The sequence below is a fragment of the Calliphora vicina genome, chromosome 3, assembly GCF_958450345.1.
Source record: "Calliphora vicina chromosome 3, idCalVici1.1, whole genome shotgun sequence".
Lineage (NCBI taxonomy): Eukaryota > Metazoa > Arthropoda > Insecta > Diptera > Calliphoridae > Calliphora > Calliphora vicina.
Genome location: NC_088782.1, coordinates 32268208 through 32336973, shown reverse-complemented (window position 1 = coordinate 32336973; position 68766 = coordinate 32268208). Strand labels below are relative to the sequence as shown.

General features: G+C 29.3%; 1 pseudogene; it reads left to right on the top strand.

Annotated features, from left to right (window-relative positions):
• Window positions 1–14104: 14104 nt before the first annotated feature.
• On the top strand, window positions 14105–49542 carry LOC135955379 (band 7 protein AGAP004871-like; annotated as a pseudogene).
• The last annotated feature ends 19224 nt before the right edge of the window (window positions 49543–68766 follow it).

Here is a 68766-nt window from a genome sequence, read left to right as displayed (position 1 = left end):
GTATTTCAAATAGCACCCTGTTCTTTTTCGTTTGAATGCAGACCAATGTTTCAAATAAAATGTGTTTTCCCGTTTTTACACATTTTTTTTACTTTTTTGTTCCCATTGAAATTATACACATGAACTAGAAGTTTTTGGTTTAAGATAAGGATATTTAAGGAGCCGCAGAACAAAAGATACTTTTTTGAAAATTTAAAAATTTTGGGAAATTGATTTTTTCTCGAAGATTTCAACACAAAATAAAAATACCGAAAAATCAATTTGTAAAAAACATTCGTAAAAGTACCTTTTGTTTTGCGGCTCCTCATTTAGGAAAATATATTGAAACTAGGATGGATACCAATTACTATGAGAAATATAGAGAAGTTTTATTTCATTCTTATATAAAATTTTATCGTTGAGCCTTTATAAAAGACGAAGCGAAATTTTGGAGCAATCATCATTTTTTAATCATCATAAATAAGCTATGTGGGAAGTTTTAACAAATTTGAGACGGGTAACGGGTTCAGATTCCTTGTCGAAAATATTTGTTACCTCCCCATATAGACAAAATATTTTATAATATAAATATTGTTTAGCAAACGCTAAAAAATAACAATGTGTTGCAAATATTCTACAAAAAACTTGTGCCAACACCTGTCACTTTTCCCAAATTGAGAAATTTTACATCATTGTTATATAAAATTTGAACTTGGAGCCTCGATAAAAGTCAAACTAAATTTAATTTGAGTAGCTTAAATTTTTGTATGATCATAAATAAGCTGTGTGTCAAGTTTTAACAAATTTAAGATGGTTAACGTCAGATGCCTTGTCGAAAATGTGTGTTACCTCCCCATATAGACAAAGTATTTTATAATATAAATATTGTTTAGCAACTTCAACACAATCCAAGACAACAATGTGTTGCATATATAAAATAAACTTAAGCCAACATCTGTCACTTTTCCCAATTTCTGTATAAATAGAAATATAAAAACAAGTAAGAAAGTATGGTCGGTCAAGCCCGACCATATAATACCCTACACTAAGTAAAAGAGCAAAAACATTTTTCTTTTAAAATTTCAATAATTTATATTTTTGAGTGATTTTCGGAAGTGGGCCTTATATGGGGGCTATGACCAATTATGGACCGATCACCATGAAATTAGGTCGTGTGATTTATGTTTATATGAAAGTTTACTATGTTGAATTTTGTGAGTATACCAACATTTTTAAACGATTTATACACGTTAAAGTGATTTTCATTAAAGTGATATGGAAGCTATGACTAATTATGGACCCATTGTAACAAAATTTGGTGACATGAATTTTGTATATATAAAACTTATTTGGAGCGCAACTTGTGGAGATACATTTATAAATTAAACATTTATGACCGATAAAGTCCAATTTCGGAAGGACATTTGTATGGGGGTTAGGTGAAATAATGGACCGATTTCAGCCATTTGCAAAAGGCTTGGTCATTGGTCCCAAAAAATAACATGTACCAAATTTGATCGAAATATATTCAAAATTGCGACCTGTACTATGCGCACAAGGTTTACATGGACAGCCAGCCAGCCAATCAGACAGACGGACGGACGGACATCGTTTAATCGACTCAGAAAATGATTCTAAGTCGATAGGTATACTTTAAGGTGGGTGTTAGACTAATATTTTTGGGCGTTACAAACATCTGCACAAACGCATTATACCCTCCCCACTATGGTGGTGTAGGGTATAATTAAGCGAGCACTGAAAAACATAAAGGTGTTGTTAAACTAATTGCTAGTTAAGTGTAAAAATGTTAGTATCTGTGAAATTATTAAAGTCAAAACAAATGTGTTTTATTTAAATACCTACTTATACTAAAGGCATTTAGTTGTTTCAACTTTAAAATTTTTACAAATACCCGCATTTTTGCTTTAAAGTGACAATTAATTTATATGACAAATCGCAATGACTTTTAGTTGCGAAAGGAACCGCATTATATGAAACAAGAAAACAAAAAAGATGAAACAGCAAATAAAATGAAAAATATTTGAAATGCCAGGTGCAGGCAACTTTTGAGCAAAGAAATGAATCTTCTGCAATTTATTTGTAAAGTGTCATTGAAAGTGGTTGTACAAACAAAAAGAGACAAGCAGAATAAAAAATAGAAAATATGTCAAGTTTGGTAAAACTTATTTGTAACAAATAGTTATTGTTTTGTTTTTTTTTTTCTATAAAAACTGATTACATTTCTGCAGGACATTTTACCGTTGGAGGCTGTTTGGAAAGATGGCAGCAGGATAAGGGACGATGATTATAGGGAACGTATTATGCAAAGTAAGATATTTGAAAGTTTAGTTTAGTTTAGTTTTATTTTGTTATTTTGTTTAATTAAATTGTTGCTATTTTTTCTGCTTTACTTCAACTAAATGTTCTACTATGTAGTGCGACCCACAGGTGAGTGATTCTAATAGTTATATTTTAGATTAAAATAGATTATTTGTGATATTTACAAAATTATTGAATTGCATTTTTAGCGAGTTATGAAACAAGTAAGATAGCACTCTAATTTGTTCTTTGGCTGTGACGAATGTTTATACCCTCCGCAAAGTGATTCGTTTCATAGTCAAAAAATTTTGTATTTTTCTCATTATTTTTTTTAAAAATTTAGAACTTCTTAAATTTCTTTAAATTTAGAACTTCTCTCTAATATTTCAGTTTATGTCCTACACTTACGCATTCTATTTTTGTCCAGTCATTATTTGAGAACTAATCACTGTGACTCTATTTAGTTTAAAATCAATTCTAATCAATTCAATACAATAAAACTTTTGATATAATAAATTATAATAGTAAACCACCGCAATGTAAACTTGCTAAAGCCATAACAATCACAAATCTCTACAATTATTTATCCGTATACCTGCCCAATAACAACTACCGTGCTAATATCCCAAAAGTTTTATTTCACCAGTTAAGGTATGATTTTACAACTCAACTTAACTTTAATTGTTGTTAAAAAAGTGCTTTTTTGAGAAATTTCAACAATTGTGATCATTTTACCAAAAAATTTCAATGAAAATTTCACTTACAGTTGCAAAACTTTTCTTAGTTTTTTTTTACATTTTGAACTTAAAAACTTTAACCTTTTATTTTCATTTAGTGTTCACGAATGCAAATACAAGAACTTAAAGTAGTATAACTAATGTTAAATCAACAATAACAGCAACATAAAAACATGTTGTATATAAGGAAAATTTTATATAAAAGTGCTTAAGAAAATTCATTGTACAGAGTAATAATAAAAAATTGTACAATAGTTTAAAACCACTAAAAGAAACCCAAAAATAACAACCAAATACACACTTACTTAAAAAGAAACCAACCAACAATTTAGTACACACTCTCAAACATACAAAACCAACCACAGATACAAAAACACAAATAGATGTACAATAAAGATATAGAACACTTCATACCGACAAAAGTAACAATAAAAACAATATAAATGGGAGATACTGTGAGAAAGATGAAAGTTACAAAAAACCACTTGACAATCAAATAGAGAACAATGGACCAGGAATACCCAGCAGTTCTAGGAGATTGTATCGACCTAACCATTTAGGGCGACAAATTTTAACACGAGCATATCCAAAGCAGGAGGTCAATTGATATTTTTGAATTACAATGAAACTTATAGCTGGTTCAGTTACCTTACTAGCTACCTAACTGTGCAAATAAACGATTAAAGAGACTACACTCTAGATTACTTAGAGACACTTAAGTGACAAATGTCATCACGCTAGATTACATGGGGTCTAAAAAGTAACCAATAGACTTCTCTGTGCACTACTAAGAGCACATACGTGTCAAATGACCCAAAATATATGAATTGGAGTCAGCCAATTGAACTGAAATTAGTGACAATTTCTCTATATAAGGGCTACATTAACTACTTGCTTAACTGCTGGGTACATTCAAAGATACAGATAAATAGTCGTATTTCTGTTTATGTTTAAGACACATACCACTCTAATTTATAAACTTTTACATACAAATGTGTATATAAAATAGATAGGCCCAAATAATGTTTTCACACATTTTGCTAAATAACAATATCATTATAAGCGTAGACCAAAAAGAGAATTCATCCCAAAAGGGAATTTTCGGAATCATTTTCAATATCGATGAAATTTTCGGACCATAAATATGGAGTCCTGAGTATTAAAAAAACATGAATGTGAAATTTCATATTCGCACTTAAAATTCAGTTGATGAAAAAAATTCAAGTCTTAAATTGGTGGCCACAACTATATCTATTGATAAGTAAGAAACTTGTTACCATTTCCAGGTTCATGCAGCCGCAGAACAAAAGTACCTTTTGTTCTGCGGCTCCTCATATAATGATTCATCATAAAAATGGTTATCACAAATATATACTTGTTTACTGTAGCCACATATATGGTTAATACAATCATGTGCAAATAGTAAAATTCAGTATGAATCTATTATATAGGATATGAGCTGGTCTAATATACTACATAAATACATACGCACGTATAGTATTTAACTTCATACTCTTGATCTCAAATAAAGTGAATGTAGCTAAATAAAGTGTGTTTCTAAAAAAAATCCAAATAAAATTTAACACAAATAAGTTTCATATATTCAGAAGACTGCCACCTATTTAATGGCTATCGGTCCATAGTTAGTCATAGCTCCCATATTAGTTTTAAATAGTTTATAATCATATACTCGGTGTAGGGTATCATATGGCCGACTACACTTTCGTACTTGATTTTATCTAGGTTTATGAATTGCAAAAAAATGGTAAATTAAAGCAAATCAATCAATATTTTTACATATGTTTATTTATATATACATATGTGTGTTATTTAAACTATAACCTCAAAATATTTAAATGCAATATTTCACTCACGCATGTTGTAGGTCATTACCACAGTCGGTTTCAGATTGACCACATTTTCCACTGCTCTGCTATGTAAATATATATGTATGTTTATTTTACATTTTAGACATTCACCGACAAATGACTATAATTATGTTTTCCATTCCGCATCATTATCAACAACATTAACAAAAACATCTTCATTATCATCATCAGCAACATCAACATCATTACCTTCATCTTTATCATCATTATTTATTTTCATTATCTCTATGCAAGTTCTTTGTTGGTGGGTTTGATGAGCGAAATGTAAAAGGGGCGGCAAAAAAGAAAAATCAACAATTCTATTCTTTTTTTTTGTTTTGTTTAACCATAAACAAACAAATACAAACAAATCTAGTATATAAAAATATAAAAAAATGATGGTAGAAAAGAAATCTGTATAAAACACTTGCCTTCCGGGCTGTTACATTAAATTAGTAACATAGTTTATGTGTATGAGAAAATACGAGTAGAGAGTATATTTTTAGTTAATGTAACCAACTATTTATTTATACTACTAATGGCTCAAAGACAAATGTTTCAATTGTATTGAGTTTTATTGAACAATAAAAATAATACTTTTTAGATTTAGTTTTGCCTTCAAGGATTTCAATTAAGATAAAACAATTGCCACTTATTTATGATCCTTATCTTGGCTTAATGTATCTATGGGAGATTAACAGCATGTAGTAACAACTGCTTTTAATATTGTATCAGTTACAAACTATTAAAGATTAATCCTTAATGTTATTTTCGTGCGTTTTTATTTGTTTAATAAATGTTTTGTTTTTATTTTTGTTAGATAAACTACACTATTTCCAATTGTATTTCAGAAGTTTTTAATTGAATTTCAGAAATTTCTAATTATATTTCTAAAAATTCTTAATTTTCCATTTGTATGTCAGAATTTTTCAATTGTTTTTCCGAATTTTCCAATTATATTTCTGAAATTTAATCATTTTTGAAATACAATTGGGAATGGTAATGGAATGATATTTCATTTGCTCTATACATGTAAATATTTAAATTGACTTAAAGAGATTTAAGAAAAAACATCAAAAGGATTTAGATACTTTAGAATTCTTGCTCAGTGTTATTTTATTATATTTTATAGAAATGGGGGATTTCACGTCAAGTGAACCAACTTTTAAAATCGATGTCTTCCGATCAGGATGAAATTTGCACCAATGTTAGTTCTATTGGATAGTAACTTAGACACAATTTTTTCAACAAGATCGGTCGAGAACTCTGGGAGTTAGGGGGGGTCAAAATTTGACATTTTGGCCATACATGTGATTTTTCTCGTCCATGTAAATTATTACATATTGTTCTTAGCAAAATGTGTACCAAATAGTTTAGATAGCTATTTCTTCATTCTTTCGAAAAAAAAAAAAATATTGAAAAAAAAAATAAAATATTTTTTTCCGAAATCAAAAACTATTTTTACTTTTTTTTCAAAATGGGCCCTTTTTTCTTAAAATAAAGCTTAGATATTTTTCTTGTGGACCTATTTAGTCGCTTAGTGGGATGCGAGTTCGATATCTATCAAAAAAATGTTTTGTAACTCAAAACATGCAATTTTTAACTTTTTATGCAAAATCAAAAACTTTGTTGATTTTTTTTTTAAATGGCCATTCTTTTTAATTTTTTTTTGCTCAACAGAAAGCTCAGATATTTTCCTTGAAGACCTATTTAGTCGCTTAGTGGGATGCGAGGGTTCACTTGACGTGAAATCCCCAGAATACATATGTTTTTATATTTCTTAAAAATATTCACCCTAACTATAAAAGAAATTTTAAAGTTAATTTTTGTTAAAGTCGATTTTATTTTAAAATAGAACTTTTGTTTTTATTTTAAAAAAGCTTCAAAACTTTTTCCAACATATACATTCAAATAATTGAAAATATTTTTCAATGAATGTAAATAAAAAAAGAAATTTCAAAAAATTAAAAAAAACAAAATGTACATAAAAGTTCAAAACAAAAAGCTTTTTTTTTAAATAACACAGTACAACATTTTTCAGTTCATTGCTTTGGGACTCAATTCTGACAATTGCACGTGAAAGTAGCTCCAAAAATAAGAACTTCTGCATCATTAGTTTTGTCAAGTTGGCTGCCGTAATAATTTAATGACCATACGAATTTTTTTTCCTCAAGGTGGATTTTTATCACTTTTTCTATATTTTAGCACGGTTATATCTCGTATACCGTACGAAATATCTCTTTTGTGGCTGAAGGAAAGTTGTAGATATTGAATAGTAGAAAAAAAGTACGGAACATACCTACCCGAAAAAGATGCATCCAGTGCCTTAAAATCGCAAAAATGCCCATTTTTTTTTTAAAAATTACCAATTTTTCACCTTTTTTGCTCAATAACTGGATTACAAATCCAATTATGGACCGATCACCATGAAATTAGGTCGCGTGATTTATGTCTATATCAAAGTTATTTATCATGAATTTTGTATGTATACCATCATTTTTAACAGATTTATGCACTTTAAAGTGATTTCCGTAAGCGGGACTTATATGGGAGCTATGAATAATTATGGACCGATCATAATAAAATTTTTTGACATGAATTTTGTATATACAAAACTTATTTGGAGCGAAATTTGTGTAGATACATATATAAATTAAACATTTATGACCGATAAAGTCCAATTTCGGGAGGACATTTGTATGGAGGCTAGGTGAAATAATGAACCGATTTCAGCCAATTTCAACAGGCTTCTTCCTTGGGCCGAACAAATTATATGTACCATATTTTTTTATGATCGGTCCATAATTAGTCATAGCTCTCATATAAGACACGCTTCCGAAAATCACTTTAAAGTGCATAAATCTGTTAAAAATTATGGTATACATACAAAATTCATGAGAAATAACTTTCATATAGAAACAAATCACACGACCTAATTTCATGGTGATCGGTCCATAATTGGATTTGTAATCCAGTTATTGATCAAAAAAGGTGAAAAATTGGTAAAAAAAAATTAAAAAATGAGCATTTTTGCGATTTTTAAGGCACTGGATGCACTTTTTCGGGTAGGTATGTTCCGTACTTTTTTTCTACTATTCAATATCTACAACTTTCCTTCAGCCACAAAAGAGATACTCCGTACGGTATACGAGATATAACCGTGCTAAAATATAGAAAAAGTGATAAAAATCCACCTTGACGAAAAAAATTCGTATGGCCATTAAATTTTTACGGCAGCCAACTTGACAAAACTAATGATGCAGAAGTTCTTATTTTTGGGGCTACTTTCACGTGCAATTGTCAGAATTGAGTCCCAAAATCATGTGTTGTACTGTGTAATAAAACAATATTTGAAATTTGTTTTATGGTATGAAATTTAAAATAATAGTCAACTTAATGGACTTAAAGTCGACTTTAAGGCTTTTGTAGTTAGGCTGATTATATTTTAGGATGTTTAACAAGATTTTTCATCCTGACGATTCATCGATCAAAATCTTTTGATTGTACTCTAGCATTTAATTAATGATTTTCTGAATTGAAATTGAAATTTTTAAATCCCATATTAAAGCTTTAAAAAATTAGGCTTAAATTCTATGAGCTAATTGGAAGCTTTGTTCTTAGTCCACTTGTAAATAGAATGGAGGTTCATATGTACATACTTAGATCGTCTTAGAATTTCATAAGGACTTTGTGTGGGTATGGGATGAATATTTCGATATGTTATAAACGGAATTACAAAATTAATCTTTTTTTGATTTTGGGTATAAACATTTTTTATATACATATGTATGTATTAGAGTTTCGTGTTCGGTTTTAACCGAAACCGCGGTTTTTCAAGGCCTAAAACCGAAACCGACAATTATTCTTCAGTTTTAACTTTTAATCTATTTTCAGTAGAAAAATTCAAAATTTAGAAATGAAAAACAAATTTGTTAATTCAATGATTCATCAAATATCTCTAAAAACAAATCGATGTAAAAATATTCATTCTTTTTAATAAAAAAATTGATTTCTCTTTGTGAATTAATACTAATTGAGGATAACAAGTCTCTTGATTCATGTTTATTGGTTCATTGTAATATGGATTCTAGCTTTTTCGAAACAAATAGTTTTTGTTACCTCATTAAGCCATCTATCCTTGATTCCTTCTTTACTCAGAAGCATATCAGCCAACTATTGTGTGTATAAAATAAGTAAAAAACTTGAACCCACGCCAAGTTTTAAATCAAAGTAATTTCTTGATTCTATGTTCAATATTACAGAAAAATCAAAAAGAACCATTTTGAAGAACGAAAAAATACTCCTTAGTTTGGTTTAGTTCTCCTTTTTTGTTATCATCAGGGAAACAAAAATATGCAAATGCATGTTTTTTCTGGTGAGTCTAATGAGCACATGGATAAGATATTTACACGTTTCAGAACTATTTAACAATTTTGGCATCGATTTGTTAGTGCATATTTTTGCATATTTATGTCATATTTTTGCGTTTTTAGAGAATATTTTACTGTTTAACAGCATATTTTGACATTATCAAAAACAAATTTTTATTTTTCGCTGTTGTGTTACAGGTTTTTACTTCCTTTGTTAAAAATTCAAAATGGCTTTTTATACCCTACACCACCATAATGGGGAGGGTATAATGCGTTTGTGCAGATGTTTGTAACGCCCAAAAATATTAGTCTAACACCCACCTTAAAGTATACCGATCGACTTAGAATCACTTTCTGAGTCGATTAAACGATGTCCGTCCGTCCGTCCGTCTGGTTGGCTGGCTGGCTGGCTGGCTGTCCATGTAAACCTTGTGCGGAGAGTACAAGTCGCAATTTCGAAGATATTGCGATCAAATTTGGTACATATTATTTTTTCGGCGTAAGGACCAAGCCTATTGAAACTGGCTGAAATCGGTCCATTATTTCACCTAGCCCCCATACAAATGTCCTTCCGAAATTGGACTTTATCGGTCATAAATGTTTAATTTATATATGTATCTACACAAATTCCGCTCTAAATAAGTTTTGTATACACAAAATTCATGTCGCCAAATTTTGTTACGATCGGTCCATAATTAGTCATAGCTCCCATATAGACCCGCTTCCGAAAATCACTTTAACGTGCATAAATCTCTCAAAAATGTTAGTATACACACAAAATTCAATATATTTAACTTGAATTTAGACATAAATTACACATACTAATTTCATGGTGATCGGTCCATAATTGGTCATAGCTCCCATATAAGGCCCACTTCCGAAAATCACTTTAACGTGCATAAATCGCTTAAAAATGTTGGTATAAACACAAAATTCAACATAGCCAACTTTAATATAGACATAAATCGCACGACATAATTACATGGTGATCGGTCAATAATTGGTCATAGCTCCCATGTTAGGCCCACCTTCGAAAATCACTCAAAAATATAAATTATTGAAATTTTAAAAGAAAGAAGTTTTTGCTCTTTTACTTAGTGTAGGGTATTATATGGTCGGGCTTGACCGACCATACTTTCTTACTTGTTTTTAATATAAAATAAGCACTATTTTAATACTAGCGCCATCTAAATATCAAATTTTAGTTCTAATTCAAACTTAACCGTTCTAAGTGTTAAAGAAATATTGTATTTTATATTTGCTCCTCTTACATCACATACATTTTCTATGTATAAAAATGTTTTCAGATCCAATAGACAACGATTTTTATTTGAAAATTTAAGTCAATATTTTGTAATTTATTGCAATAATAACCTTAATTGAAGAAGTGACTTTATATTTATATAAAATATCATCAAAAAATAACTCTCGAGGCCTTTACATAGCTTAAGTTCCTATTGTTTTTATGTTGTATTTATTTTTTGTTATACTTGTTTTAGTTCATGTTATTTTTGTTTTGTTTTTTTTTAAATAAAAGTATATTTTTTGGTTCAAAATGATGTAAAAGTTTGTTTTTTTAAGAGCATATTTTTTAAATTTTAAGAGCATATTTTAAAGTTTTTACTGCATATTTAAAGCACTTAAAATGCTTTTTTTAGAGCATATTTCCGGTTTCCCTGATTATCACAATATCATTGAGTCCCATATTCTTGATTATTTATTTACTGAGAAGCATATTTGATCATTATAATTTTATTATTATAAAATATTCGGACCAAATTTCGTATTTTTAGTTCCATTAGTTTCGGTCATATCATGTTATTAACAGCGGATGTTCGCTGAGGTGGGTCAACGTATTTCCACATATCTTTGTCCATATATGTTTTACTGATTTTTCCAAACATTTTTCAGAAACTAGAGACATTAATAATAAATTGCATAGCCCAAGAGGTCCTTTTATTTTGGCTCTATCGCACTTAAAATTCAGTTGATGAAAAAAATTCAAGTATTTGTCTTAAATTGGTGGCCACCACTGTATATACGCTAACTAATTTAATATATTAAAAAATTACAATTAAAAGAAAAAGTACCAATTCTCATTTATCCTCTTGAACACCCGTCAAGTTTGAATTTTAAATTTGTATAGCATTTCCTATATTATAAACTGATTCTGTTACAGAACACTTAATATTTAATAAATTATCACAAAACCGAACCGTAACCGATCGGTTTCAAATTTTTTAAAACCGAAACCGCGGTTTTGAAATTCTTCGGTTTTTTGGAAACTCTAATATGTATAATCATTTAGAGAGTAAAAATTCGTTTTAAACATTTTGACTTTTTTGTAAAAAAAGTCGTTTGGTTTTTATGTTGATTTCCATGCCGGATATACCTTGCGACTTGATCGAAATTGCGACACGATCTAAACTGGAGTTTATCCGTATGGAGTATGGAATAACTAAAAGTTGATCTCACTGCATGATGATGGGGATCCTGCTTTCAAACTGTTAGTCATTTATTAAGCTGGAACTATAAAAGTCTGCACATACTTCGCTGTCTTAGTTACCACTGCCAACGATAGATCACCTACGGAATGTAGTGACTAAGCTGATGAAGGACTGCATTATATAAATACATGCCAGGAGTATTTCATAAACCAAACTGAACTCAGACATGTGGTGCACCTACATAAAAACAATCACAAGATCACTGTAAATGGATCACAAAGAGCTTCTTTAATTTAATCCAAGCTCCTATTTAAATTTCGAGCTATACTACAGTTTAAATAAAATTCTTGTATTTTTGTCAACAAAGCCTACAATATTTAATTTTTAATTATTGTAAAGACTCTGCTCAGTTGTTTTTTAATTTCCTCACATAATAATTTTTTACGACTATTATTCTTTAAAATAATTGACAAAAATTCTTAAAATAACATACACAGTTTAGCAGCATTCAAGGTAATATTCTCGTGTCAGAAAGCGACTGTTTGATAGAGGCAAAAACATGTAAAATAATGTTAACAATTTGTTTTGTTTTATGCGTCATATAAATAAAGTATGTCAACATCTGTTAATGTGACATAAATCATGAAACTCATTTGTTAATTTATGTACCGAAAAGATCTAAACATTCCAAACTTCCATCCATCCAGCCAGCCACCAGCAGCAGACAGAATACCAGCAATACGACCAGTATAAACCATACAAATTTTCTAAAATATACAAAGTCTAGAAGAAAATTCATTTACGAGATACACAAATTTGATTTAAAATAAAATAGAATCCAAAATAAAGACCACACATTTAAAGAGATGAACTCAGTAAGAGGAGGAACAGAGAGGAAATAAAAGAGAAAAAGAGTTTTAAAGTTATGAAGAAGAAAACAAAAATGGCCAAGAAATTATGGACTCTTAACATAACGGTATTAAGGAAAGAGAGTAAAAGAAGAGATTTATGAAAAGAGTAATAAATTTACATGAGGTATGTGTAAGTAAAAGAAGTTTGCAGTAGTTGGTTGTTGCTTAAAATGCGAATGTACACACAATTGATGGCTAATGTTATAAAGAGTGCGCAAGGTCAGTTTGAGTCAAAATACTCGGGCAATAATAAATTCATTTAAGGGAGAAGAGTAATGCAGCAGCAACAACAACAACAACAATATTTGATAACAACTAAATGCGTACAGAAACAAAAAGGGAAAACAACAGAAACGCGGTTAATATATTTATGATGCTCGTACACACACACACACACACACAGCTACATGTATCTGCTTCCTCTTTGGCTTTATCCTTTAACTAAAAGTATCTGTGTTTGCGAGTGTAGTTTTTGTGGATGATGTGTATTAAAAATTATGTTTTCATATGTAGAATGTATGTAATTGAGTGTAAATATGACGCAGAATGTGAATTCAGTTGTTAAGTTGGTGCAGTATCAGTTGGACTTGTAAACTGAATAAGAACGGTTTGATTAAGTTAACAAAAACCAAAAAAAAAAACACAAACAACAATATAGAAGAAATCCCCGTATTTTTTCACTTATTTTCTGTTATTGTTGTTGTTCTACTTCATGTGGTGTATAGAAATTGTAAAAAGCCAAAATAAGAAAAAGCAATTTTCTCAACAAAACTAAGTCCGTAATAACGCAGAAGAAAACTCAAGAAATATAGCGAATTTTTAAGCAAAAGAAGTTTTGTATTCCAATATTGCGTGCAAAAATGTTTGTGTATTTAAATATTGTGTGATTAAAACAAAAACAAAAAAAAAATAACATAATAATAAAATCAAAAAGCTGTTTTAATATTTGTTTTTGTAGCCATATTAAATTAATCCAATAAATAAATGTAAACTTAAATTAATCTAGTTAAATTTGTTTTATACCAAATAAAAAAAAAACGAAATAAAAAACAACATACCAGTAGTTAGAAAGTTAAAACCTTAAAACTAACCAAAAACAAATCAATTAACCAACTAACCAACCAACCAAAAAAGCAAAATAATCCATCCATTTTTATAATTAAACCTAATTGCTATTTTTCCTGAGTAATTTGCCTCGACTTTTACTAGAGCTGCTAATTGTATCCTTTATTTTGCACTCTTGATTTATTGTTTTGTGTATTTAATTGCCACATAAATTGTATGCAAAATAATTAAAAAAGAAACACCTAAATCAAAAAGAGAGATTTTGTTTTTTGTTATACCAAAACGAAAGTGTTGTATGGTTGCTAATTAGTTGTATATCCACTTTACACAATACTGCCACCATTTCATACATACATAAACATATACACACACATAGAAACATATATACATATAAAGAGAACTAACTCATCGACGTCATCGTAATCGTCATAGCCATCGCACATCATCATCAACATCGACTTGAACATCATCATTGTACGGATACGCCAGAGGCAATAGACCATAAAGCAATATGCCTGACACCATCTCTGTTATAGATCATAAAAGAAGTAAGTCTTAGAATGCCATTGTCCTGCTTTACTTTTTTTATCATTGCTTTAACGAAATGGGTTACACTTTTGCTTATTATCACAGGATTTGAAGATAACATGAACACAGACAACACAACACAGAGATCAAATAACAAATATAACTAAACTAATTATTAATTTTATTTTGTAAAATTAATTAGCTTGGATTTTAATTAAAGGCTAATTATATCTTATGTTTTAATGATGATCTTTCATAGATCTCAATAAGCATTTTTGTTGAAATTCAAGTGTAAATCAAGTGGAATTCCAGTCATGCGTTTAAATTTCAAGTGTTGAAATACACTTGTTTCATATTTTAAGAGGAAACTTGAATTCAAGTCGAGCATTGCGATATTAATTCAATTAATTCAAGGCTTGACTTATAATGTACATATTTTACAATGAAAAACTAATGTAATTTTAGCCATGAATTTCCAAAAGTAGCTGCTAAATTAGAGTCCTACTTGAAGCTAATAATATTGAACACAATTTTTCATAAATGCATTCCGTCACTCCAAAAGCCATCTAAACTGAATATCGCACTCGTTCGACAATACTGTATTAACTCAAAGTTTTGTTATTTTATCGTTTTGGAAAAAACAAAACATAACACTATCTGCACACAATGAACAAATAAAATGGATATGCAGCGGAATACAAGAATTGATAGATTTTCTTAATATTGCGGAATTTTTGTTAAAGAAAACATTCTTCAGCATAAAGAAAACTGTTTTTTGTCTCTCCTGAGCACTTAAAAGTTTTTGAGTTAATACAGTATTGTTGAACGAGTGCAATATATTTAATTAATATTATTATTCTATGCTCTTCTGTTATATTTTTTTTTATTAATTTTGGATTTTTAATGATTCTATTCTAAACACATTTCCTATCTATTTGACAAGAAAAGTTTGAACAAATTTTTATAAATATTTGACAAAAAAATCTGAAATATTTATTGGGATCTAATAACACCGTCCGACAAATAGAGAAAAACTTAGTTAGACAGGAACCGAAAAACTGTGTTTTCAGTTTTTCATTTCGTGATTCTGTGTCCATTTTTAAGGACTTCAAAATTTCAAGAAGTACATTTTTCAAAAAATATTTAAAAATACTCCTGCTATTCCATCAATGACAAATTGTATGTCAAAAGAACAAGAAGAGTTGTAGAATATTTTGTATTATCTTTATTTTATCCTGTAATGATCAAAAGATGTCAAAAAGTCCTTTAAAATGTTTATCCTTTAATATTCTTTAATATAAATAAATTCCTGTTTATAAACTGCACCAAAATAGTGGGGGAGGTGTAATGGGTTAGGGCTGTTGTTTGCAACATACAAAAATATTGTCCCAACACTCACCTTAAAGTATACCAATCTGCTCAGGATCACTTTCTGAGTCGACTAAGCGATGTCCGTCTGTCCGTCCATCCATGTAAACCTTGTAATCAAACTACAGTTCGCAGGTTTAAAGATAATTCGACAAAATTTGGCACAAACCTTTATATTGCCCCAAGGACAAAGGCTATTGAATTTGGTTAGAATCAGCTCATTATTTATCCTAGCCCCCATACAATTGGCCTATTTGAAAATAGCTCTCATAAACATCTTAATTATAAACATATTCAAACCAAATTCAGCACAATTAAGTTTTATGTAAGCCGAACTCTCACGACCAAATTTCCTCACGATCGGTCAACAATATTCCATAGCTCCCATATAAGCAACCTTCTCGAAAATGTCATTAATATACATAAATCTCTGAAATATGTCAGTATCCAAACAAAATTCAACACAAATATGTTTCATATATTCGCAATTCATCCCACCAAATTTTGTGACGATTGGTCCATAATTAGTCATAGCTCCCATATAAGGCCCACTACCGAAAATGTGTGTATTCAAATAAGATTCAACACAAATAAGTTTCATATCAAAAGAAAACTCTTTATAATCATATACCCGGTGTAGGGTATCATAAGGTCGGGCTTGCCCGACTATACCATTTTACTTGTTAATTAAAAAGTCTGCTTCGTTGTTTTTTACAACGGATTTTGTTATATTTTTTTCGAATGAAATATTAAAATAAAATATATAAAAAATCAAATAATTCAAATTTAAAATATTTATTAACACTTAAGTAGTTAAGATAGAAGAATGAAATTTTGGCATGTGGTATTCAATATTTGGATCTTTAGTTCACTATTTTTTTAAAAAAAATTATTGGATATCTTAAAGGATATTCAAGGATAAAAATTTTAAAGGACATTTTTAACATCTTTTGATCCTTACAGGATAAAATAAAAGTAATACGAAATATTTTACAACTCTTCTTGATCATTTGACGCCAAATTTGACATAGTAGGATGATCAGAAGTACTTTAAAACATTTTTTTAAAAATGTACTCCTCTGAAAATTTGAAGTCCTTTTAAAAGGAAACAGGATCACGAAGTGAAAAACTGAAAACGCAGTTTTTCTCCATTTAATTTATTGTTTCAGACGTATATCATCCGGTTTGTGTCTAATATTGAGTGTCGTACGGTGTAATCATATATAATTACCAGGGAAACCAAAATATGCAAATGCATGTTTTTTCTGGTGAGTCTAATGAGCACATGGATAAGATATTTACACGTTTCAGAACTATTTAAGAATTTTGGCATCGATTTGTTAGTGCATATTTTTGCATATTTTACCCTTAAATACACATTTTTGCATATATTTGTTATAAGAGCATATTTATGTCATATTTTGCGTTTTTAGAGCATATTTTACTGTTTAATAGCATATTTTGAGTTTATCAAAAACAAATTTTGTCTTACTTATTTTTCGCTGTTGTGTTACAGGTTTTTACTTCCTTTGTTTAAAATTCAAAATTGAAAAATAGATGGCTTTTCACCAAAAAAAAAAAAAAATTAAAAAAACAGAATTTTTTTTTTAAAATTTAAAATAACAATTCGAAAAATTTTTTTATCCAAAAAATTGAAAAAATATTCACCTAAAAAAAAAAAATTTTTTTTCAAAAAATTAAAAAACTGAAAAAAAATTTTTGTTTACCTAAAAATATTTAAATTTTTTATTTTGAAGTATAATTAGGTGAAGGGTATATAAGATTCGGCACAGCCGAATATAGCACTCTTACTTGTTTTAATATAAAATAAGCACTATTTTAATAATAGCTCCATCTAAATATCAAATTTTAGTTCTAATTCAAACTTAACCGTTCTAAGTGTTAAAGAAATATTGTCTTTTAAATTTGCTCCTGTAACATCAGTTGATGTCGAAAGAACATTTTCTATGTATAAAAATGTTTTCAGATCCAATAGACAACGATTTTTATTTGAAAATTTAAGTAAATTTTTTTGATTAAAAATTATGTAAAAGTTTGTTTTTTTAAGAGCATATTTTTTAAATTTTAAGAGCATATTTTAAAGTTTTTACTGCATATTTAAAGCGCCTAAAACGCTTTTTTTAGAGCATATTTCCGGTTTCCCTGATAATTACATATTAGGTCTTTATAAGAGAGAACTACGGTGCGTATGACTATCATTTAATATAATTATATATTAATCATACGGCTCGTAGTTTATGTATTTTTTACATGCTACATTACCATGTTAGGGAAATCATTGATAACACAGTACAACGGCATTTTTAACACATGAACCGCATCATATAGATAAGTAATAGGGCTATAACTTTTTAATATTTTTGGCAAATATCAATATGGCCCTTGCATAATCGAATAGACCATTAAATGTTATTTTAACAAAATCGTATTACGTTTTCGCGGTTGTCAAAAAAGTTCACCCACAAAACGCGTTAGAGTTTGGAGATAACTTTTTTATTTTTTTATATCATATTTTCATATCCTGATCATTTTTATATTCTAAAGCTCTTTAAAATTTCGAATATAACATTTGTTTATATTTTTTTTATAACACATTTATTTTATGACGTTATGGTTATCAAATTAAAGATGAGCGTTTTGCAACTTTTATCTTTCAAAAGCAAATGGTGAAAAAAAGATTTTTCCGTAAACGGCTGTGATGAATATGTAGCTTTGGCCTTCTATGTGTCTGTATAGAATATGATGGTGTAATTAAATGACTTATGTGAATTTCATTATACATAAATTATTTATTGACAATCAAATAGTTTTCTGATATAGTGGTTATATGGGGTCAATTATGGACCGATCCTCACAAAAGTTGGTAAAAAGATTGAGGTTCATATGTTTATTTCCAATTTTATTACAAAGTTATATAGAATGTTACGGAGAATATTTTTGTAGAATCTAAATCCTCAAGGCATGAGTTTTTTTTTGTTCTTTTTTTAAAAAGTGCAAAACCCACCATTAAAACAGGGATTTAATGGATTAAAATGTTCCGCAAAAATATTATACGTGAAATTTTACTATAAGTCCCTGAATACCTCAAAACGGAAAAATCAACCAGAAAGTCAGAAATAAGACACAACAAAAGAGAGCTTAGGGTTAATTTCGCATTTTCATCAATGTGCAATTTTGGGGAGTTGAATCAGTTATGGTCCGAACTGTCAATTATGGACCGATCCTCACAAAAGTTGCTAGAAAGGTTCATATAAAATTTGTTTATCTCCAATTTCTTGTCTTTGGTACAATTGTAGCTGTAACAGCAGTAAAAGCCGAATAGGGTATTGTTAGCTTCGAGAAATTCCACACAAGAAGGATTTTACATTTTCAAGTTGACATGTGTGTATCTAACCAGAATTGGTCCACTTGAAATTACAAATCTGAAACTACCAATTTTGTGTCCGTTTTCTGTCCGTTTATGTATTCTTCCAATTGATAGAAATCATAGCAATAAATGTTTGAATAAGAATATAGATTAGAATATATGATTGACATTATCTAATAAACATATCGAAAGTTTATATTCAAAACCCTCTATCTTTGATTTTCACGAAAATGACTTTTTGATCGTAAAATTTCATCTAGGGTGTGAATTTCATAACAAACTTATTATAACCTACACCACCATAGTGGGACATCCATTAAACGATGTCCGTCTGGCTGGCTGTCCATGTAAACTTTGTGCGCAGAGTACAGGTCACAATTTTGAAGATGTTTCGATCAAATTTGGTACATATAATTTTTTCTGCCCAAGGACCAAGCCTATTGAATCTGGCTGAAATCGATCCATTATTTCACCTAGCCCCCATACAAATATCCTTCCGAAATTGTACTTTATCGGTCATAAATGTTTAATTTATATATGTATCTCCACAAATTCAGCTCCAAAAAAGTTTTATATATACAAAATTCATGTCACCAAATTTTGTTACGATCGGTCCATAATTAGTCATAGCTCCCATATAGACCCGCTTCCGTAAATCACTTTAAAGTGCATACATCGGTATACACACAGAATTCAACATAGTCAACTTTCATATGGACACAAATCATACGACCTAATTTCATGGTGATCGGTCCATAATTGGTCATAGCTACCATATAAGGCCCACTTCCGAAAATCACACAAAAATATAAATTATTGAAATTTTAAAAGAAAAATGTGTTTGCTCTTTTACTTAGTGTAGGGTATTATATGGTCGGGCTTGAGTGATCATACTTTCTTACTTGTTTTTTTGTTGTCTTAAGTTGTATTATAAGCCGTTATCTTAAATAAATCACATTAAAAACTGACAATTTGCATAAATGCAAAAATCCTCTATCATATCATTTTCATCCTCTATCTATCATAAAGTCCACAATAATGCTAAAATTTTGCAACCAATTATATGTGAGATTCAGTAGTTGCTTTAAAAAAATATTGTAAAATACCGAATTTTAATAACTCAAATATTACCCAAAAAATACAGTTTTTTGGCTCTCCTGAAAAGTTATGTTTTTTAAGATAAAGGGTTTTGTATAGGCCCTTGATAAATCAAAAAAAATTAATATTGTAAAAATTTTGTTCTGATTTTTCCGTATTGAATAATACATTACTAATACGTATCAAATAAATAAATTCATCCCAAGGAAGATGCGCTAAATGACATAGAAATATTTTGAAGCAGTTTTTCACTGACAGCTATTTTATTTGGTCATGATGCAAATAGAGGATTATTTTGAAAATATTACCAATTTCTTTTTAATTTCATTAGCAAAACTCATGGAAAATTTTTTTTATTTTCTCTTCAGAAAATTATGTTGCATAAAAAAGTAATCACTTAGTTGTGTATATGAAAAAAATATTCAAGATTATTTCATTCAAGAGATCAATAGAGAAATTCTTAACAAAATTAGATATTATTTGCTCCAATTGTTTCATTGTGGATAAAACTATTGTTGTTTGACGGACAGCAATGGAAAAAGGAAAGACAATCTAATCTTAGCAAAATGTTTAATGAAATAATAAGAAATATATATACATACAATAGAGTGTCCCATAATATAAAATTTTTTAAGAATAGCATACAAATTTTCAAAGAAAATATCGTATTTTTTTATTTTCAAATTTGTTTTTCAATTTTTTTTAGTTTAATTTTACTAAATAAAAAATTTATATTTGTTTCCCAGAGGTCTGAATTGATTCCTAAATTTTAAAAATATTTGATTTTCATATTTAGAAAATTATTATGGGACACTCTAATAAACGTACATGTAATATATATAGTTCACTGTACATTTTCTTAGTTGTGTTTGTTAGCTTGACACATGTTACAGACTTTACTATCTTTATGTACATGAGATATTTCATTGGGAGATAAAATGGTTGGGTTTTATCAATATTTGCGCTATAAAAGAAAATAAATAGTAGTATTTATTGTCCTTAAATAATATATAATCATAATTGGCTACTTTAGATTGTATGTTATAAGCTAGTAAAGATTATTAGTTTATTATAACTTATAATGCTTCAAATTACCTCAGCATATTAAAATACTCAGATCATTATTTGAATTCACAAACATGAATTAAATGATAAAGATTTGCTTCAAATATACAATGAATATCTACTGCACAAAATTTATTTAGTTTATTCAGGTAACTGTTCAATCTGATTAAGTGACATGAATTACCACAAACACATGATAAATATGCAACGTATGATTATTATTTAATTAAACATAAATATCACTCATACGCACTATACAATATACATATGATTAATTTTGCATTAGTGACCAAAATGTTAAAAATTTAATATATTGTATACAGAACTAGTGATGCCAAACGGAATTTATTTTACAAAGAATACCTGGTTTCGGAGTTTTGAAACAAATGCTGTAATATTCATAATTAATATAAAAATTTCACTTTTCATTTTTACTAATTACGAAGTAGAATAATTACATTTTTAATAGAATTTGAAATTTTACTAAAATATCGAAATTAAAAAATTACAAAAAATTATTTGTAATTTAAATACACTCAGATTTCGTTTTATGCGGATTCAAATTTATGTGATTTTTAAATTAAAGATTTTTTTTAGAATTTTTACAGATTTTGAAATTTTAGATTTTTTTAAGCTTTTTTACTGTTTTCAAATTAAACCGAGTTCGGATCACTGATATAATCGCTATAGTTTGTTTTATTTTACAAAATAAAATTCTTAATATGGATCCAGATACGGAAAGAGCATTGAAGACTCAACGCGGACTGACTGATCTATTTTCCGGATATCAAGAGTTGCTTAAGTAACTTAAAAATTAAAAATCGCAAAGTTTGATGACAAATTATTTTGCAAGAAAAGAAACAATTGAATGCCCTAAAAATTCGTTGATCTCCTACCCTATTCACGAGATAAATTCTAGTGATGAAAATGATATTTTACCATGTGATGACAATATGATTATATCATCTAGTGATGAAATTGACGTTGATCCAATTCCACAACGTTGAAGAAAATTATTCAGTGATTCAGATTAATCATCATTAATCAGAATTTTCTTAAAAAAATGTTTAGCTTATTTTTTGGATTATGTATTTTATGTTTTTCTGTAATTAATGAACTAATATAATATTTTTGTTTATTTTTTTTAAACGTGTTTTGTTTTTATTGTTTTAATAAATGAAATAAATATATTTTTGTTGATTTTTTTATGCGATTTTGTATTGATTTTTGAATTAAAATCTGAACTTATGCGGTTTTTCAGAATTTGGAAGGAATCATTACTCTAGCTTCATCATATGAAGCTAGAGTATCGTTTTATCCGAATTCAATTTATGCGATTTTTTTTTGGAACGCATCTATCGCATAAAACGAGACCTGAGTGTATGTGAATAATTGATATTATTCTTGATGTTGTTGTCATGTATCCCAAAGTCGAATTTGGAAAAAGTTATGGGTCGAATTTTCCCATATTTCGGCCAACATATGGATAGCGTGTCAAAGGAACTGCACATCTTTTGAGGCCAAAAACTAATCAAGCCAATATCGGATACTCTGTTCCAAAGTGAAGTGTATTCCAAAGAGAACGTTCTTCATTGATAGAAAACATAGTAGTCTCAACTATAAAGCAAGTGACGCAAAATCACTTCATTCTAAATACTTATTAACATGTATTGCAACATGTGGCCGAGTTTTGTCATGACGGAATATTATAATTTCATGCCTGGCCACATATTCTTGTCGTTTTTGAGTTGTGTTCGGTACAGGTTCCCTATGTTGGTCTGGTCAGATTTCAGCAGCTCACAATAGATAGGAACATTTTGCTCCCATCAAATACAGAGAATGGATATTTGGCTTTGGTGTCGAATCGGCTGGTTGGTTCGGACATGCAAAATCTACCATAAGCTTTGGTGAGCTTTCGAAACATACGCTAATATGTTAAATGGTTTCCGGTTGATAATATCAATCAATTCTATAGATATCATACATTTTGTATTGGCAACAATTTTTATACCCTTCACCTTCGTGTGAAGGGTATATATATGTTTGTCATTCCGTTTGTAATTTCTACATTTTTCATTTCCGACCTTATAAAGTATTTATATTCTGGATCCTTATAGATAGCGGAGTCGATTAAGCCATGCCTGTCTGTCCATCTGTCTGTTGAAATCAATTTTATGAAGACCCCAGATATCTTCGGGATCCAAATCTTCAATAATTTTGTTAGAAATGTTTTCGAGAAGTTTGCTATTTAAAATCAGCAAAATCGGTCCACAAATGGCTGAGATATGAGGGAAAATTCAGAACAACCTCGATTTTTGACCTATTTTTGACCTACATATACATGAACTTATATCTGGAAGTCATTAATATAGACAATAATGAAATTTGAGTTGATTTGTATTTCTATGGGCTCGTAATTGGAACATTATAAATTTCTTGAGAAGGCAAGGTGTGTGAGCTTCCTGAAGGGCAGATATAAGCAGTATGTACACGTTTTTGATATTATTGAAAATCTTAGCACCAGCGGATTAACATTTGATAGAAAAAAATGATTTTCTTAATTTTTAGAATAACATTTAAAACCTTAAATTTCATTATTTAGTTACTTAAGTGTAAAATTCGAACATACTATAAACCAACAGTTCATTTAATCTATGGGTTGATAACTTTTGCCAAAATCTAACATTTCCAATTTCATAATGGAAATGACCAAACGATTCAAAATTGTATGTGTTTACAGAAAAATCGAATTTCCAAAAAGTACCAAAATATATTTGGTAGTTTGAGGTGTTTGAATAATATGCTTGAAATTTAATTGCTATATCTACTTGTTTAAAAATATATAAAAATATAGTTTTAATCGCCTTCTCCTTAACAAAAATCATGGTTATTGTATGTGCGACTTTCCACTTGGAAGGAGGTTTATGTGTATTTTCCTGATCTTTTCATATCAAAGTATTATGACGAAATAACAGTAATATGTTAATAGCTTAACAATCATATTAATATCATAAGTGCAATCATTGAAATATGATCCCTTTTTTGGTTTATATCATCTGTTTAATATTATTATTTCGAAAAACATACAACTTCTAATATATTGGTATATACTAGGTCTGCTTTATCTTGTCTACCTGTCAAATTAATGTATTCAAAGTCACAATAGCGTAAATTTATTAGCCCATAATGATACCATAAACATTTTACATTACTGTGTCATATAATTTCGTTGTCGTTCTTATTTAAAACAGCATTTGTTTTAGACAATGATAGACCTCATGGTCATCGTCCCACTTTTAAAACATATGATGGGGATATTCCTACACTATTGCTACAACTCTAATTGATATAATTTTTCAAAAAATCCTTTTTGCTGGCAATGTTTAATATTTTTTAATATCTTTTACATTAACAAAAATACATATACATTCCTTTCGCTTCGTTTTAATCACTTAGAAGATTTTTATTAATATTATACAGGTTACCCTAAATGATATCATTTGCTTTCATTGCTTTTATTAACTTGATCAAAATTTATACTTACAGCCGTTTATATAAAGTGTATAGGTAAAGTCTATTGGATTCTGCACAATAAGAATAGACATTTTGGTTTCGACTTTATTAGTTTTCCAACGAAATTTTTGAACATTTTGGAATTTTAATATAAAATATGTGAAATAAAACAAGTAAGAGAGCCAATATATGGCTGTGCAGAGTCTTTTATACCCTTCACCAAATTATACTTAAACATTTTTTTTTAATATTTTTAGGTAAAAAAAATAATTTTTTTTTATATTTTTTTTTTAAATTTATTACTGAAAAAAAATTATTACAAAAAAACAAAATTTTGGTGAAAAAAAAATTCGGGTTAAAAATTTGGATATAGATTTTAAATAGAAAGCTAACCAGGTCCATAGCGGATATATTGATGTATGAATCATGTATGTATAGGGTTTGGGGTTTCCCGGATAATTTAATTTCCCGGGAAACGGGAATGAAAAATTTCATTTCCTGGGATTCCTGGGAATCCCGGTAAATGTACATATTTTAAAATAAAATTAAATTCATTTCAAAACAAAAATATGGAATTCAAAATTACATATAGCTTAAAAAAAGTAAAGCAGTAAAAAAGTAGCTGTAATGTATTTTTTTTTCTGCTAAACTGCTCTTTTGCTACTTTGCTATAGAAAGTACTCTACATTGTGAATACCGCTATTATATCATAAAAATAATGTTATATGTCCGTCCTAAAACCTTTTTTTTTAAAAATTGATTTGTCAAAATTACTAATGCATTCAATAAGTCATTCGACGAGACAACTCTTTCGCTTTAAACATGTGTTGGCTTTATCGTTATTAAAGCATTATAAAGACAATCAAAATGTATTCTCCGATTGCTACTTGCTTCAAATAAATCTAATTCCCGCTTAAAACTTTCAGCATTTGATTTTAAATGTTTAGGGCTTTCCTTTTCAATATTGATTGAATATTCTAATTGGTTTTTAAAATTTTGCTCCATTTGTATTTCGGAAGCCTCAACGCTTTGAGCAGATGAGGGAATATTGTCATATTTAAATATATTAAAGTATTTTTAATTAATTTTAAATTTCCCGTTTTTCCCGGGAAAAAAATGTAAATTTCCCGGGAATTCCCGACAATAATTTTACGGGAAATCCCGGGATTTCCCCGGCGGGAATTCCCAGACCCCAAACCCTATGTATGTAAGATATTTGAGTAGGTATAGTCTATTGGATTCTTCACAATAAGAATAGACATTTTGGTTTCGACTTTATTAACGAATTTTATAGTTTTCTAACGAAATTGGAACATTTTGGAATTTTAATATAAAATATGTGAAATAAAACAAGTAAGAGAGCTATATTCGGCTGTGCCGAATCTTGTATACCCTTCCCCAAATTATACTTTAAAAACAAAATAAAAAATTTTTTTCATAACTGTTTCTTTATTATACCCTACACCACCATAGTGGGGAGGGTATTATGCATTTGTGCAGATTTTTGTAACGCCCAAAAATATTAGCCGAACACCCAAGTATACCGATCGACTTAGAATCACTTTCTGAGTCGATTAAACGATGTCCATCCATCAGTCCTTGTGCGCAGAGTACAGGCCGCAATTTTGAAGATATTTCGATCAAAATTGGTACATGTTATTTTTTCGGCCCAAGGACCAAGCCTATTGAAACTGGCTGAAATCGGTCCATTATTTCACCTAGCCCCCATACAAATGTCCTTCCGAAATTGGACTTTATCGGTCATAAATGTTTAATTTATAAATGTATCTCCACAAATTGCGCTCCAAATAAGTTTTGTATATATGTCACCAAATTTTGTTACGATCGGTCCATAATTAATCATAGCTCCCATATAGACCCGCTTCCGAAAATCACTTTAACGTGCATAAATCGCTTATAAATGTTGGCATACTTACAAAATTCAACATAGTAAATTTTCATATAGACATAAATCACACTACCTAATTTCATGGTGATTGGTCCATAATTGGTCATAGCTCCCATATAAGGCCCACTTCCGGAAATCACTCAAAAATATAAATTATTGAAATTTTAGAAGAAAAATGTTTTTGCTCTTTTACTTAGTGTAGGGTATTATATGGTCCATAACATACTTTCTTACTTTTTTTTAATTTTATTTTTTTTTTTAATTTATTAGTGAAAAAAATGTTTACAAAACAATTTTTTTGTTGAAAAAAAATTCGGTTTATAAATTATTTTTCCCGATTTTGACCCACTACAATAGGACAACAATCGAAGATATCCTGTTTATTTCTTTATATCTCAGCCATTTGTGGGCCGATTTTCTCGATAAATAGCAAGCGAACCAGGTTTATAGCGGATCTATTGATGTATGAATCATGTATGTAAGTTATTTTGGGGGCTACGAAAACTTGATTTCAACATACAGAAGGTATCTATAACGATGATCAAAAAATACATTTATTTATCCAAAATTTCTTGCTCCAACGTACATTTGTATAAAATACCCCCTATTTAAAATTACTTTAAGGCTGTAATGTCTAATTCACAAATTTCATGATGATGAAAACAAACGCGTCACATACGTCAAAATAAACTCACACCTATAGTGAGTGTGTGGATGTGTGTGAAAGAGTTTTTTTCCCTTTCTATATATTTTTTGTAATGCACACAAAAATGTGCTTGTGCCCTCATTGTTTGAACATGACTTAAAGTTACCAAAATCATTCCGCAATGAATTCCGTTGGTTTTGTTGTAGTATTTTCTCTTACAATTTCAGACATTTTTTTGTTGTTTTACCGATAAAGAGCGAGGAGGGAGAGTGTGGGACAATGGGTTCATGTATCAGCATTAGCACTCAGCAGCCATTGTTTAAATTATTTAACATCTCACATGATTGTAGATATGTATGTTTATAAGTAAGTTTGTAAGTATGTACATTGTACAACTTTAAGCACAAATTTTCGCAATGCATTGTCGTAAGTACGTACATTCATACCCACATACATTTTACATATAGTATTGCAGCAGTTTACACTTTGTAAATAGAACATGTGCATTGGTATGTAGAAGTGTTGTAAACTGAATACTGAAAACTATGTACAATGCAGTCAACACCTCCAATCCTGCCCCCTTTGGTGACGAGTGATTTAAAAAAAAAATTTAGTTTATTTTTTCTATAGTTTTTTTTTTCGTGTTCAGTCTCATTCATAAACGAAGAATTAGTAGAACTTGTTGCATTCACAGCCATAATGTATAATATGCAACTATGTGTGCGTTTTTGTATTTATGTGGGTGGCTGGTAGAAATTTTAAATGGTATTTGAATTATTACAAAAATTGCCCTACAGAGACATGCTCAAACACATGCTGCATTTACATTTATATATTATTTATAATGTGTTCATAATTGAATTGAATTGTATTGTATAGAGATGATAGACAAAAAAGGTAGCACTTTTCCCATTCACTCGCAAATGTATATATTTGTGTATAAAAAATTTAAATTACATAAGTGTTATTTGAAACAATGACATTGTTTTTTTTTTTGCAAGCATTTGTATTTTAATTGCTACATTTTGTAAGTGAATAATTGCTAGTACCATTGGGATATTATATCCAATTAGAAATAAGTTTTAATTACAAAATTCCAGTTACTCCAGGAAGTGTCCAAATATATTTAGACATTTGAATTGAAGAAATTGAGGAAATAAACATTAATTAAAGTGCTTAGTATATTATATAGTTACATACTATCACACGGTAAATAACGTCACAGTAGCCACTTTTCTAAAAATACTCAGTTTATGGAACACATTTTCCCCGTTTTAGGAATTTTGGTATTTGAAAATAATAAATGTCAAAAATTATAATGCCATTGATTTAAAGACATTTGAGTCTATATTAATTTCAAATTTTGTTATGATACTTTTAACCGTTAAAGTTTTACATTAATTCATATTTTATATTTTTCTTCGTGGAAAATCATCATATTATAATTTTTTTAGTTTTTAAGGTAAATGACTTCCCAAAAATTTATAAAATTATTTAATTTTACTAAAATATCCTCAAGTTCTAAAGTTTTCAGCAATATCAAATACTTATATAAAAAGCCTTTATTTACTCCTCAGAAGTTCCACAAACCTTGCCCCCTTTGACCAAATTTGTATGGTTTTTCATATATTTCATGCAAAATGTGTTACACCAAACTTTCTTTTAAGTTAGTATGTGTTTAAATTCAAAAGTTATATTTGAAGTGTAAGTATACACATTTTGTATTCGGATCTTAAATGGATTTTGGCGATTTTTTTTTTTTAAATTGAGACCCGAGGTGACCAAATTTAAGGGGCTACGTACTGACCCCCATTAGCTCTAGAAAGCTGAACCTACGTATAGCAACTCGAAAACACCTCAGCTCCAACCATGTGATATTTCGTAACAATATCTTTAATAGTTTCCGAGATACTGAATTATTCCAAAAAAAAACGTTTCTAAAACACTGTTGGTCGTTTAACTTATGAGAAACTATATATTAAGTATACGACTATATTTTTAAATAAATATCACTCATACGTAGTTGAAGACAATTAAAGTAAAATATTTATTAATTTTTTAACTCACAAAATATAAAATAATAACGCGAAATATTCTACCCATATTCGATTTTTTTATACACAGAAAAAAGTTTCAGCATAAATATTATGATTTGATTTCATTGATTTCAATTCATAACATTTATAAATAATTTCTTAAATATTAAGATTTTGTTCATATTTTATGTTTTCAAATTAAATCTAGAAGGCTTGAAAAATATAATTTTAATTTCATTTATATTTGTATGTTGTTGAAAAATGTTTGAAATTTTTCTAGGAAAATTTTTTATTTATTTTTATGATTTTCAGCTACAAAATGAGCCAATATGCGCGAAAATGATTAAATTTTATGTTTAATGTTTATTTATATTTTATTATGCTTAATGATATTTTTAGTTTTCAGATATTGTTAATTCAACTTCAAATATTGGCCAGTATATGGCTATTATGCAAATAGTTTTGAATTAATTCATTAGATAATGCAATTATAATTCAATTTATTATAAAATATTATTAAATTTATGGAAAAAAGCAAAAATTTCAGTCATGTACAAATTAATAATATTTATGAACATGTTCTTATTCTGAATGAAAAAAAGTTTGGGAAAAAAAATCAAGTTCGATTAATAATATTTATTACAAAATTCATTCCAATTATGAATTTCTTTTTTCTGTGTACTATGATTCATGGAATAAAATATTAGACACTAATTTGCATGTTACGCATAGATCGCGGCATTTGTCGGAAAGCTAAATTAGTTTGGAGATAAATGTTGATGCACAGGATATAAAAAAACAATATTGTATCTATTTCAACGACTTCTTTGCAGATATCACAGTACAACAATGCAAAAATCATACGGTCATGCCAGTATAAGTTTGATTCTACTAACAAAGGGTAGTAAAACCATATTCTCAGTTTGGCGATTTTGGTGACCAATTTTTTTGTGTGCCTCCAAAGATTCTGAAAATCAATGAGTCGTCATTTGTTGCATGGTGCATTTTATGATATTCACATATCACGACTTTTATTGTATTTTGTGAAACATTAGCAAAATATTTTAAAAGTGCATAAATCTTTCAATTTTAAAACTGTTTAATGCCCATGGTGTCTTTTATAACGAAAATTTGTTAAGTTATCTTAAAATTTACAGCAATTCTTTAAAAGTTTGAGGAGTTCGTTCGTTTGAAACAGTTGAAGATATATTTACCTTCAACTGTTTCAAATTTCAATATATTTTAAATGTTAGATATACATATATATGTAAATAAAAAATACTAAAAAATTTCCAAAATATAGTGACTCTAATTTATGTTGGAAACTGTTAACCTTTATGTCAACAGCAGAACTGCTTTACGCACGTCAACAGCAACATACCTGGGTATGTTCATACGTTTTGTATAGTGAATGGCATGTCGTTAGCATAAAAATGCTAATATCTAATATAATATAGACAAAAGGTTCAAAAATTATAACCAGTTTTACCCTTACATTTAGTCATAGTTCTTTGAAAAAAAGTGGTTGTGTAGGTATAACAAAAAATGCTTTTTATTGTGTTTTTGCAAAGATAAAAATTTTTAAAATTAAAATTAATTTTTTATTTATTAATAGTTTTTAATGAAATTTTACAGTTATATAGACTTTTCTATTAGATATAGAAAAATAAAAACAAATTTTGAAATTTATAAGCAGGAATCCCGTAATTCCCAAAAAAGTTTTGAAAAATCCCAAAAATTGGATTTTTTAGTTTTGTTGCTATAATATCGGAACCCTTTGCAAAATAATTAAGAACATATTTGGCCATCTAAAATAGGTTTTTTTTGTTTTGATATCGACTACGCGATTTGAAAATGGGGATATATTTGGACCCATTGTTATCAAAAATGTGGAGTAAGGTGGGTAATAACGCTGAAAAAATACTATAGTTTTCAATTATATCATTATATTTGCATGCGTTTTACCATGAATACCCAGGTATTTATGCTGTTAATGTAAGGTTGCAACTTTGTAAATGGGCTTTATCTTCCATCCTAACCAAACTTGGGAAAATTGCGGAAAATAGTTTTGATTAGGACATCAAGTCGCTCCGGTTATCCAATTCAGAGCTACAGCATTTTGAAAATGCAAAACATACCCAGGTATGTTGCCGTTGACATAAAGGTTAATACAGATATCACATTAATGAACAAATTCTTGAGTTTCAAATCATATTTTTACTTTAAGAGTTGAAAGACTAGACTAGTATTAATATGTGACTTTCAATTTTTTAATGGGTTTGGAAAGGAAACTGATTACGCTTTGAAATGACGTGCATTTTTTGATACATTTGTAAGTTATAAATATTGTTTTTGTTAAGAATATCTAAAATAAAAACAGAATTTATCAACATTTTTGATTTTAGTCGCTTTTCATTGCTTATTTTAATAAGGAAGCTTATACAAGCTTTATACCAATGTATGAAGACAATTTAGTTCTTAACAAAACATGGTTTTAATTATTCAAATCGAATGAAAATTGTAAAAGTTATTCAACTTTTCATTAACATCTTTTTTAGTAGTTTCTTCCCCAGCGCATTAATAAACAAGTAAGAGAGCTATATTCGGCTGTGCCGAATCTTATATACTCTTCACCAAATTATACTTAAAAATATTTTTTTTTTTAAATATTTTTATTTAAACAAAATCAAAATTTTTTTTTTATGTTTTAAAATTTTTTTAAAACATTTTTTTTCCAAATTGTTTTTTAATTTTTTTTAAAAAAAGCTTTTTCAACATTTTTTTTTAAATTTCTTTAATTAATTTTTTTGGAAAAAGAATTTATGACAAAAAAAAATTTTTTATGAAAAAAAAATTCGGGTTAAAAAATATTTTTTTCCGATTTTGACCCATTGTATGTCAGACTTACTATGGTCTTATATACGTCGTTGCAAAGGTCTTTGAAATATCTATCATTAGATATCCATATTGTGTATATTAATGACTTAGTAATCCAGCTATAGGTCAAAAATAGGTAAAAAATCGCGGTTGTCCTAGTTTTTCCTTATATCTCAGCCATTTGTGGACCGATTTTCTCGATTTTAAATAGCGACCGAGCCGGAAGAATTTGATGTATGAATCGTGTATGTAAGTTAAATGGGGGCTTCGGAAAGTTGATTTCAACACACAGACGGACAGACGGACATGGCTATATAGATTCCGCTATCTATAACGATCCAGAATATATATACTATATGGGGTCGCAAATGAAAAATGTGGAAATTACAAACGGAATGACAAACTTATATATACCCTTTCTACTCATGGTGAAGGGTATAAAAAAAACAATAAACTATACAAAAAAGAATATTTGTACAGTTTTTAATTTACAAGGTAAATTTTGTGGAACTTTTTTCGAAATAGTTTAATAACTTTTAAAAGTATAAACCGATTTTAAAAACTAATGTCTGGTTTTTTCTGTATATAAAATTGTCTTTAAATCACTGTGCAAAAAATTTGGTTTTCATAGAAAATAATTAAAATAACTATTGTTGAATTTGAAAAATTACGAAAAAAAATAAAAAAGAAAGCGAAACTATTTATAAAAACTTACACAATTTCTTGGTATATAGATTTTATGTATACATTTTGAAGCTTATCCATATCCAAAATTTTGAAATCGGTCTAAAAATGTGTAAGTTAGAGGTACTAAAGTACTGCAACCTACCCAAAAACAGTTTTTTCAAAATAACTCAAAATTTTGAGGGTGTTTCAAAATCTTTGAAAACGCTTTTAGTATGTCCTTACCTGGGCCTATAACTTACATTAGATCGCTTTTCAAGTTCTGACAAAAAGTGTTATTTTGTAGCAGAATGTTATTGTTGAATTTGAAAAATTATGAAACAAAATTTGTATAAAATCTAAACTAGTTTCTTGAAATATACATTGTATACACTTTATGAAAGCTTAATTCTTTGCCTCTCCATAATTGTTTATAATTTTGAAATCGGTCCCAAAATTCGTGAGTTAGAGGTACTAAAGCTCTAGGGCCTACCCTAGAACTCAAAATTTTAGCGAATTTCAAAATCTTTAAGAAGGGGTTAAGTATGTCCTCACCTAAACCTACAACCCCTACACAGTTCTGAAAAAAAGTGTTATTCTGTAGCTGAGTGCAATTAGTCTGCATTAGTATTTGGACGTACGAGAACAAAATTTTGTGAAAATATTATAGAAATTACTTAATCGAATTTTGCAAATTTTCCCTATAATCAAAAAAAAAAAAAAAACACCAACGAGTATAAATCCAAAATTAATTTAAGTGTTGAGTTACAATAAAGTTAAAATATCATTTATGTAGCTTTGAAGGTTTCAATAATAATATTTGTCAAAAGAAATAAATTTGAATTTTTGATTATAAAAGAAAATTATCTGGCGGTTTCTATAAAACAGGCGAATTCTGTTTCAAAGTTCTCCCTTATGATATATAAACTTATATTAAGTATAATTTAAGCTTCACTTTCAAGGACTCCCTTTTACACTCATTCTCATGGCAGTCTCTGAACAACCCTTCCCCTAAAATATATTCATTTCAATACAATTCCAATCAAGTGAAAAAAACTGTAAAAAATATATTCATAAGTAAATTATTTTGTTGCAAAAATGTCACAGCCATATGTTTCAAAGGATATCATGTTGGTTTTTTTTAACATTTTCCTATTTATTTTGTTTTTGAAAAGGATAACACAGTTGTTATGTCAGTCAGTCAGTCATTTAGAGCATGTTTGTGTTTGGTTGACAATGAACATCATTTATATTCTAATATATTTATTTTTTTAAATAAGATCCTTAAATAAATAACTGAATGAATGTATTGTTATTTTAGTATATTTAAATACAACACAAGCCACAAAACAACATTTGTAAAAGACCGCAAAACAATTTATCATAATTTATCAAAACAAAAAAAAGGAAGAACTAAAATAATAATTTAAATATTTATAAGCAATACAACAAATACCCTTAACTAACATTTAAATAAGATTTTTGCATAAAACCACACAATTTGATTAAATTATATTTCATTTTCTATTTTCCCAAACTCCTACTGTGCGCCACGCCACACACACAGTCAATGAAGACATGAACAACAAGGCATCAACTTGTGGCAAACTTCTTATATGCCTCTCAGTGGTGCTGGTCATTTTGACGTTGCCCTTCAGTTTGTTTGTTTGCTTTAAGGTAAATGCAAATGATTTTTATTTAAATATTTCCTTAGTTTTCTGTAAGTATTTTGTATTTAGAAATTAAATTATTCCCTTTGGCTGAACGGGCCTTTGTAATGGAATTTTATTTAGTATCTATTGTCTCTCAATGGCCTCTTTTCCATTTTACAGGTGGTCCAGGAATATGAACGTGCTGTTATCTTTCGTTTGGGTCGTTTAATGCAGGGTGGTGCCAAAGGCCCAGGTATTTTAAGTGTTTATAATAAAATTATGATTTTTTTATATTAAAAATTAATGTTAGTGTTTGCTAAGGTATTTTGTTTGTCATTTGTGTTTTATAAGAGGTTTAAAGGGATTTGCTAGGTAGAGTAATTTATATTTTCTTACAATTTTAGGTATATTTTTCATATTACCTTGTATAGATTCATACGCCAGAGTGGATTTACGTACCAGAACTTATGATGTGCCACCACAAGAGGTAAGTTGCTGGGAATTTTTTTTGTAATTTTTGACTTAAAGGACATACATTTGAAGTTGCTTAAACATGCAATGAAATGACAATATTCAAACTATACCAAATAAAACCAATATAAGTAAACTGAAAACAAATTATTTCTGTTCACCTAAAACTGTACCAATATTTACCAAAATTTCCCTTTTGCTAATGCTTGCTTAAATATTTGGCCAAGGAAGCAACAAAAATAGAAAAAAGCAACTAAAATTAACAGGCCTTTTCCATTTCTTGTTTGTAGAATAATCCAGTATGCAAGTGGATTTCAAAATCTACCACTAACGTTGTGTTTTCAGTTAATTAAATTTTAGAAAAAAGTGAAATGAAAAATAAATGAATTAAACCAACATTGAAGCAGTGTGAATGATTAGTTTCCCCAAAAACACACGTACTAGTGCGGACAAACAAGCAAAAACAAGTTACTTTATTTACAGAAAAACTAGAAAACTGTCTATCTCAACATTTTTTCCAATGCATTTGCCATTGTTGACGATTTTATTACGACAAAACGAAATAAACTACTAGAAATTTACTATACTCTTTAAACATTTTTTTCTAATATTTCTTCCCTGTTTTCTTGTTTTAGGTCTTAACAAAAGACAGCGTCACTGTGTCAGTGGATGCTGTTGTCTATTATCGAGTTTCGAATGCAACAGTCTCCATAGCAAATGTTGAAAATGCTCATCATTCTACACGTCTATTGGCACAAACAACTCTACGTAACACAATGGGCACCCAGCATTTACACGAGATTCTAAGTGAACGTATGACAATTTCCGACACTATGCAGGTAACAAACAACAAAAGCATATAAATACAATACAGACATACATACATATATGTAAACCCAGCGGCGAAAAGAAGTAGTAAGCAGGCCTTCTGGAAGGCCTTATTTAGCAGACACAAGGACTTATTGACCCATTCCATACTCATACATTTTTTACACACGATGTCCTAGCCAGCCAAGGCCTTCTTTAACAGGCCTGATAGAAGGCCTTCTTCAAAAGGCCTGGTAGCAGGCCTTCTTCACAGGCTTGTTTTCAGGCCTTTTGTAAATAAATTTTGTTAAATAAATTGTATATTTGATTAAGCCTAAACTATGTTTAAAATTTAATAACTTACCCGGCCTAAGCGATATCTTATTTATTTTAATTTTTTTATAATAAAATCCAATAATGACCAAGTAAAAAATTCTCACAACCGCTTTGTCCAAGAATTAAAGCACAACTATTTTAAGTTTACTTCTTTTTTTCTCTTCACTTTTTGAATTTTTTTGTATTTGTAGTTTTGTCTTTGAAATGTGAGTTTTTAACGGTATTTTCTGCTTGTACTACGTTTGTAGCAACAAAAAGAAGGGAGCAGGTAGGCCTTCCATAAGGTCTTCCTGAGAAGGCAAGCGAGCATGAGTACTGGATCTAAAAAAAGGTCTAGGAAGGTCTTACAGAAGGCCTTATAGCTGAAGGCCTCAAAAATTTCGCCGCTGGGAAACAACACCAGCTTCATCAACAATAATAATCTTTATTTGTGTGTGTTTGTAGGTAGTGAACGAGGGCAATCTCAAAAATTTTTAAAACATAGTTTAACAACAAATTTAATTGTTTCCATTCGTTCGTTAGATTTATGTTTAAAATCATATTTATAAAGTCTCTATATTATCAAGCATTTTTTCTATTGGTTCATAAATGTTTGAGATATGAGGAATATATCAACATTATCTCTGTATATCAAGATAATCTCTCCATATTAGCTTTTTCCTGGTTTTTACTTTTTCTTCACTTAACCTCTTATGGTGATTTCCATTACCAAACTACTTAGGACAATAATAAACTTTTTTGGTTTAAGTCTATTAATTGTTGTTGTGTAATTTGGACGTGAGTGTGATTTACACAAACAAATATACGGAAATACCTAAATCGATTTTAAATTTCATAAAAATCAATAACATCTAGTTTTGGCTTAGTGAGCAAACGGGCGGCATGAAATAACACCCCAAAAATAAATTGAAAGGTACCGTGAAATAGCTCCCAAATGAAATAAATCCCAATGAAATAACTCCCAATGAAATAATTCCCATCAAAAATGAAATAATTCCCAAACTTGAAAAATTAAATAACTGCCAAAGTGTGAAATGAAATTACTCCCAATAATCGGCGGTTTCATAATTTTAAAAATATTACTCCCAAAAAAGCCAAATAACTCCCAATGAAATAAATTCCAATAGAAATGAACTAATTCCCAATCCGAAGCAATTTATTAGTGTAATCCAACTCCCAATGAAATAAAGAACTACAAAAGTGAAATTATTCTTCGCTTACCAAACAAACTGACTTCGCTCAGAAAAGATTTCTTTCATTGACAAAGGCCGACAATGTAAAAGGAATCTTTTCTGAGCGAAGCCGGTTTTTGATACACCCCAGAGGAGAAAAACTTTGCGCACGGCCGGCAATGCAAAAAACTTTTCTGAGCGAAACCCGTTTTTGATACACCCCAGAGGAGGAAACCTTAGCGCCAGGCCAAAGGCGGGCAATGCAAAACAAATTTTCAAAGCCACTTTTTAAGATTTTGCGTTTGCAAAGTAGAACCTAACAAAAATGAAATAACTCCCTATACAGTGAAATAATTCCTAATTCTCATAATAAAATGAAATAAAACCCAACAAAAATTTCATTGGGAGTAGTTTCATTGGCAGTTATTGCATTATGAAATAACTCCCAGCTAAAAATTATGAAATAACTCCCTATGCGTTAGGAGTTGTTTCATAATGAAATAATTCCCAAGTTGTATGAAAAATTTGTTGGGTGTTATTTCATTTTTTTGTGGGGAGTTATTTCATTTGGGAGTTATCTCACGGTACCAAATTGAAATAACCCCGCAAAATTTGGGGCCTTATTTCATATTCAATAAAACCCCAACTTTTAAAATGAATAAGACCGAAATGAAATAATGCCCCAAACTGAAATGAAATAACACCCAATTATTGGGGTCCCATACAAACGTTAAAATCAAAATTTTAATATGTATACCATACACCACCATAGTGGGGAGGGTTATATTTGCTAATGTTTGTAATGTGAGAAAATACTGTCCTAACATCCACCTCAGAGTATACCAATCTGATCAGGATCACTTTCTGAGTGTATTTAACGATGTCCGTCCGTCCGTCTGTCCATCCATGTAAACCTTGTAAACTACAGGTCGCAATTTCAAAGATAATTCGACAAAATTTGGTACAAGCTTTTATGTTGCCCCAAGGACGAATTTGGTTAGAATCGGTTTATTATTTCTCCTAGCCTCCATACGATTGCCCCATCTGAAAATAATTAAACTCTCATAAATATCTTAGTTATATAGACATCCAAATCAAATTCAGCACAAATAAATTTTATATAAGGCGAACTCGCACCATCAAATTTTGTGACGATCTCTTGCAACAAATAAGTTATATATATGGAAAAGTCATTTCACCAAATTTTATTGTCTATATCCATAATTGGTCATAGCTCCCATGTGAGGCCCACTTCCGAAAATCAACAGCAACGGCTCCCAGACTTCATGGAATTACTAAAATTCATAAAAAAAAAGTCTACAACTTTGTCGTTTCCAGTACTTATATTTCCATATTTCGAAAATTTCATTACGAATAACTTGTTTGGTCATGATGCTTTTATGGGTCAACATTTTCCGGGGGTGAATTGGGGTGGATTTTCTTTTTGGTTTCAAGAAATAGAAAGGATATTAACCGATACAGTAAAAAAAAAATTCACTGAACCACTGTAACTTTTTTTCTATTGAAAACATAAAATTAAAAAATAAAAAATCTTACCTAAAATGGATGTCTTGAATATTACTGCCAAACAAAATTAGCTGTCTTTATTTTAAAATGCAATGAAATTGTTATTTAGTAAAAATATTGTAGTCTAATATTCAAAAAGAATTTTAAAAAAATATCAAAAACAACAAAATTCAACGTATTTAAACATTGATTATTTTGAGCAAGAACTATAAGAAATGTTTAATGTCAATAAAACAGCTCACTATCTGATACTGTTATATTGTTGTTGTTAAATTTGTATACCCTACACAACTATAGTGGGAGGGTATTATACGTTTGTGCAGACGTTTGTAACGCCCAAAAATATTAGTCTAACACCCACTTATAATCACTTTCTGAGTCGATTAAACGATGTCCGTTTGTCCGTCTGGCTGGTTGTCTATCCATGTAAACCTTGTGTGCAAAAAAAAATTTGGTACATATAGTTTTTTCGGCCCAAGGACCAAGCCTATTGAAACTGGCTGAAATTGGTCCATTATTTCACCTAGCCCCCATACAAATGTCCTCCCGAAATTGAACTTTATCGGTCATAAATGTTTAATTTATACATGTATCTACACAAAATAACCAAATAAGTTTTATATACACAAAATTCATGTCACCAAATTTTGTGACGATCGGTCCATAATTAGTCATAGCTCCCATATAGACCCGCTTCCGAAAATCACTTTAACGTGCATAAATCGCTTAAAAATTTTGGTATACACACAAAATTCAACATAGTAAACTTTCATATAGACATAAATCACACTACCTAATTTCATGGTGATCGGTCCATAATTGATCATAGCTCCCATATAAGGCCCTCTTCCGAAAATCACTCACGAATATAAATTATTGATATTTTAAAAGGTTTTTGCTCATTTACTTAGTGTAGGGTATTATATGGTCGGGCTTGACGGACCATACTTTCTTACTTGTTAATTATGGATTTATATCTTCGATACAATATTGTAAATCTATCGACGTGCTTTAAACTAAGCGAGGATTTCAATATATATATCTTTATATTCCGAATAATTTTGAATAGTTGTTTATGCACATAAGGTCTTAAAAATCAATAGGAAACATTTTCATATAAGTGGTTAACTGTAAATGTCCAACCAACCTTATTTTTTTCTGAAAAATGTATCGAAAATTTTGTGCAAAATTTATGTACACTTTTTTATTTAAGTAGCCTTAACAAACATGTAAAATATAGAAAAGAAAAACTTCAATGCAGTCAATAAAATTATTTAAAAAAACAAATAAATAAAAAATAAGCAGTTTTGAGTAAAATATGCTATAAATAGCTAAGTAAGCAAAAATATGCTTTAACCTTCGCTTTACCAATACCCACCCGGGTGACCACATCGTTTTTATTGGTTTAATATTTTTTTTTAATTTTGTTTCGATTTAAATGAAATTTATACTCACTGAACAAATTTTAGAGTTCTATAGAATTTAATAGAAACATTTTAAACTTTTTATAAGTTTTTTTAAATTTTTTAAAATTTCGTTCGTCGCATATATTTATAGAAGTGTAGTGTCACCCGGGTGGGTATTGGTAAACCATGTACATACAAAAACTTTGGTAAAGCGAAGGTTAAAGAGGGTAATATGTATAAATATACACTAAAAAATCGGTGCCGCAATTTTTAAAATGGTCTGAAACTGATAAATAACTAGCTCATAACTCCAAAAAAAATTAATATTGCATAGTTTTGGTTGCCCTGATTATACATATGATTGGGAATATTAACCAAAGTTACTTGTACAATTGCCCTCGTATGTTTGAAAATATGTAGGTGTGAGTATGTCTGTGTATGAGTGTATGTATGTATGTATGAATGTTATTTAAGTGTGAATAACTATTTAAGTTCAGTCAGGTGAACAAAAGCATGAAATATATGCCAGCCAAGCTTATTTTTCTACAATGTTTACATTTCTATGCCAGTTTATAAATGTACGAGTGTTGTATTCTATATAAAGTATACATATATACGAGTATGTGTCTAAATGTTTACAAAAATATATGTCATGTGCTGCCGTTGTTGTCGTCGTCAGTGTATTTCATAAAGCAAGATAACAACAGCAACACCACCAGCAACATCACGCAAACAGCCAGCATTAACAAAAATGTTTTCTAAAAAAAATCATGTCATAAAATGACAATATTTTGTCATTTTGCACCCTCCCCAAGCCGCCAACTTTACTATGCTGTTAAAAGCCATCTCTACACACATAGTATACATCGAAAGTACATACCTGCAACAACACATTACATACATACATACATACATATTTTGTACATAAGTACAAAAGTTTGAATTACATATATTTTCTACAATACAATAGAATTACACTTTTTTTCCTCCATTAAATATAAAATTTTTCCTTTCATTACGATATTGTATTTGTTTGTTGTATTCGTTCGTTTTTTTGTTTCTTATATTTCCAGGTACAATTGGATGAAGCTACTGATGCTTGGGGCATTAAAGTGGAACGTGTTGAGATGTAAGTTATATGGCAACAAACAAAAAAACACCCATCAAGAATGTATAAATATTTTAGAAACTAACTAAATAACCTACATATGAAGATAAATACTTTTTACCTGCAACATCTTTAAATGATAAAACATTTGCTTTCTTTGGTTTTACATGTGTGATTTTATGTGCTATTTGTAAAATTGTCATCATTTTGCAAGTATCTAATAGGCTTTTATAATCTTATCACGGAAACAATGAGCACAATTGTTTGAATTATTGCATTTGGGCATTATCTGTGTTATAGGAAATATTTAAGAAAAATTTAGTTTTTTAGATATTTTTGATTAGATATCATAAAATAAAAGATTCAGAATTGTGTTTAAGTTCAAGTACAAGGTGGCGCAAAAGAAAACTTCCGATGATTTTTGGCTGTAATTAAAAAAAAAATTAAAAACTTTGATTCTTCTTGTGGATTATTTTTATTTGGTCTTTTAATTTATTTTACATCAAGTCGAGAATATGATGTCATGTAAATGGCCGTCTTCACAGTTAATTGTCATTTGAGCCCTTTTTATGGCATTTTCCATCACTTTGGCCAAAACTTCCGGCGATAGGTCCTCACATTCTTGACGGATATTGTCTTTAAGAGCTGCAAGAGTCTGAGGCTTGTTGACATAAACCCGCGACTTCAAAAAGCCCCACAAAAATAAGTCTGGAGCGGTCAAATCAGGCGATCTTGCTGGCCAGTGCAAATGGCCAAAACGGGAGATTAGGCGCCCGGGAAATGCATCCTTCAGCAAATCGGTTGTGGCACGTGCAGTGTGTGCCGTTGCATCGTGCTTTTGGAACCACATGTTTTCCAATCCCAATTCATCAAGTTGCGGCAAAAATAACTCGTTGATCATTGCTCTGTAGCGCTTAACATTCACAGTAACCGTTTGGCCCGCGACGTCTTCGAAGAAAAAAGGTCCGATGACTCGAAAACAGCGAAAACAGCACACCATACAGTGACTTTCAGCGGGTGTAATGGCTCTTCGTGAGTTACACGCGGATTTTCAGTGCCCCAGAAGCGTAAATTTTGCTTATTTACGTACGCATTGGACGGCCAGGAAATCTGCGACGAAATTCACGTTGTGCCAAGGTCACCGACCGATTATTGGTCAAATAAATAGTCAGCAATATTCCGCGTTCTGGAGCAGTGTTGCATAACATTGTTTATTAACGTGTATTTCGCATGTGCTTACTACACAAATGTCAAAACAGAACTGACATTAGGGGCCAATCGCAAAATGTATAGCATTTTCTGATAGGAGGATTACTTTTGCGCCACCTTGTATAAGAAATATTTTTAAGATAATTTTTTTAGCACATCAGCAGCGTTTTGTAGGAACAAAAATTAGTACTTCGATACATAAAAACGTTTGGAGTGAATTACTTTGATGGGATGCCCAAAAGTTATAACGCTTTGAAAAAAGATTAAAAAAAAATATTTTTCGCTTTTATTTTGAAACATGTGTACAATATACAAAATTTTTTCAAAGTGTTGCCATTGTTAGCTATGGATTCCGAGCCAAAAGAACTGCTCATGTTTTGAGGCCAAGAAAGAATAAAGCCAATATTGGATATTCTGTTCCAAAGAAAAGTGAAATATCACATATACTGCGTTCTGCAACGATCGAAACAAATAATAGTAGGAAGGTAGGGCGTTTTTCGGTCAATGCTCGCTTTAAATGAATGATTTATTTTCGGTGCAGGTTCGCTGTGATGGTCTGACTAGTAGCTCATGAAAATAGGACCCGTTTGGTCCCACCACATACAGAGCATTACCTTAGCGCCGTGGATATTTGGCTTTGGTGACGATTTGGCTGGTCGGCCGAAGGTCTCTCGTGAAAATAAATGGCAGATATGAAAGATGTGTTGGGATAAAAATATATCGTTTTCAGCTTAAATAAATTTTAAACTTTATCACTTCAATAAGTTGTCGCAACTCTTCCACAGTGTTTTATATACATATGTATTAAACCTTTTCTGCCAATAAAAATTTGTGAAATTTTCAAGTGGTCCTTAAAATTATTGCATTTGAAAATTTCCAGGGTCAATACTATTACATGTACAAAAAATCGGAATAAATCAGTATATTTTATAGTCTCATGTGGATGTGCTTCGCGAAAAACTGTATATTTTATTTGTTTCCACTTTTAAAGCAATAATATTCTAATGTTGATGAAGTTTTTTTTTAATTTGAAATAAAACACTTAAAATGGAATTGGATGTCGAAATCTTTATTATGACCTGAAAGAACAATATCTGACAGTTCCTATTTAAAAATAGTTTAATTCAAATGTTGGCCGCAACTCGATCACTCATTCAAGGAGATGTATTTGAAGGGATTAAAATGCGAAATTAGCTGCTCATAAAAATTATTTCTCAATAAAGCTACTGTCTCGAAGTGCACGTAAAACATTTCAAAAACTGATTTTCGGGAACTATTGAAGATATTGTTACGAAATTTCCAGTTACGAAATTTCCAGGGCCCTGTAAGTGGCCGCTCAACGTTGGTTACCTCAAATTTCAAATTTTTAAAAAATATGACCAAAAATTCATTTATCATCCGGATGAGCTTCAATTTAAAATATAAATAATCATTAACAAAATCTAAAAAAATACGCATTAGGTATTAGGGTGATCGATTCTTCGACATTATTTAGAAACCGGTTTTCAGTTTCTTCGAAAAATAGCAATTTAATATAAACCTGTTTCGGTTTTTTAATAATTACCGGTTAACCGGTTTTTTGGCAAAATATTAAAACGCCTAAAAATAAAAAGAATAAAAGTTTTATTTATTAAAATAATAGTTATTAAAACAAAAACAGTTCATAAAAAAAACATAACAGAACAAAAAAGAGATCATAAAATTATGATAAAGAATGTACATGTAATTTAATAACAAAAAATAAGCCTTTTTAAAACGCTTAAATACTTTTTAATTCTAATTTAGATTACTTCTTTCAACGTCCACAAGGTCTTCGAATCAAATTTGATCCATTTTGAAATTAAAATTGATTTTTTTCTAAAAGTGAGTGGTTGATATTTTCGATACTTTATGAATTTTATTTAATTTTTAATGTCAACAACTACGTTAGGTTTTTTTTGAGTTAAATATGACCCGAAGATCGTTAACCTTATGAAGGTTAAAATAATGTCTTAGGAATAAAACACAGTTTAAATGCTTTGGAGTATATGGATTTTTTTCTTTTGGTTTTATAAAGCTAAACATTGAAAATGATCTTTCACTCAGTCTACTTGTAGGACATATAGTTATCAAAGCATTGAGTAAGTTTTCAAGCTTTCCAGATCGCTTGTGACATTTGTCTAAATATAAAAAGTCTTCTAAAATAATTGAAGTATTTGTTTTAAAAAAGTTTTATGAATTTTGAATATTTTTAAAAATCATAAAAACATATTTTTAGAAAAACCCGGCTATTCGAGGAGAAAAACCCGGTTTCTTCGATATTCGAAATGTGAGCTTTTCCAAAAAACCGAAACCGGCTTAACCAAAAAAACCGGTTATAACCGGTTATTAAAAACCGGGCCGATCACCCTATTAGGAATTTAGGTTTATTGATTTATTTTTTTTAATTTTGCTGGATCTTTTTATGGTGTTTTAGATATGGCGGGTATACGGAGGATCGAAATTTATTTTTAAAATATCAGACATAAAATTCTAAATAAAATAAAAAGCAAAGTGGGAATATGTAAAATTTATATTTTTTCATTTGTAGAAACAATTTTCTTCGGGACTATATAAAATTTTTATATGATCCGGAAAGACAACTTAATGCAAAAGCATGTAAATTCAAATTTGACCAACCGAACTTGGCCAATTTAAAAACAAAAATCAGTTTGAAGCTCCATATTTGTAAAACCCTATATGTTTGTTAAATATTTACAAAGTTTTGTTACTATCACATGGTAAATAACGTCAAAGTATACACTTTTTAGAACACATTTTCCCCGTTTTCAAAATTTCGGTATTTGAAAATAAAAAATTTCAAAAATTATAATGCTACTGATTTAAGGACATTTCAGTCTATATTAGTTCTAAATTTTGTTATATCTTTAAATGTTAATAATATCTTAAAATGTTACATCAATTCAAATTTTATATTTTCTTCATCGTGAATACCAATATTATAGTTTTATAGTTTTTAAGGTAAATGAGGTCCCAAAAATTTACAAAATTATTTAATTTTACTGAAATATTACTCCTCAAGTCCTAAGATTTTTACCAATACCAACAACTTATACAAAAAGCCTTTATCTACTCCTCAGAAGTTCCACAAACCTTGTCCCCTTTGGAAAATTTTAACGTTTTTTCATATATTGCAAGCAAAATGAGTTTTACCAAACATTCTTTTAAGTCAGTATGTGTTTGAATTTGAAAGTTACATTTGATAAGTAAGTATACGACCCGATGTAACCAACTTTGGGGGGACACGTACTGGCCCCCATTAACGGAAAGAAGCTAAAAAAATTTAAATCAACTCGAAAACACCTCAGCTCCAACCATGTGGAATTTCGTAACAATATCGCTAACAGTTCCAGAGATACCGCAATATTTAAAAAAAAAACGTTTCTAAATCAGATGACAATATGATACTAGTTACGCATGATCTGTGATAAAAAACAATTTCTTAATAAATCAAACTATACAACATAATTTGTCAAACTACCTTGGGAATTCTGGTGGTCTACATTTAAATGATTTTCACCTATTTAAAATTATTTAAATTGCCGGCCACTCGCCGTTACAAAATATTATCTACCTTTTTAAACCATAAAATGTTTGCTTTAACATAAAAGTTGTTTAATATCAAGGATAACATATACTTAAGCCACAATGTGGTTTATTAAGGACATGGGTTAAATTTTTATAAATACGATTTTACTTACAGACACATCCTTTTTAAATAATTAATTATAATTTGTGGGATTGCTTAATTTTTAAAATATTCATGGTTATACATGAATTTAACTCAGATATTTTTTATAATAATAAGGAAATGAAAACAGTGGAGTAGAAAAATATAGCATAAATTCATTTAAATATTTACATAAGTAGACACATACCTTGGAAAAATTAATTTAATTTAGTTTAATATCTGAAGTTCGAATTATCAGCAAATGGAACAACTTACAAAAATCGACTAATAATATACAGTGGTTGACAAAACAATGGAAACTTTTCCAAATATTTCATTAGTGGCCTAAAATCTGAAATAATTTTTTTAAAAAATTTTAACATTTTTGTAGTATTTTATTTGTATACTTAACTTAATTTAACAAAAAACAAAGGACATAATTAATTAAATTCAAAAAATTAGAAAACAAAATTAAAAGATTTCTTTATTACGGCATTGACATAATAATGGAAACTTAGGTATTATTTTAACAAATATGGTCTAAACTTTGCAATAACTCAATATTTTGTTGGGTATCCCTTATTTTTTATAACTGCTACACATCGACGATGCTTTGAGCCAATTAAAGAGTCAATGGTCTCCTTTGAAATATTTTGCCATTCCCTTATGTAATTTTGGGTCCTTATTTTACGATCTAAAATTTCCCATAGATTTTCTATGGGATTGAGATCTGCCGATTGGGCAGGCCACTTCAAAACAAGTACCTCGTTGGATTGTAACCACTCGGTTACAACCCTAGAGGTGTGTTTCGGGTCGTTGTCGTGTTGGAATCTTCAAACTAGGGGCATATTTTCCTCAGCGTATGGATACATAACATCGTTTAATATGGTTCTGTATCCTATACCTGTCATGGTATCTTTTATAATATGAATTGGGCCCATACCTTGCCCTGAAAAACATCCCCATACCATAACATTGCCACCACAAACTTTACAGTCTTATTTGTGTACTTTGGATCTAATCTTTTTCCCTTTGGTCGTCTTACAAATGTTCTCCAATCACTGCCTCTTGAATTGTATTTCGATTCGTCTGAAAAGAGGACAGTATTCCATTTCTGTATCGACCAGTTTAAATGATACCTGGCAAATTGTAGACGAACGGTTCTCTTTAGAAATGAGAAATGAGTTTTTTCACAGGACGATAGCAACAAAGACCAGCCTCATTTGCCCTGCGACTAACTGTTCGGGTACTTATTTCTAATTTTAGGCTATTAACAACCTCTCGAGGTTTTTGGGAATTTCTTGAACTCTATCGCTATTAAATTATCTTGTTTAGGAGTACTCTTACGAGGTCTTCCACCTAAATGTTGAGTTTTTACAGAACCGGTCTCAAGAAATTTCTTTATAATTTTTGAAACTGCTGATTTATTTATTGAATATTTGTCAGAGCTTTAAAATCGTTAATTATTTTATTTTTTAAGTCTTCACATATCTTATCTTTAGCCATTTTCGTTAACTATGAAAAAAAGCAATTATGCGAAAAACTTAGAAAAAGAAATTGTAAAAAATTACCAGAATTTAAAAATAAAATAACTGTAAACAGAATGCTTTTTACATCGTTCTTTTAAATATTATTTTCCTTTTACACTTCTTTCTTGCCGAAGTTTAAAAGTTTCCATTGTTTTGTCAGTATCGAAATAGTGAATATTTTTAATTTTGTTCCCTTTTATAATTAATTATGTTGTTTGTTTTTCAGTTAATTTATATAAATAAAACTATACAAGTAAAATACTAAAAAAAAAAATTTATTTTAAAAAAATATTTTAAATTTGGGCTATAAATTACATAAGGCCTTATTCTTAAACAATTTTTAAATTTTACAATTTTTAAATTCAAGTTTTATATTAGTTTACATTTGCTTGTTGTTAACCCAACACTGAGAAATCACATTCGTAGAGATCACTAAATTTACTGCCAATCGAATGATTCCATTACATTTGTTAGGTTCTATCAGTAGATAGTCAGTTGAAAAAGAAGTATTACGATCGAAAAATACCGATTTTTTGTCACTATAGGGAGGAAACAAACATTTTCGACAAAATTTCATGCACAATTTAAATTCGCTTTGGTTTGTCTTTTGAACAAGGGATATTGAACCAACAAATTAATTTTCTTTGAACCAAGGATATATAATTCCAAGCCATTGTATGATTAAAAACACAAAAAATGCTTCTTTTTCGTTCTCCACTGTTGTATGGAAATGCAAACATTTTTAATATATAATTCATATGACAACAACGACGATAATGATGTTGTTGTTTGGCGAACCTTTTAAAGCTCAAGTAACCACTTAAGCCAATCTGTGCCAAGTGCGAAGGCAAAAAAAAAATAATAAAAATTCACTCTCACTCCGACTTTCAGTCGACGCGAAATGTGGGACATTAAGTCGTTGTAACCATATTTATTTAACATTTCAAAATCAGTGACAAAAATCTCATTGTATGCGTGCGGGCATCTGTGTCTGTTGCTGACGATGATGATGATGACGATGTAGTTGCATGTTGTTTTCATTATTTGTTAAATTAATCACAACATGATTAAACCCACGTCACAGGAGGTCAAATAATATTGATTTTTTTTGCTGCTGTTAAGATTTCTTGCTTTAAATAAAAAGATAAACCAACCTCTTAAGAAATAAAAGAAATTTTATTAAAATAGAAATTTCAGGGTCTTGAAGAGCCATTAATTATCATATAAAATATAATGAAATCTTGTTGTTTTCTTTGTTCTAATTTCATATTTTTTGTGAACATAAACAGCAAAGATGTACGTTTACCCGTCCAACTACAAAGAGCCATGGCAGCTGAAGCTGAGGCAGCCCGAGAAGCTCGTGCTAAGGTAATAGCCGCCGAGGGTGAACAGAAAGCCTCACGAGCCTTAAGAGAAGCATCTGAAGTGATTGGTGATTCACCAGCCGCTTTGCAATTACGTTATTTACAGGTGGGTTATTTACATATTGCATTTTTAAAGTTTTTTTTTCATATACTAATTATTTTGTGGGTTCTGGCTCTTATCCATTTTATTTCCAACAGACTCTTAGTGCTATTTCGGCTGAAAAGAATTCAACAATTGTTTTCCCCTTGCCCATTGACTTAATAACGTATTTCTTAAAGTCAAATGATGCCGAAACAATAAAAACAGCCGCCAACACAGCTAAAGTTATAGCCAAAAGGGATCATGACAGGGAGGAGCAGGAAACAGCAACGGCAGCAGCTAAAGTAGCAGCCCTAGCGGCTGCTAATATGCCAGCTACTAGCAAAACTGTACCATCTGGCAATTCAATAAATATTGCCATGTAAATTCTACCATATTCTAAAAAATAAATAAAAAAAATATAAAACAACCAACAACAATTAGAAAAACGGAAGACAACATTGTAAACAACAAAAACATCAGCAACAATACAAATACAGCAACCAACAACAATAAATACAAAAGAGATGATGGCATTTACTTATACAGAGGAATACAAAACCAAAACAAAAAAATTAAAATATAAAAACATTAAATAAAACAAAATTAAAGACAACAAAACAACAAACGTATTAGGAAAATCAAGAGTAAACAGAAGTTATAGAGTAACATATAAAACAACAACAACATTAGCATTAAATAATAACAACAACATCAACAATAACAAATCATAATGAAGAAATTTAGTCAGATTTTATTGAATTCATAAAATATTTAAAGTTCATTAAATCAAATTGTATCCATAGGACACCAATGACTCGTTATACGGCTGTAGTTTTTGTCGGGTATTTTTAATACATTCGCATATAGTCAAATCAAATAGTTCATTATTTTTGAAGCTCCCAGCTTTTCTAGGAGACTGTCTTGAACATAAAAGTGCAGTACAAAAAGTACAGTTTTAAAGTGACTACACTCTAGATTACTTAGAGACACTTAAGTGACAATTGTCTTCACGCTCTGCAATATAAAGAGGACATACATAAATATATAAATTAATTAACTGCTGCTATTTATTATTAAGATTCTTCGAATATCATTCCCATAACACATCAAGGGGCTTTTTAAAATTAAATTTGTTTAATCATTAACTATCAGTAAATGCGGGATTTTATAAAATTTTTGAAGAATTTGTACAACATAAATTTATTCAAAGTATTGGCCATTGTTTGTTATGACCTTTTCCCATCTTTCTGGCAACATATAGATTCCGAGCCAAAAAACCTGCTCATATTTTGAGGCCAAGAATGAATCGAGCAAATTTCATATAATCTGTTCGAAGTGAATCCCATAGAGAGCGGTCTGCATCGATCAAAACAAATGGTAGTCGGGCGACTCAATGTGGCCGAGCGTTGTCATGAGCGTTTTTCGGGAAATTCTCGCGAATCATTTGCATTCGGCACAGGAACCATATGATAGTCTGGCCAGATTTCAGCAGCTCATAATAGATAGGACCCTTTTGGCCCCACCAAAGGCGATTCTGCAGGTTCGCCTGGCTTCACATACTTTCTCTTCAGGTTATCGTAATGGATCCATTTTTTATCGCAAATAATGATTCGGTCTAACAATGATTTTCTTTTATAGCGTTTAAACATCATTTCGGACACGCAAAATTGTCTTTCTGGGTCTCTCCAATTCTTGATGCTTTGATTATCAATCAGTGTGCTTCAGCTGCAATGTTTTTTAAATTTTAGAATTAAAGTAAAACTTCCCCCATATGACGCTTTCTTGGCACAAAATTTTATATTTTCGAAGCAAAAAAACTTACTTGTTTCGGAAAACATCAGAAAACATCTATATTCTGATTTCAATGAAATTTGCCACAAATATTAATGATTCAACGTGCTTGCATAATCATTATATGATATGATACCATATCCGTTGAGAAATATTATTAAATACATTCGGATATCAATACCAAGTACATCAAGGCATTATTTTGAAAATTGTTTATTAGCCCTTAAATAGCAGTAAACTCTTGTTAAAAAATATTTTTGAAAAACACTTTTAAACAAAGTTACACATTTTTTTGTATAGCTGAATGCAATATATTTTACCACAATATATTAGCCATAGAAAAACATATAGCGGAAATTAGAAAAAAACTCAAACAAAAAAAATTACTTAAAACATACGAGCGTTGTTTTTGTGTTCACATAGTTTTTTTTTATTAATACATCCTCACCACTTAGGTTTTTGACAACTGAGTTAGGCCTTTGACAGGAGAGTTTTCGCTCTATGTCTATTCTCTATGATCATAACCATTTCAAGTATCCAGCACGAATTAATTCATTGTCTGAATTCATTAGAACTTCACACATTACAAAATTCATTGAATGATTAAATGTCTCCTGAATTCTATTACAAATAGGCTACAGCCACATTTTTTCAATTCTATTTGTAAATGATGGGAAACAAAACAAAAAAATGTAATAAAGAACAAATATTTTAATTAATGTCCTAATTTTGTAAGACATAACGAAACGTTTTTTCATTTGTCATTTTTGAATTTTCATATTTTTTTAAAACGTATTTTTGGTTTCTGAATATAAAATTGAATTTTATAAAACAGAACAAAATTTCCCAAGCGCTTGAAACATCAAAATCAAACGATGAGAACTTTTTTTCGTTTGAATACATTTTTCATATGTAGATTTTTCAATTTTCAAATAAAAAACATTTTTTTTGAGAATGTGTTTTTTTTTTCATACATAAAATACGTATGTAAATAATTGGCTTGAAACGCAAATATCGATCGTATCGTTTTATAAAATACCAAATTTTTTTTTTCGCTCCAAACGGAAACCCAAACGAAAATTCGTTTGAAGATACAAAATGAGGCCATAAATTATAATTTGATTTGAATTAACAAAAATTTAATAAATTTTGTTATGAATTCATTCAACAATTAATAATTTTCCATTTAAATATAAACATGTGAATGGAGCTAAAGAATTAGTTTTTTTGGAATGAATTGCTGATAATTTTGAATTCTGAATTAATAAATAAAACTCAAATTGAGTTAAATAATTAGGAATTTTTTGAGAATTCACCCCTAAACGAACAGAAAATAACTTTCAATGAAATTTAGCACAGATGTTATAGATTTAAGGTGTTGACTGAACCATTTGCTTTTTCATTGGATATTTAAACATTAAAACTATGCAACGTTCAACTTTATTTTTATTAAATTTTAAAAATACAAATATCTCAAATGTCACATCTTGGGGTACAAAGTTCAAAACCATATATATCGAAAGCCAACCCTTTTAAAGTTCTTTCAAATATGTCTGAGAATAAACGCATTTTCTATAGCGCAGCAGAGTTTCAAGCTGTACAATTCATTTCATTAAAGAGTCATGAATTAATAAAAATTCATATGAAAATTTTAACAAATTCAAAACAATGAAATACTGCATCTGCTAAAGCACAAATATGATTATTAAGTGTGACCCAAGTTTTAAGAAAACTTACTTTGTATTTGCAATTTTAAATGATTGACAGAATATAAGGCTAAGAACATCACAACCTTTCATAAATTCTATTCATAATTGCATTTATAAAACAATAAATAAAAATACTATATCATTTGAACAAAAAAATTAAGATACGTTGTTTTAGTGAAATAATAATGGATCGTATCTTAGTACATATGAACGTTTTTAAAAATTGTGTATTTAATATTGTCAAAAGTCCTTCAATTATAATTGAAGAGTTTTCTAAAAATAACTAACTACCACAATAGCCATATAACGAGTTATAAGTGTTATACAATAATATGAGAAATACATTATTAAGTCTGTATGTATGTTTGTCAGTCAGTCAGTTTGTATTGAATTGTATGATTAAAGTAAATCAGTAAATAAGTACCAGTAAGTAAATATTTATTATCTATGTACTATGTATTTATTGTTTTTTAATGTAATAATCAACCAGAACAACAATTTCAACATCATCATCAAGAACAACACAACAATAAAAACACTTACATACATAAACACATTACATTACACTACATTTAGAGAAATATTAAAAATAACAAACAAAAAAAAACCTTATTGTGATTTTAATTCTTATTTAGTAGAATGAGAATGTAAAAAAAAATATATACAAATAAAAACATTAAAGGCTGTCTTCTTCACAATATGCAGTAGATACAACCAAACACTGCTGCATACACTGCACATGAATGGAGACATTGTTAATTCTGGCCATTGTCTTCATTTTACATGCAGAGAAAAAATATAGTTTTAGATGTTAAATATTATGGTCACTATAATTATGTATATGATTGCGGTAACCATAATGTGTTTAAGTTACTATCCACATGAATATATTGTAGCAATCATATATAAGATTTTAGTAATTAAGAATATATTTGTGGCAACCATTTTTATAATGTAATATTTCACTATATTGTATTGCCCACGGATTATGTTTATCATACTCTAAGAACAAGTTATTATGATATAATGATTCATCGTGAACATGATTGTAATAAACATATATTATTTACTACAATCATATATATGATTACTGTAATCATGTGAATGGCAACTTAAACATATTGTGGTTACCGCAATTATATAAATAATTACACTGACCATAATATTGTTAAAAATCTTATAAAAATGTTGAAATGGCTATGGTAAACTTGTACTACTATATTTTTTCTCTGTGTGTAGGTGAATGAAGTATTCAATTCATTGCATATGAAAATTGTGCAAACATGCAGTCTTTTTTAATACAATTTTTTTAAACGACTTTTTTTAAAATAACTTGTTATTAAATACTTTATATTGTTTATCATAAATCGACCTTTACTTTAGATATTTATTGAAAGCCAAAAACGAATCTCTAAGATTGTTAATTATATTTTGTTTGTTTTATTAGTAAAATATTTTATTTCAAGTTAACATAATAATTACGCAGTGATAATATTAGTATTTCTTGAAATTGAGTGCCAAAACAAACGTTACATAACAAATCTAGTTATTTGCTTAGAACTGTAAGATAAAATTTGTTTTAATTTTTTTATTGACAAATTTTAATTGAAATTGTTTGAAATATAGAGAAAAATATACATAGAATGGAAACTCTCCTGTCAAAGACCTAACGCAGTTGTCAAAAACCTAAGTGGTGAGAACGTGTTAGTAAAAAACACTATGTGAAAACAAAAACAATACTCATATGTGTAATTTTTTGAATAATTTTTTTTTGTTTGAGTTTTTTTCTAGTTTCCGCTCTATGTATATTTTCTCTATGGTTTGAAACAAAACATTGCTCTAAGACCGGGTAACTTATCAGCATTTTAAACATAGTTAAAGCTTAATCAATGTTTAAAATATTTTTTTTGGATGAAAAAAATATATTTAAACATTTTTAACCCGCATTTTTTTTTTCACCAAAAGTTTTTTTTCGCTAAATAATGGGTGATTCAAGTAGTCATGCTGTCATTTTATTTTTGTTTAGTATTGTTTGGCATTTAATAATGAGAAGACTTAAGCCTGAACAACGTTTACAAATATATATATATATATATATATATATATATATATATTAATTCCTGTTGTTCCTATAAGGAGCATAGGGCCGTAAAGTTCGTCAACATATCCGGTTGTATTTCATTTTCTTCATTCGTTACGGTTTCATTAATCATTTAAGCTTCGGATGATTAGCGGATTGGGCTAAAGCATCCTAGACTGGTGCTAGGGCTGCTAGCTAAGCCTACCAGACAGGCACGGAGAACATCCGAACACATTTATATAGCGAGCCGCTTGATGCAAGAACAGACGCCCGCTTGCAGCTGTACCAAATCGGCACACCCTGCAGTAGCTAATGGTTTTGGATGGCGCCAATGACTCGCCATGTCATTTCGAGTATCATTGACACTCAGAATTTATGTGGAGACCGGTGCAACCCGGTATCCCTCTGAGACTCTACTCTCGAAACCGTTTACAAATCGTTCAACTTTATTACGAAAATTCACGTTCTGTGAGGAATGTGTTTCGTGCATTTCGCTCAACTTATGGTCAACATAATCGGATAATATTCGACCGAATAGACCACGTCCAGCACGATGTGAAGAAAATATAGCGGCCGTAGCTGAGAGTGTACAAATGATGTCGGTGCGAACGTAACCGTCAATGGCGATCGTTATCGTGCCATGATAACCGACTGTTTGATGCCTGAAATTGAAGCTCGTGATCTCGGCGACATTTGGTTTCAGCAAGACGGCGCCACTTCCCACTCATCGCATCAATCAATGGATTTGTTGAGAGAACACTTCGGTGAGCACATAATTTCACGTTTTGGGCCGGTCGATTGGCCACCAAGATCGTGTGATATCACACCGTTAGACTTTTTCCTGTGGGGATATGTAAAGTCTAAAGTTTATGCGGACAAACCCGCATCTATTCAGGCCTTGGAGAAAAACATCACGCGTGTCATTCGCCAGTTACCATTTGAAATGCTCGAACGATCCATCAAAATTGGACTCAACGGATGGACCATCTGCGACGTAGCAACGGCCAACATTTGATAGACATAATCTTCAAAAATAAATGCCAAAGTATGTTCTTTCAAATGATAATAAACATTCCCCATTAAATTTGAATTTTCTGTGTTTTTTTCTTTAAAAAAGTAGGGAACCTCGAAATGGAGCACGCTTTATTAAAAAAAAAATTTAAAAAACAAAAAAAAAAAAAATTTGAATTTAAATTTAAATTAAAAAAAAAAATTAAAAAAACAATTCGAAAATTTTTTTTTCCAAAAAATTAAAAAAAAACAACTTTGGAAAAAAAATTAATTTTATATTTAAATTTTTTTTTAAGTATAATTTGGTGAAGGGTATATAAGATTCGGCACAGCCGAATATAGCTCTCTTACTTGTTAAATTGAAGGAAATTTCTATTTAAAAGTCGAATTTTATTAATAGAGTTAAGGCATTTAAATTTTAAGGGAACTGAAGATCTTATTATTATTGTAGTTAACAATTTAAAATTTTGTACAAGTTTTTTAACAATATTATGTTCGCTGTAATTATTTATATGATTGCAGCAACCATAAAATGTTAATATTATGATTCAAATGATTACAGTAATCGTATATGTGATTGTAGTAAATAAGTTTATGTTTGTAACAACCATTTTCATAATGACTAATTTACCATGTTATGATACAGATTCATCTTGCCATAACCATATACTGTATTTATTTGTTATAATTATTTATTTTATTGCTACAATCATGTGAATGATAATTTTAATATATTATGGTTGCCGTAATCACAGCAAGAAATGTTTACATTAAAAATGTACAACTATATTTTTTCTCTACGTACCAAAAACAATCTTTATATTCATCTCTTTATTTAATGACATTCTCTTCAGTAGCTATGTCATTTAAAGAACTCCTTATTATTGAAAAAGATTATTTATAATATCTACCAACTTTATTTGAGTTCGAGGTTTTTCTAAATCAGGAAAATCTACTTATGCTGTACGTAAAACTTCAAGATTTTGGGACTTAACAAATTTTTTACTTAAAATGCAATGTAATTTTAAAATTCATCGTAAATACGTAAAGAAATAGTTTTTAGAAATCTATTGTATAATTTAAAGAAATTAAATTACATTCCAGTTTTTATTGAACTTCATAAAAATGTGCACTCTGACGTATGATAAATATTTAATTTTCTCAACACTCATTCGCTATCCAGCATGATTGTTCTCATTTATGCTGGTAATGTACACAGTTGGACAACTGTTTGATTAAAAAAAACTTAAAGTGAAGCATATAAAATACATTTTTGTCTTATTTGTTTTGATAGGTTTCCACATTTTAGGTTTTGCCTTAAAAGTTATGAAAAAACTAAGATTTGATTTATTTTGAGCGACAAATTTTTTATTTAACGTCTAAATTTATTTCATTATTTTTATAAAACAATTTATTTTAAAAATCTATTATTTTCTATTACCTATATGCCAGTAAAATAACCCAAGGAATGATAATTTCTTTAAAACTGGTTGGAAATCAAAAGAATTTACATTTAAATAACATAAAATAAATAAAAAATATTTTTAAGGGAACAGTTTTAATTAGTAATTACGCCCAAATCATTCTCATAAATCAAATAAATAAAGAAATACATAAATAATAAAAAAAAAAAAATTAAAACAGAAATCAGAAAATGTTATAAATTAATTAATGTTATTTTATATGAAAAAAAATACATTTTCGTTTAATATTGTAATTTTTAAATTACAATTCATCATAAAACCAATCTTTTTTATATTAAACGTTTTGCTCATTGTTACACGATTATATTGTTTACGAATGCCAAAAACACATAAAACAATTAAATAATTAATAAATAATAGAGTAATAATAATAATGAAAATAATAATACTGTAAATACGTACAAGTATATAAAATCATATGGAATTTTTTCTCTTGTAGATTTCAGATTTACCTTCGTAATCAAACTAAGATATAATAAAGTTTTATGTATCTTTTCAATTAAATAAAAAGTTCATTCTTAATAAAAACAAAATGTTTGCTTGTCTTCTTTTTTAAATATATTTTTGGGTAAATAATAAAGGTAAGTTATTGAAATAATATTGAAATGGAAATTTAAAATAATGATATTTTTACAAGTTGAAACTTAGCAGATTTGTACTGTGGCGTATGAGGAATATTTATTTCAGCAACAATCATATGCTACTAATTGGGGTTATGGGAAGAATAATTATTCTTATAATACTTATTTATTAATAAAGTGTGTTTTTTATAGAGCCGGAAAACTTTAAATAGAAATAAAACAGACAAAAACGATTTTAATAACCATCGAATTCATTTTATTAATTAAATAAGGTACAGGGCGTAAATCTGTCTGAATTCTGGCAATAAAGCGTGGAATATTCGCTTCCAAGTGCTGCTTCGTTTTCTGGTTGATCTGCATGGACCTGAGACTCTAATGACGTAAGATCACATGAATGAGGTGGCCAGTTAACAGGTACATTTCTTGAAATAATTCGTTCGTCAAATATTTCTCTCAGTAAACTGATTGTATCGCGCGCTATATGACATGTGGCACTAACTGCTGTCATTTTTATGTCATTCCGTTTGTAATTTCTACATTTTTCATTTCCGACCCTATTAAGTATATATATTCTGTATCCTTATAGATAGCAGAGTCGATTACGCCATATCCGTCTGTGTGTCTGTCTGTTGAAATCAATTTTCTGAAGACCGCAGATATCTTCGGGATCCAAATCTTCAATAATTCTGTCAGACATGCTTTCGAGAAGTTTCCTATTTAAAATCAGCAAAAACGGTCCACAAATGCCTGAGGTATGAGGAAAAAACCAGGACAACCTCGATTTTTGACCTACATATATCTGTATTACTAAGTCATTAATATAGACAATATGGATATCTAATGATAGATATTTAAAAGTCCATTGCACGATGTATATAAGACCATAGTAAGTTGGAAACCAAAAAAATTTTTAAAATTTAAAAACAAAAAATTTTTAAAATTAAAAAAAAAATTAAATTTAAAAAAAAACATTTTTTAAAAATTAAAAAAATTTAAAATAACAATTCAAAAAAAATTTTCCAAACAATTAAAAAACAACTTTGAAAAAAAAACAAATTTTGTTTACCTAAAAATATTTAAAATTTGTATTTGAAGTATAATTTGGTGAAGGGTATATAAGATTCGGCACTGCCGAATATAGCTCTCTTACTTGTTTTTAAATGGTACTGTATCATTATTTAATATTATATACTAAAAATGAGGGATTTTTTTTAGATTTGTAGCTTTTATTTAGAAACATTTGTGAAATTTTGAAGAACAAAAGGACTTTTTCGCATTTTTTCAAAAATTGTTTTTTTGGTATTTTTATAATATTTGGGTTGAAATATTCTAGAAACAATCAAGTGTGCTTAACAAAACGTACAACACTAGTATAAAACGTAAAAAAAATATTTAATTTCAATGTGTAATTTGTTTATATATTAGATCTCGTTTTAAAAATCTCATAAAAAACATACTTTTTAATTTAGTTTTTAACAAAAGGTTCTTTTTCCGATATTATAATGGTTTTATATGAAACATGTATCTATTGATAAGTAAGAAACTTGTTACCAATTCCAGGTTCATGCAGTTTTTTAAGGGGGCGAAATAAATAATACTATATATGTAAATAAATAAGACTCAATTTGCCAAAAATTTTAAATATGCAAAAAAGTACCTTTTGTCTTGCGGCTCCTCAAATATAAATATGTATATGCAAACTATAGGCCATTGTTAGCAAATAATAGTCTGACGAAGCAGGTGAGGCAAAACTTCACAACCACTTCATTTGAAATACTTTTTTGCAACATGTGGTCGAGCATTGTCGTGATAGAATATTACGGTTTCATTTCTGGCCGCATATTCTGGACGTTTTTCGGCCAATGCTGGCTTCAAACGAATCAATTGTGTTCAGTACAGGATAACTGTGATGATCTGGTAAGATTTCGGCAGCTCATAATAGACATGACCCTTTTGCTCCCACCAAATACAGAGAATAGATATGTAGCTTTGGTGTCGATTAGGCTGGTTGGCCGGGCTTCACATACGGTCTCTTACTTTGCGGGTTATCGTAATAGATCCATTTCTCATCGAAAGTGATGATTCGGTGCGAAAATTATTTTCTTTCATAGCATCATTTCGAATATGCAAAATCATCTTTCAAGGCCCTCGGCTACAATTCGTACGCAAATGTTTTGAAATTGTAGTTTGTGTAGCTGCCAATGAATTGGGAAGCTTTTGTTGAGTTTTAAGACAATTGTCATGGATTAATGCCTCCAATTCTTTTTCTTCAAACTTTTTTGGCTGGCCTGGACGATCCTTGTTTTCCGTGTCAATATAAAAATTTAAAGTTCTCAAGAATTTTGAAATTCGCTTCAGTTTTATTTTTATATACACGCAGAGAAAAAACATGGTTCGACATGGTTACGACAACTATACTATGTTCTTTGTATCAATTTATTGTTGTCGTAAACAAATAATTGTTGTTTTAATTTAATTTCAACCATATTTTAGTTACTGATAAATAGGTAAACCTATTATTATTATGTACAACCATTAAATGTTAAGTTTATATATGCGTAGTAGGGTATTCAAACGATTAACCGTTAATCGGTTAACCGATTAATTTTTGTCGGTTAACTGTTCGAATAATTCAAAAATGCCGATTTTCAAATAACAAATAAACCGATTAATTTGTGTCGGTTAACCGATTAACCGAAATTTCTTATTTTTGCAGTTTAACATATTTTTTTTTTATTTATTTTTCCGTTTTAATTTAAATGCAAATGTCAAAGTAAAATTTCATATTTTTTCGAACATCCAAGAAACATGTTTAGTGAGTATAACAACTGACATATTTAATTTGCATGTATTTGACGGATGAGAACATGATAATAGACGAAACTGGAAACACTACTGAAACGAGTCTTTTACCAGAACTTATCGAAATTAGTAAAAGTATTAAAAATCTAAAAAAATTCAAAAAGGACTCCAATGGTGAAATCAATTTTCTGAAGACCCCAGAAATCTTCGGGATCCAAATCTTCAATAATTCTGTCAGACATGCTTTCAAGAAGTTTCCTATTTAAAATCAGCAAAATCGGTCCACAAATGGCTGAGATATGATATGATTAGGACAACCTCGATTTTTGACATATATCTGGATTACTAAGTCATTAATATAGACAATATGGATATCTAATGATAGATATTTCAAAGACCTTTGCAACGACGGATATAAGACCATAGTAAGTTGGACCTACAATGGGTCAAAATCGGTAAAAAAAATATTTTTTAACCCGAATTTTTTTTTCATCAAAAAATTTAAAAACAAAATTTTTTTTCTAAAATTTTAGAAAAAATTAAAAAAAAGAATTATATACACTACACCAAATTTTACTTCAAAATACAAATTTTAAATATTTTTAGGTAAACAAAATTTTTTTTTCCAAAGTCGTTTTTTTAATTTTTTTTAAATTAATAAGATTCGGCATAGCCGAGTATAGCTCTTTTACTTGTTTTCTATGTTTTTGTTCATTTTATTAATAAAATACTTAAATAAGAACACAAAATCCATAGTTTTATTATCAGTTTTAAATCTAAATAGAAATTATTCGGTTAATCGAATAATTTAAAATTAACCGATTATTAACCGATTAAATCTTATAACCGATTAATTATTTGCTCGATTAACCGATTAAACCAGAAACCCGATTAATTGAATACCCTAATGCGTAGTCATAATATATTTAAGATGTAAACAAAATATGTTTACTTTTAATAGTCTTTTTTCCCACCATTTATTACTGTTGGTGTTTGCCTAAGCTGTTTTATTTTTACAAGTACATTTTGAGTGTCTGTAATTCCCATTCGCTCTATAGTTTTATTTGTATATTATCTTTAACTTTCCTAGAGCGAATAACAATAAATTTCAGTAAATTTATCAATAATATTTTAATTGGGAATTTAGTAGCATAAAACTAAAACCTATTAAAATAAAATTTTGTATTTCAAAAAATAAATTTTAATAATAATATGATTACTTTGGATCATAATATGATTTCATTGCATCATAATATGATTTAATTGTGTTATAAATATGATTACTTTGGGTCATATTATGATTGATTTATATCATAATATGATTATTTCAGAACATGTTATGATTGATTTGTATAATAATTTGATTTCAAAACATATTATGATATTTAATGATACTAATAATGACCATAATATGTTTTGGACTACAAGCTTAAATCTGATCATATTATGTTGCTCTTAATTTTTGGTTACCACAACCATGTTTTTCTCCGCGTGTAGCTTCAAATCTCATAATGACCTGTTATGTTGAAAGGGACCTAAGGTCAAAAAGAAAATAATTTTCGTTTTTTTTATAAATGCGTTTCAGTTTTTTTTTATAAATGCGTTTCAAAGATGGACGCAATTGGCACAATAAAAATAAAATTTGAAAATATATGGAATTTAACAAATCGCTGTACGACAGAACTTTGCCACCCAACACAAATCAGTAAATACAGAATTTTGAAAATCTGATGCCATTTTAGTAATCAGCGACACCAAAAACCTCCCAGTAACAATTTTTAAGCAACATCAACGTGCAGGAGTATGAATATATACTTATGTTTTCTCGAAAACTTGATTTTGGACATAAGGTAACTTTAAGATTTCTTAGCGGACTTAGACATAAGAAACTAAGGCCTTTCTCAAGGTTGACCCACCACGTAAACAAGAATATTGATCCACCCTTATAAATAGGAATATAATAGTATTTCTTCTTATTACTTTTATATGCAGATTTGAACATTTCTTATTAATGCTCTATGGAAAATATAATGTTTAAACACTTTAATCTCAAATGTTAAAATAACATACAAACAAAAATATATATAAAACAAATGTATCTATTAATATCCAAGCTTTTATTTCAAATTCCCTAAATGATCTGATTGAGGTTCCTTGAACTGTCCAAACGAAAAAGTTCAACACAAAAAGCTTTATTTCTGAAACTTTCAACTCAATGCAATAGAAACACGTTAAACTGAAATTGAAATCAGCATCTGTAAACAGACTAATTATTCCACACTAAAACAAACACACTCAAAGTTTTCCAAGCAGAGCAATTAAAAATACAAAAACAGAAACTAATAAAATCTGCATTAAAACAAGAACACAACAAAACTAAATTATTAACCTTTTGACTTAATGGAATACTAAAATTGAAGTCTTAAAAGTTTTTTTTTTAGTTATAAATAAAACACTAATACCTAAATATATAAATATGTATGTAGAAATGTTTCTTTCCATCTGCTTTTTTTCTTCATATTCTTCAAAAAATTAAAATATTCAACAGAAAACAAACACAAAAACCATATAGAAGGTAAAAACAGACCTGTGTAACTCATACGCATTGAAGCACCAAAAGAGTTTGAAATTTGATAATGGCGTTAAGGATGCTGTTGCAAAGCCGTGCGAAACTAAAACCTATTAACTATTTGAGAAAGTCACAGTGAGAACATAAGAGAATGAGAATTGTTGTGAATTGAATTAGAAAGAGAATGTTGGTGGTATTGGTGTTGGTGGTAGTGAGTTAATTGAGCAAATTCTAACAACTTTTACCTGAGCTCTTAACAAACTCTTAATTACTTCCCAAATAAGAGTATGTACTAGAGGCTAACTTAAATGTGCAAACTTTAAGTACCTTTGTTGTTTTTGTATAAAAGAGCAAACAGTGTTGCCGCATTTTGTGAATGATTTTTATACACTTTACTATGTGTCGCAACAGTAAAAATAGTATAACTTTACCATTCAGTTTGTAATTTCCACATTTTTCATATACGTGCCCATATAGTATATATGTATATTCTGGATCGTATTAGATAGCAGAGTAGTGTTACAAACTAGTACGTCTTTCTCCCTGTTGGCCAGGTTAAAGTCAACTTTCCAAAGCCCCAATATAATTTAAATCTCTGATTGATACACCATATATTCGATTGTCTTCTTTATGCTACGATTTAAATTGTGGAGAGATATCAGCAAAAAATGCACAACTACCTCAATTTTTTACCCATTTTTGATCAATAACTGGATTAATGGGTCATTAACAGGGCCAAGATATTCATGCAAAAGTCAGTAAACCAAAATTAATTTTGCCCAATTAATTTTTCGAATCAGATTTGCAACAAAATGGCCTTATTTTCTAAATCTCAGCGCTAAGTGATTGTTTTATATGGAATTTGTTTTTGTTATCATGAAAATTATATAGTTTTTAAAAGGAAAAACAATATATCGTCAAACGGACACTTTCATTTATTTTACAGGAGAAGCAAAAAATAAATGAAAAAGAAGTAAAATTTTGAACTTATGAGAATTTTGTAAATGACAACAAACTCAAAGCACCGTTGTTTATGGCGAAAATGGTGAATTTTTTACAACAAATTCACAAATTAGATGGTGATTTTTTGAACGCGTTTTTTGTTTTTAATCATTCAATCAATTATTTTCACTTAGTTATTGAACATAATAATGTAAACAACAAAGTTTTGTTTTGCTTCGAAAACTTCGAATTTTGTACTAACGATTCGTCACATGCGGGAAGTTTTATATACCCTTCACCAAATTATACTTCAAAATAAAAATTTTAAATATTTTTAGGTAAACAAAATAAATTTTTTTTTTTAAATTTTTTCGAATTGTTTTTATAATTTTTTTTTTTTTTTAAATTCTAAAATTTTTTTTTCCGATTTTGACCCATTGTAGGTCCAACTTTCTATGGTATATACGACGTTGCAAAGGTCTTTGAAATATGTATCATTAGATATCCATATTGTCTACTTTAATGACTTAGTAATCCAGGTATAGGTCAAAAATACGTAAAAAAATCGATGTTGTCCTGGTTTTTTCGTTATAAATAAGCTATTTGTGGACCAATTTTCTCGATTTTAAACATCAACTGAGCCGGAAGAATTTCGGAGATATTGATGTATGAGCCTTGTATATAAGTTATTTGAGGGCTACGGAAAGTTGATTTCAACAGACAGACGGACATGGCTTAATCGACTCCGCTATCTATAAGAATCCAGAATATATATACTTTATATGGACGCACAATTATATTGTAGAAATTACAAACGGAATGACAAATTTATATATACCCTTCTCACGAAGGTGAAGGGTATAAAAATGCAGCTGAAGCACACCGATTGCTCACCGAAGCTTATGGTGAATATGTCTTAGCGCGCGAGAGATGGCTTTCTCGGTTGAGAAGTGGTGATTTTGACACGGAAGACAAAGATCGCCCAGACTTGCCTGGACCATGAATTGGAATCCAAGAATCCATGAAGATTCTTGTAAAACTCAACAAGGGCTTGCAAAATCATTGAGAGCTACTCAAGCAGCAATTTCAAAACGTTTGGGAGCAGCAGGATTCATCCAAAATTGGTTACCATACGAATGGAAGCTGAGAGACTTGAAGACGATTTTGTATGTCTTTTGCACCCAATCATTACTTCCGATGAAAAAACACCTTTAGTAAACTTTCTACCTTTTATGATTTTTCAAATCCAAAAGAAATATGTAAATCAAGGTAAAAAACGGTAAAGAAATCAAACTGAAATATCTTTTAACCTTCGCTTTACTAAAGGTTTTTTATGTACATGGTTTACCAATACCCACCCGGGTGACACTACACTTCTATAAATATATGCGACGAACGAAATTTTAAAAAATTGAAAAAACCTTATAAAAAGTTTAAAATGGTTCTATTAAATTCTATAGAACTCTAGAATTTGTTCAGTGAGTACATATTTCATTTAAATCGAAACAAAATTAAAAAAAATATTAAACCAATAAAATCGATGTGGTCACCCGGGTGGGTATTGGTAAAGCGAAGGTTAAACTGTAAAAGATAACTTAATGAAATAAACTGGAATTTCTTTATCTTCTCACTTGTTTTACCAAAAAGTTTCATGCATTGAAATCTAATTTGCAGAAGATAAAAGCTGTTCAAAGTTTACGTAACCCGAGGAGATCAACTTTGACAACCATTTTGCAATCCAGTAGTTTAGAAGATCCAGTTGTATTACCACTTTTTATGCGGCATTGTATGTGGAAATATTTTTAAATTCTATTTTTAGTTTCACCATTCAAACGTTTTGAAAATAGTTTTTAACGAGAATTTTTTTGAACCAAAAAAATTTTTTTTAAATAAAATATTTTTTTCCAAAAAAATTGTTAAAATTTTTTTCATCAAATAAATGTTTTCAAAATACTTTGGTGAAGGGTATGTTTTTACTTTTAATTAGAAATCATGGAATTGTAAACCACCTTAACGCCTGAAACCAGATTCCGTTGTCCGATTTTGACGATATTTCAAGCAAACAGTAATTAAGGTATTTATATTGATTTGGATACTATTTTTTTAAAAACTAAAGCCACAAAAAAACAATAAGTTTTGCATCCAAAATTAAAATCGCAAAAGTCTCTCTTACATTATTGCCTGTTTGCTACATTTTTTAAGCTTTTAATGTAAGCTATGGTATTGCTTCAAAAATTTCTATTGCATCCTACGTTGTATAGTTTCTTGGATTTCCATTCCCTCAATATTTCAGAATTACACACCAAGACATGACCCTATATGATAACCCATTTTTCTTGAGTAGTCCTATTATTTCTTTATCTACCCATGAAACCGGATTTGAAATGCTTGCCACGAAATCACATCTGCTTTGGGTGAAGAGTGTTATGTTTTAGAATTACATAGTAAAGCTTGAGAATTCGTTACCTAATTTGTTTGAAACAGGATGGGAATCTAAGTATATATTAAACCATTGAATGGTATTTAATAGAAATTTGTTTAACTTAGTTCTCGGATAATTGGTCTATTTCAATGGCAACTCAGGCTACATAACGAAGTATAACACATGTACTCTATTTTAGTTGAATAAAAATAACAAAACAGCAACTCAATGAGTGTGCTCCATATACGAGAAGAGGACGATAACGATGAGTGTGGAACTGTAACAAGGCAATGAAGAATACAACTCATTGGTTTATTATAATGAATGCTCAATTTTCATTCACACACAAATCGACATACGTACACGCAAACACACTTTCTCCTTCAACAATCTGTATGCGAGAACGAAATTCTCAACAACTCTTATTCTCTTTATTTCTGTGTTGCATGAGTGCTGCGAGTATGTGCTAATGTGCCACAGTATGAGTGTGTCGTGATGTGTGTGTTTGTGTATTGTAAGTCCTGTATTATCCTGAGCATTAACAAAACACAGCAAAAACATTAGCAATGACTTATTTTCCGTTCTTTTTTCTATTCTCTACTGTACTGTAACATACCACACTGTACAGTACTGTGCTGTGTTGTGCTGTTCTGTTCATTTCTTCTTTTTCGTTTTTGAGTAAGAATTTCTGAATATTCTTGTTCTGGTTTGTTGTTGTTGTTGTTGCTGCTGTTGTTGTTGTTTAGTGTGGGGGTTATTTCAAGCACATCATATTTTTGTTGGTTTTGTTGTTTCTTCCTCTGGTTTCATATCACAAAAATATAAATATCAAGTTTTGAAAGGTTTTTGTTAGTGCTGTGCATTGACTTGAAGCTGTGATGACGTAGTCCTGTTGCGGCTCTTTCAAAGCATTTTATCAAATACACATTTCTAAAAAAAAATAAACAAAAAGGTTTAAAAAAAATAAAAAAAAATAAATAAATAAAAAGCAACACATATTTTATCTGGCTAAAACATCGCAAAGAAACATAAATAAATTGTATATTTTTAGTGTAGTCGCTGAAGCAGTGAATGTGAATGAGTAAAGTGCAGTGTAGTGTATATATAGTGGGATCTTTTAAGTGTGAAAAAAGTCAGTTTAAATAAAAATTATCATGATTCTTGTCATCATCAGCGTCAGCTATCAACATTTTAGTTTTCATCATCATCATCATCTTCATCATCTTTAAACATTTTCGTATACACAAAGGTGTTAACCTAAATATTACTTTCTACTTTTAATCATCATCAGCATCATCATCATCAACAACAACAACATTATCAACCCATTTTCCTCAGCTGCACCGTTAAACATTAAAACAGCAGGAGAACACGGAAATTCATTTAAATTATATTTAACTTTTGATTACAGACAAAACTATACTCAGAAAAAAAGTGAAAGGAAAGAAAAAATTTCAACAGGTTCTTACCACACACAAAGGATATTTTCATATGTACATGAATTATATAGAAAACAAAAAGTGAGTAGTGACTGATTGACTCGCTAGCTCGCTAACTGACTGACTGGTTGACTTAAGGTCTGCCTAGCTGGATGACTGGTTGCATGCCTGTGGAGGCAGAGTGCACTGTTGGTTAGTGCTTCACATTTCTTCAACTTTATTAAGAGCCTGGCTGCCTTAGTTTTCGAATTCCTGGCCTAAATCTTTTGTGATTGTTTTTACAACTTGTACGTATGTATGTATTTTGTTGTTATTGTTGTTATGTAATTTGTTGCATCAGTTATTGTTGTTTTTGTTGTTGTTGTACTTCATTTAAATAGAAAAACAAAAAGTACAAAGCAAACTTATATAAATATTTTCTAAACAAGTGTTTATGTGTGCATGCACGACTGTATGCGTGAGAAAGTGTGGGGAAAAGTGCAAGTGCGATTATACTCGAATGCAGGCTTAAGGATACTTAAACAGTTTCCTTTGATATCAAAATAAGAACACAAACAAAAAACAAGCAAACAAAAAAACAACAAGCCAGCTACAACAATAAATAACTTAATCATTATTGTAATCATCAACATCAAGACCACCACACACATCATCATCACCATCATCTTCAGAAGCTATGGTTGAAGAGTTTCTAGAAAAGCTACCGGAAATTGACACTCGTTATGAGGTAAGTTCTTCTTATTATTATTATTATTATTATTATTATTTTCTTTTTGT